Below are 70,178 nucleotides of genomic sequence, written 5' to 3' on the forward strand. Positions count from 1 at the left end.
ACGGAGAAGCCCATCCCGGAGCCAGGCCTGGAAAAACAACAGCAAGAAACTTTGGCTCGGTTTGCGGGTCAGTGAAAAAAGGCCAACACTCAAGTTTGGTTTGGGGCTGCAGCCGCCGGTTCCGATTTTGGGGTGGGGGTGGCGGGGTGTCACAACTCGGTCAGGTTCAAGTGCGCATGTGCGTGAGGAGTCGCTCGGGCACTTATTGAGCGCCCACTGTCTACGAGCGGCCGGGGGTGTGTATCCCCGGCGCGCGGTGGGTGTGTGAGGAGGCCGCGGGGGCGCGAGGCGGGCGGGGGCGCGCAGGCCGCGTGCGCGCGCGGCGCCTGCGGCTGGGGAGGGGGCCGGGCGGGCGGGGGTGTGTCCCCGAGGCTCGCTCGTTCGCTCGCTGGCTGGCGCGCTCCTCCGCTCCCTTCCCGGGCGGGGAATCCGGGCCGGGTTGTGGCCGCGGCCGCGTACGTGAGCGCAGTGTCCCGGAGAGGGAGGGCAGGCCGGCCAGGTGGGCGCGAACGGAGCCTCGGCGGGCGGGCGGCCGGAGCGGAGCGGGGCGGTGGGCCGCGCCGGGTGGGCGGGCAGGGGCCGCGGCAGCTGCAGCCCCGAGCCAAGCCGAGCTGTCCGAGCGGGAGCTGCCCGGCCCGCGCTGCTGCTCGTGGCGGGGCGAGGTGAGCTGCGCGGGGACCTGGCGGCGCTGCAGCCCGGGGACGGGGGCGGCCCGGGAACTTCCCACGCTCCGCACGCCCGCGGGGGCCGGGCCGGCGGCCTGAGGGCCCGGGAGGCGGGCGCCGCCGGTTAGCGGCCGGTCGGGGCGCGGGGGCGCTGCGGCAGTGCCAGTGCCCGCGCTGGCTGGGTGGGGGGTGGCCGCCCGCTCTCCCGTGCGCCGCCTTGTTTATCTTGCCCGCCGCGGGCGCTCGCAGAGGCACCCCCTCCCCAACTTGGAGCGCTTGTCCGGAGTCGCCTCTCCGACGGAGACTGACCTGCCCCCTCCCTGACCCTTTCCGGCTGGGCCGGCAGCCCAGCCCTCCCGGCGCCCCGCGCGTTCCTGCCCACTCCACCGAGCGGGCGAGTGCCGGGCTCCCGGACGCGCGGGGCGACACACCCTCCACCTCGGGGGGCTGCCCCCCACCCTTTCTGTCCTCTTTTGTCTACCCCCACTTCCTTCCAGGCGGTTTAATCCTGCCTCTCCTCACCGGAGGCCCCTGGCCCTGCTTGGAAGCGGCACTGTGGGCATGTGGGGTGCTCGGGTGGGGGGCCTGGACTGGGAGTTGGTCATGTGCAAACAATTTCAAAGGCAGAATTTTCTTCCCTGTCTTGGAGTTAAGGGCTCCGCGCCTTCACTTTAGGATTGACTCCGAAAGCTAAAGAAGCCCACCTGCCAGACGGTGGGGGTGCCCCTGCCTCCTTGATTTCAGGCGGTCCTGGGCAGTTCTCGGTGGCTTTGGAACATTTCCACCAGGCAGGCGTTTTCGTGATGTCAGGCCTCCAGGCGCAGGGTTACCTACAGGGCACCACTCTCTTCTTTACACTCCTCTTTCTAGAAAAGTGTCTCTGGTGCAGTTTGCCTGAAAGTGAGTGATCAACAGGTATTGAAGGCTTTTTTGACACCCTCCTGAGGTGTTGTGTAAACAGAGGTTCCGGGTCTCAAGGAACTTGAAACACGGGGAACCAGCAATTAAGTTCAACTCCACAGGTACTTTTGAGGGGCTGCTGCGTTCTCAGCACCGTGCCAGGCTCTCAGGGAGAGATGATAAGAGGCAGACAAGAAATCTAAGGCCTCAGAAATCCTACTGACCGGGTGGAAGTGATTTGAGAGCTCAAGTTCAAATTAATGCGCTATGGCTGCCTAAATTACTGTAAATGCTGGAGGGGGGGGGGAGGAGGAATATCAAAGGAAAGGTTAGAGTTGGGGAATGGATTGAGGGTACTAAGTTACGAAATAAGTTAGGCACTTTGAGAATAACTCACTGGCCAAGGCCCAAAGGCAAGCGAGGGAGAAGTGACAGGTGCCAGAGGAGACTGGGTTCCAACAGTTTATCTCGGTGAGGGAGGATGCAAAAGATACCTGAAATGATTCCTTTCAGGGTTTATAATCTCATGGAGGAGACAGAAAGCCTTGAGCATGTGAAATAAGACCTCAAGATAAGGCACAATTAACTGTCAAAATTCGAGGTGTAGCAGAGATGCTGTTGAAACTCAGAGAAGAGGTCTATGGGCAGGAATCACCAGCACTGTATTCCTGGAGCATGAGACCCTTGAGATGGGTCTTGAGGTGCGATTGAACATGGCTTTCCTGAGAGACAGGAGATGGGCTTGGCCAGATGAGGGAACGTTTCCTGAGCAGGAGATAAAGATGGAGAGGAACAATGGCTAAGATTGTGAAAGTCCTAGAAAGCCAGACTGGGGAATTGCACTTTACCCTGTGTGTACTGGGGAGACATGAAAGGTTTTTGAGCCAGAGAGTGACGTAATGAAAGGGTGTTTGGAAAGGTTTGTAAAAGTAATGTTCGGAGACAGATCAGTCAACTGTTACAGTTGCGGAGCGCTCAGAGCTTGGACTGGGATAACTGGAAATGAAAAGGGGGTGGATTTTAGAAGCATTACTGTTGAAATAATCTGTTGACAGGGGCAGGGTGAAGGAAGGAGATGAATGGAAATTAATTCTTTGTGGAAATTGATTACACGCCAGGGCCTTGGAACTGCTGTAGTTGGTAACTCGAGAAATGGGAAATGTGTGTTTTGGAGAGAAGCAATTGACAGGCTGCAGAGGTTCGTATTTGCCAAGACGTCCAAACATAGGTGTCTTGCAAGCAGCTGAAGCTCTGAGATTGGTGGGAAACCGGGCTGCCAAAGCTGGGAGAGGGAAGGCACTCTGCATGGGGTGTTTTCTTGGTCATAGGTCCTAGCACTAGAGGACGCTAGTGAGTGGCAGCGAGGGTCTGAATTGGAAGACTCTGTTCTGTATTGCCATTCAGATGACATTGCCAGGTCCTGAACCTGAAGTTGGCAAAGCAACTTGGGATTTGGAGATGGGAGGGAAGAATGGAGTTTGCTAAGTGCAGAAATTGTTGGGCTTTGAAACAAATTGAATAATGCTCTCCACTGAGACCTGCAACCTAGTCCTCGTGTCCCTTCGTAGGTGTGTGCGGGGGGGAAGCCACAAGATGCGGGAGCAGCAAGGTGACCAGCAAGGAGGGAATTTGGGGCCTAGCGAGACTGCCTGTCCCAGGGCCAGGTCTGTCCTAACCTGTGCCATTGCCGGTTCCCAGGAACCAAGCGACCTGCAAGTGGGGAGCTGGCGCAGGTTTTTTCCTGAGCTCTGAATTCTGCTTTCTTGTCGCAAGGGTGACTTAGGGTGATTTGCTGAGCAAATTCCCCAAGCCTCAACTTGCAACATCTGAGGGCTGGTGAATTTGGAGGAGGATTGCAAAAAGTTGCAGAATGGAGTGGAGAATGTGCTTACAGTTCCTGAGCCTCCTTGTTTCTCTGAGGTGCTGGATCAGTGAACTAGGGGAAGCTGCTTTGCATGGGCAGAGGCGTCCATCAGATATTTTTCCTTTATAGGGAATATATGACTGTCAAAAAAAATTCATGGAGCAGTGGTTGAACTAATTTACTCTTTAAGAAGTAGTGTTTGTTTTTTTTTTTTTGGCACTGTTTTTGTCTGTGACCTACATTAAGAAATAAAATTTACATCATGACCTAGGTACATTAAATCATGTATATAAAAATCTAATTTAAGGGCGCCTGGGTGGCTCAGTTGGTTAATCGACTGCCTTCGGCTCAGGTCATGATCCTGGAGTCCCGGGATCGAGTCCCGCATCGGGCTCCCTGCTCAGCAGGGAGTCTGCTTCTCCCTCTGACCCTCCTCCCATGCTCTCTGTCTCTCATTCTCTCTCTCGCAAATAAATAAAATCTTAAAAAAAAAAAACTAATTTAAATTCCTGAAGTATTCCTTTCTTTTGTTTGGTGCAATCTCCTTTGATTCTTTATTTTCCATTCTTTGATTTTTCATTTAAAAATGCTTACTGTCTCCTGCTAAGTTGACTTAACCACTCTGTCATGGATGTAACCCACGGTTTGGAAAACACAGTTATAGAGAGTTTTCACATCTAGTAAGTGTTTATTAAGCTGCTTGTGTGCAGGGCTCCCCTTACCAGTGCTGTAAGTGGAAGGAAACATAAGGCAGAGATTGAACATTTACAGGCTAGTTGGAGAGAGAAGGTATACCTATGATTAAGGAACAAGGCAAGATGATTAAATGCCAAAGTGAAAAATAAGTCCCTGTAGGGTTCATAGGAGGGGGCAAGCAGCTTGTGCTGGAGTGGCTTGGGAACACTTTTGGGGATAGGGAAGGAAGTCTGGGATGAACTCGGGGTGTCGCATGGTGCCGCACAGGTCGGGGGGTATGTAACGTGGACAGAGGCTTGGAGTTAGGATGTGCACAGTGTGTGTAAGAGTGAATAAAAGAGGGTTCTTATTAGAGAGGGGGGAGAAGCTGGTCTAGAAAGGTAGGTTAGGATCAAAGTGTAGGGGTTGTAAACCAGTGACCCAAAGAATGTGTTCTGCCTACAGAAATGTTACAATTTGGAGTATACAAGGGTTTTAAAGAATTGGGAACAATCCAGAAAACCTCTGGACTGGGGACTCTCATAAAAGAATCAGATCAGGCAGTGAGTAGTGGCGGCCCCCTGTGGACAGCAGACAGGCCTTGTGGTCCCCAGTTATCGTAGTCCCGGCACCCCCTCTGCATGAGTACAGTCTCTTTACATTCCCTGTTTAGTCTGCAGGCCTTTGGGTTTGTGATCTGATCTTTCAAGAGACTTAAATGCCAACCTAGGGAATTTGGGATGGCTGTCCTGGCTCTGGGTGGCTGGGAGTGTGACATGATGGAATCTGAGATATTTGTGTGCAAGTGATTTGTTTTAGGCAAGTCAGCGGCACTTTCTGAGTTGCTGCTGGCTAGGACTTTGAAATATTTTTTCTGATGATTGGAATGGTACTAACTAGAGAGGGCTTTTGGGCTCTATTCTGTATTGTGAGGCCAATTTCTAGTGACCCCAAGATCTCTCAAGCGCTTCCGTTTTCTGCTTCTGGCTGGCATGGGTAGATGGGGGCTCCTGGCACGGATCTTCTGAGAATGATGTTGGGGTAATAATTTGGTAAGATGTGCGTCACTACTGTCAAATGCCATATGACATTAGAGTCTCAGGATCTTTGGTTATATGAGTCAGTAATAAAGGAACAGCAAAGAGAGGGACTGTGTCATTTCTTACTTCCCTATTCCTAGGATACCCCCAAGGGGTAGGCCTCTAGGGTCCAGAGATTCATAATCCAGGATTCAAAATGACCACAGAATTACTGGTTCAAACCCAGGTGTTAGTGCAAATGACCCCTGGAAAACTAGGCTTATTTGGGGACCAGCTGAAATGAGTAAATTCAGGTCTGTGTGGTCTAGGGACAGTTTGGTTTACCCCCCAAGACCATAACCACCAGTGATTCCGAGCATTTCCCCAGGTGAGCTACAGGTGAGCGGGACCAAATAGTCGTCGCCCTGCTTTATGCAGCTTGCACAGTCTGATTACTTAAAACGTTGCTGTTACGACATTAACAGAAGTCAAAGGTGAAGGGCTCTTTGCTTAAAAATGTGTGGCTGTAGGATGTCAGGATAACCAGAAGTCAGCGTAATGGTATCAAATTGAACTCATTTCCTGTTTTATAGGGTGCTTCATTACTAGAACAGAGAAATGAGGGAATTGTGGCTTTAGTAAAGTATTTAACAGTTTCTTTAGATATGTCATATGGTCCAGGGGTGCCTGGGTGGCTCAGTCGTTAAGCGTCTGCCTTCGGCTCAGGTCATGATCCCAGGGTCCTGGGATCGAGCCCCATGTTGGGCTCCCTGCTCAGCGGGAAGCCTGCTTCTCCCTCTCCCACTCCCCCTGCTTGTGTTCCCTCTCTCGCTGTATCTCTCTCTGTCAAATAAATAAAATCTTTAAAAAAAAAAAAAAAGATATGATGGTCCATATTAAATAAGCAGTGGAATGTGGGCTGGATGGTGTTATTAATTTGACAGTCATATGCAAAAACTGTTAATTAGTGGCACTGAGTCAGCCTGGAAGGGGGTCTGAAGAGGAGTGTCACAGGGTTCTATTCTTGGCCTTGAGCTGTTCAGCCTTTTTTCCAGTGTTGTGGATGGCGGCACAGAAGGTGTGTTTGTCAGCTTCGTTGATGGCACAGAGGTGGGATGGATTGCTTATTTAGTAGCTAGATCAAGGTTCACAGTCATCCAGAATGAAGGCCCAAATTAAAAAAGAAATTCAGTAAGGGATAAATATAAAGTCTGATTTAGTTTTTAAAATTTGAATTGTTCATACGTTCTGGTAAGTTAATTCCACTTCTGGAAGTACAGCGAAGACCAGATCCAAGATGTAGATGATGTTTATGCACAGAGACTATTCGAAGTTTTTTCTTTTCTTTTTTTTTTAAACTCTAGTGAAAAATTAGAAACAGCCTAAATATCCAGTGGTGTGACTGGACTGGAAGTAATCTCTAAGTGATTCTGATGGATAGGTCTTTATGATACAGTACGATGAAGCCATTAAAAATAATGTTTAGGGGGCACCTGGGTGGTGGGTGGCTCAATCGGTTAAGCGACTGATTCTTGCTTTTGGCTTCAGGTCGGGCTCTCAGGGTTGTGAGATGGAGCCCAACATTGGGCTCAGCGCTCAGTGCAGTCTTGAGATTCTCTCTCCCTCTCCTTCTGCCCCTCCCATTCACATGCTCTCTCTGTCTCTGCTTAAAACAAATAAATCTTAAAAAAAATAATGTTTAGGAATAGCTTTAAAATAACATGGACAAATGTTTCTGCTAAAAGTTAAGGTGCCTCTACAGTATGATTTCAAATCTTAAAGAAACAAAGTGCATAGAAAATGGCTGAAAGTAAATATACTAATAATTCTGATACAAAATTACTAATACTGGAAGGGTGGATGGAGTTGAGTGACTTTTTTTTTACATTTTAAATTTATTATTTGTATTTTCTATAATGTGTATTTATAGCACAGTGGGGGAAAACACTGCTATATATATATATATATATATATTTTTTTTTTAAGATTTTATTTATTTGAGAGAGAGAGAGAGAGCACATGAGGGGGGGGAGGGTCAGAGGGAGAAGCAGACTCCCCGCCGAGCAGGGAGCCCGATGTGGGACTCGATCCTGGGACTCCAGGATCATGACCTGAGCCGAAGGCAGTCGCTCAACCAACTGAGCCACCCAGGCGCCCCTGCTATATATTTTTTAATGTATTTTTTTAGAGCAGTTCTGGGTTTACAGCAAGATTGAGAAGGTATAGAGATTTCCCATTTACCCCCTGGCCCCCTCCCCCAATGCATAACTTCCCCACCAGAGTGGTACATTTGTTGCAATTGATGAACCCATATTGACATGTCTAATCACCCAAAGACCATAGTTTACATTAGGGTTTACTATTGGTGTTGTACATTCTATGAGTTTGGACAAATGTGTAATGACATGTATCCACCATTAAGTATCATACAGAGTACTTTTATACCCTAAAATCCTCTGTGCTTTGCCTGTTTATCTCTCCCTCCCCCCAACGCTCAGCAACCATGTTTACTTCTTACTATGGTGACAGTTTCGCTTTTTCCAGGATGTCATATAATTGGAATCGTACAGCATATAGTCTTTTCAGATTGGCTACTTTTGCTTAGTAATATGCAATTAAACTTTTTCCCTGTCTTTTAGTGGTCTGATAGCTCATTTCTTTATAGCAGTGAAGAATACTCCATTGGATGTGCCACAGTTTATGTATCCATTCACCTCCTGAAGGGCATCTTGGTTGCTTCCAAGTTTCAGCACTTTTTATGACTAAAACTGCTGTAGACATCTGCAGCTGCTGTAGGTTTTCATATGGACATACGTTTTGAACTCCTTTGGATAAATACCAAGGAGTGTGATTGCCAGATCATATGATAAGGGTATGTTTAGCTTTGTAAGGAACTTCCAGACTGTCTTCCAAAGTGGCTGTATCATTTTGCATTCCCACCAGCAATGAATGAGAGTTCCTATTGCTCCACATCCTCGCCAGCATTTGGTGTTGTCATGGCTCTGGATTTTGGCCATTCTCATAGGTGTGTAGTGGTATCTTGTTTTAATTTGCACTTACCTAGTGACATGTGATGACATCTTTTCATGTGCTTTTTTGCCATCTGTGTATCTTCTTTGGTGAGGTGTCTGTTAAGATCTTTGACCCATTTGTTAATCGAATTGTGGGTTTTCTTATTGTTGAGTTCTTTTTTCTTTTTAAAGATTTTATTTATTTATTTGACAGAGAGAGACACAGTGAGAGAGGGAACACAAGCAGGGGGAGTGGGAGAGGGAGAAGCAGGCTTCCCGCCGAGCAGGGAGCCCGATGCGGGGCTCGATCCCAGGAGCCTGGGATCGTGACCTGAGCTGAAGGCAGACGCGTAACGACTGAGCCACCCAGGCGCCCCTGTTGTTGAGTTTTAAGAGTTCTTTGTATATTATGGATAACAGTCCTTTATCAGATGTGTCTTTTGCAACTGTTTTTTTCCCCCCAGTCTGTGGTTTGTCTTTTCATTCTCTTGATCACAGCTATTAAAAACAAAACAAAACAAAACATTTTGTTGTTCAAGGACAGGATAGGGTAAAAGTAGATGGTTTATTCCGTGACTGATCTTGAGTACCTCTCTACTGTGTGTCAAGCACTGGTTTAGTCCCTGGAGTCACAAAATAAGACTCAGCCCCTGACCTGAAGTTGATGATCTAATTGAAAGAGGGAGATCAACAGATGAATAGACAAGCACACCGTAGCCCTCTTGGTACTCCACACATACGGAGGGGGAGCAAATCACGTAGGAAAAAAGTTTTGAGATTGTTATATTGTTCATGGCTTAACGTGAGCCCTGAGTGGGGTGAGGCTTTTAGAAAATTGAATCTAGTTCATAACTGGATTGGAAATTCATCAATCCAATCACAGGATCTATTTTTAAAATAATGACTTCTGGTCATTTGACCTTTGGGGCCATGAGGGGGTCGGGGAGGCATGATTTAAGGGAAACACGAGCAAGCAAGACTATCCTCGGGAGGGACACTAGGATGATGTAGGATCAGGAATGACTGGAGTGCGTATACTCATGCGGTGGGTACATAATAGTGCTTTCATGTACTTTCATGGTTATCAGGTATAGGAAAGAGTAGATTTACTCATTTTTGCTCCCGGTGTTGGAATATGACCAGTGGATAGAACAATTGCTTTATCCTCTCTAGTTTCCGATCTCTCATCTGTAGAATGATTATACATTACAGGATTCCTTATCTGTACAATGATTACACTGAACTAGATGAGCTTTAAGTTTCCTTTTAACCCTAAATACGGGGAGAACAGACTTCAGTTCACTATGAAAATGGGTTTTGTAGCTGGCAGAGCTGTCCAGCAACGGAAATGTCTGCCCATGGAGTAGTGAGCTTCCCATTGTTGGAGGTATTCAGTTTGGGCTGAATGCTGTTGATTAGGGATGCTGTAGGAGAGAAGGACAGGAATTAGGCTGACCTCCAAAGTCCTTTCCAGTTCTTAGGGTTATTATGTGATTTGTAAATGCTGAAAGGTAATGTGGAATAGGGGTTATATACCTCTAGTTGCATAGTATTTGGGTCAACGTCATCATGTAAGCTCTTTTAAAAATGTTTATAAATGAGGGACGCCTGGGTGGCTCAGTCGATTAAGCACCTGTCTTCGGCTCAGGTCATGATCCCAGGGTCCTGGAATCGAGTCCCACATTGGGCTCCCTGCTCGGCGGGGAGCCTGCTTCTCCCTCTCCCCCTGCTTGTGCTCTCTCTCTCTGACAAATAAATAAAATCTTTAAAAAAAAATGTTTATAAATGAGTCCCCACACTTTTGAGAGACCCTTCTGGGGTCATTTTTAGAAAGGATGAGGAGAACTATTTCATGGTTGGTCAGGGTTGTGGCCCCAGGGCTGCTGAGAACTGAATTTGGTCTTTCAGAAAAGCAAGAAAGTGGAGGGGGGGTGGGTGGAAGTGGCAAATAATAAAATAGATGAACATGTCGAAGACCAATGTGTTTATCGGCCAGTTTTATTCAGTGTAACGAATGAATGAAGATGGGGCCCTTTAATTGAATGATGGATCCTCCGCTTGGCTGTGGAGGACCTGGGAATGCCCTTGATCACATCATCTCCTTCTGTTTCATCTCCCATATCACCAGCTAGAGCACATTAAAAACTATCCTGACACCAGGGATAAGACTTAGCCTTGTGATGGCTCTCTAGGTTTAGGGACAAAGAACAAAGGACAAATTTAAAGAAACTTTGGAGTGGGGTTTTCCAGGAATGCACATACTTGGTTTATATCAGACCATAAGTTTGTGGTTCGAGTTAAAAATGTTTACTTTTTCTTTTTTTTTTTTTTTAAAGATTTTATTTATTTATTTGAGAGAGAGAGAATGAGAGAGAGCACATGAGAGGGGGAGGATCAGAGGGAGAAGCAGACTCCCCGCCGAGCAGGGAGCCCGATGTGGGACTCGATCCCGGGACTCCAGGATCATGACCTGAGCCGAAGGCAGCTGCTCAACCGACTGAGCCACCCAGGCGCCCCTAAAAATGTTTACTTTTTCAATTTATTAATAGCTTACACATAGAAAATAAAATTTCTATTTCTATAAAATTTGATTTAGTTTACTTTTGCCTAAATTTTACTTGCCTATTTAGAATCTACTGTGATTATTTAAAATTTTTAGATTTTCTTCCTGATATTTTTGGATTACTTTTTGTTGGCCAGGGGGCAGGGGGTGGGGTGGGCAGTGCTAGGGCTAAATCCCATAGCACAATTTCTTAGCTCTGCAGAGAGAATGGAGGCTTATCTTTGGAGAATGTCACAAGATGATTTCTGGGTCCCCGTGATCCAGCCTCACATTTTGGCACTTGAAAAATCAGTATTTGGCAAGAAAGTGCTCTCTTTACGTGGAGTAAAGCAGTTTGGGGGTACAGGAAGTAGGGAACGACAGCTTTAGATGTATGTAAAAATACAGGCAGAACTTAGTTATTTAGAACTATAGTTGGAAATGTTTGTGCCCTTAACGATGAAGAAGGGCCCGGGTCTCCTTTATCTCAGTATTGTTTGGGCCCCATAGAGTATGGCCCATCAGCTGGGTTTGTTGAATTGGTCTGTACTGGTTCCTTGGGCCACTTACCGGAGGTATGGGAAGCACTTAGACTGTCGTACACTTTTTTTTTTTTTTAAGCAAAGTATGATAAGAAATAACCGTTCACAGCCTTTTTTGTCCTTTGAGTATTGGGAAGCCATAAAACTCTTTTAGTAAAAACAACCACTTTCAGTGGCTGTTTTTTTCAGTGCTGGCGGAATGAAAAACTCCCTCTCCTCTTTCTATTTTTCTTCTGCTGGAAATGAATTGCTCTTGGTGTGCCGTTCTTAAATTCATGTGTCCTCTATCCATTTTAATCTTGTTATCTATTTTTATGGTGACTGTCGCCATGGTACTCGAGCTCTTTACATAGCACAACAGAGATTTCAGATGTCTGATAGGACAGCTCAAAGTTCTGCTGCAGCCAGCAGAGAAACAGTGTTTGAGTCCCCCTTTTTTTTTTTAATTGAGGTATCATTTGCATACAGTGGAATGCTTAGATCTTAAGTAAAGCTTAAGATCTTTAATCAGTTTTGACACAGAACATTTCTATCACCCCAGACATGTTCCTTGTGACCATTTCCAGTTTAGCCCCTCCCCCCCACCAGAAGTACTACAACTCTGATTTCTATTACCCCAGGTTTGTTTTGCCTCCTAGGTTCTTAATATTAAAATGTTGTGTTTCTGAGTAGGGCTTTGAGGAGGCGGAAGAGTGTGTGTTTAAAAATCAGTATTCTATATGTTTAGGTGGCCTTGGTAAGTAAATAATTTTTGGTGCTTGTCTGCTCTTGCGGACAGATTTTTCCTTCTCATTAGTCCATGGGATCCGGATTAATGTTAGGAATTCTGATACGAAGAGTCTGAAGCACAGACAACTAGGCCTAGGGTGGGATACGTGTAGTTGGGTAAAGGCTGCCCCTCTTGGCAGGTGTGTGTGAGCTGGCTGGATTGGAGAGCTAGAACGCTTGAGGAGAAGAACTGCAGCTGCTCCTAGCACATCCCGTTGGATTTCCCAGAAAGCCCCCTGACATACTTTCTCTTCCTGCCTCTTCCTTGAACTAGCATATAAACTTAATGACCCACAGAGCTACAGTGTTGGGCTTGTAATATTGTAACACGATCTGTGTTGCAAAGCCCACTCTCTGCACTGCTGAGCTCTCAGCCTCCTGGAAAGCATGTGTCAGATTCAGCTAGAAATTGCCCCCAACACGTTATTGAAACATTGAACGGGGTCTGTTCCTTCTGTCCTTCCTAAAAAACTTAAAACAGTTAAATGAAATTTTCATTACCAAAGTAGTGCATGAATACATTCTCTGTAGGAAAAAAAAAATCCAAATGCAAACTTTCCAGAGGAAACAAAATCTTCTTTGACAACCACTCCTAATCCCAGTCCTTCTCCAGAGGTTAACTTCTGTTAGGAGTTTGTTGGTATTCAGATGCTTTACATACTCGTGTTTATACCTATAGAACTTAGAACAGGTTCAGTGCATTGTGCTTCGTACTGTGCTATTGCTACCCAGGCCCCCACAACGGGACATCTTGGTGATCGCTTCCTGTCTGTACATCTGGGACTTCTTGATTCTAAGTCCTGCATGGCCTTCCTGAGAACTTTCCCCTGCTTGATGGGCATTTAAGTTATTTCCAAATCCTCTACTGTTACAAAAGCTGTTCCAGTAAACTTGGCTGCACATGCTTCTTTGCAGTGTGCGTGAGCATTTCCGTAGGGTAGATACTGAGCAGAAGCAATGGCTGGGTAATAGGGTGGTCCGATTTGAAATCTTCAGGAAGATGCATTACGAGGTCAGTTCCGTCAGTTCCTAGCTTAGACCTAACGTAGGCCAGGGCACACTTGAAGGGTGTTCAGACACGAAGCAGTTGTTCCCTCCCTCCCTCCCTCCCTCGCCCCTTCTCTCCTTCTCATTGACACACAACGTTTTATTAGTTTCAGGTATACAACATAGTGATTCAGCAACTCTATAAAGTGTAGCTGCCGTCTGTCACCATACATACAATGCCATTACAGTACCATCGACTATATTCCCTTTGCCGTATCTTTCATCTCCATGACTTCTTTGTTCCCTAGCTGGAAGCCTGTATCTCTCACTCCCCTTCAGTCATTGTGCCTGTCCCCCTGCCCCTGTCCCCTCTGGCAAGCAGTTATTTTGTTTTTATGAGTCTGATTCTACTTTTTGTTTATTTCCTTTGTTTCTTAGATTCCACGGAGGAATCGTATGGTATTTGTCTCATATAGCATAATACCCTCTAGGTCTGTCCATGTTGTCACAAATGGCAAGATCTCATATATATATATATATTTTAATGGCTGAGTAATATTCCATTGTATATGTACCCTGCATCATCTTTATCCATCTGTGGACACTTGGGTTGCTTCTGTATGTTGACTACTATAAATAATGCTGCAGTGAATACAGGGGTGCATATATCTTTTCAAATTAGTGTTTTCACTTTCTTTGGGTAAATACCCAGTAGTGGAATCAGATGGTATTTCTATTTTTAATTTTTATTTTTTTTAAAGATTTTATTTATTTATTTGACAGAGAGAGAGAGAGAGCGAGAGCAGGAACACAAGCAGGGGGAGTGGAAGAGGGAGAAGCAGGCTTCCTGCTGAGCAGGGAGCCCGATATGGGACTCGATCCCAGGACCCTGGGATCATGACCTGAGCCGAAGGCAGACGCTTAACGACTGAGCCACCCAGGTGCCCTCTATTTTTAATTTTTTTGAGGAACATCCATACTGTTTTCACAGTGGCTGCACCAGTTTGCCTTTCTACCCACAGTGCGTGAGAGTTCCCTTTTCTCCACATCCTGTGATTTCTTATTTTAAATTTTTAAAATTTTTAAAATTTCTTTTTGATTTTAGCCATTCTGACAGATGCAAGGTGATAGCTCATCGTGGTTTTGATTTGCATTTCCCTGATAATTAGTGATACTGAGCATCTTTTTGTGTGTCTGTTGGTCAGCTGTATGTCTTCTTGGGGAAATGTCTATTCAGTTTCTCTGCCCAATTTTAATCAGATTATTTATTTTGGGGGTGTTGAGTTATATAAATTCTTCATATATTTTGGATACTAACCCCTAATTGGCTATGTCATTGGCAAATATTTTCTCCCATTCAGTAGAGTTGCCTTTCTATTTTTTTTTTTTTTTTTAAAGATTTTATTCATTTGACAGAGACACAGCGAGAGAGGGAACACAAGCAAGGGGAGTGGGAGAGGGAGAAGCAGACTTCCTGCTGAGCAGGGAGCCTGCTGCGGGGCTATATCCCAGGACCCCGGGATCATGACCCGGGCCGAAGGCAGACGCTTAACGACTGAGCCACCCAGGCGCCCCGAGTTGCCTTTCTATTTTGTCGATGGTTTCCTTCATTGTGCAAAAACATTTATTTTGGTGTAGTCCCAATAGTTTATTTTTGCTTTTGTTTCCCTTGCCACAGGAGACAAATCTAGAAAAATGTTGCTAAGGCCAATGTCAAAGAAATTACTGCCCATGTTCTCTTCTAGGATTTTTATGGCTTCAGGTCTCACATTTAGGTCTTTAATGCTTTTTGAGTTTCTTTTTGTGTTTGGTGTAAGCAAGTGGTCATTCTTTTACATGTAGCTGTCCCTTCTTCCCAGCACCATTTATTGAAGAGATGGTCCCTTTTCCCTATTTTGTATTCTTGCCTCCTTTGTCATAGATTAATTGACCGTATAAACAGGGGTTTATTTCTGGATTCTCTTCTGTTCTATTGATCTATGTGTCTGTTTTTGTGTCAGTACCATACTGTTTTGTCTATTGCAGCTTTGTAATCTGGGATTATGATATGTCCAATTTTGTTCTTTCTCAAGACTGCTTTGGTGTTCACGGCCTTTTATGATTCCATACAAATTTTAGTATTGTTTGTTTTAAGTCTGTGAAAAATGCTGTTGGTATTTTGATAGGGTTTGCATCAGATCTGCAGATTGCCTTGGGCAGTATGGGCATTTTAACAATATTAATTCTTCCAATCCATGAGCATGGAATATCTTTCCATTTGTTTGTGTCATCCTCAATTTCTTTCATTGATGTTTTATAGTTTTCAGTGTACAGGTCTTTCACATCCTTGGTTAAGTTTATACCTTGGTATTTTACTCTTTTTGGTATGGCTATAAATGGAATTGTTTTCTTAATTTTTCTCTCTGCTACTTCATTATTGGTGTGTAGAAATACACCTGATTTCTGGGTATTAATTTTGTATCCTGTAACTATACTGGGTCCATTTATAACTTCTAATAGTTTTTTGATGAAGTCTTAAGGGTTTTCTGTGTATAGTATTATGTCATCTGCAAATAGTGACAGTTTAACCTCTTCCTTACCAATATGGGTGCTTTTTTTCCCCCTCTCATGTCTGCTTGCTCAGGCTTGGATGAAGCAATTGTTTTCTAAGACTAGGGCAGGGTTTAGGTTGTGCTAGGTGTGTGCCCCCCCATAAGTCAGGGCTGATTGGCTGCAACGATTGGTATTGGGAAGAGCCCCTCTGAGCCCCATCATTCATTCTGTCTGGTCTCCTCAAGGACTTTGGTCTGCATGTTGGTGGTGGTTGTGTGGAGAAGAATCACAGGATAGATGAGTAGCACATTGAGGACTCTGGATGGCAAATTCTAAATCCAGTTCATTTCCAAACTGGAGACCTTCGGTGCATCTGTAATTCTTCTCTGTGACATCTTTAGAATTCCAAGTGTGGCTTAAATGCTCAAGCCAAGGGTGAGGCACATTTGGAAGCATTTTAGTGTTCTTAAAAAAAAAAAAAAATCTAGAGCACTGTCATGTTACTTTTATTAACAGTTTCATTTTATTTGGAGAAGGATGATGTGTGTCTCTCTGTATTTACACTTCTTGCCGTCATCTGGATTTCCGAGAACTCCTAGAAATCATGAAAATTCATCATGTCAGGCCAAATCCATACCTTTAGGAGCCAGTGTGGCAAGGAAGCACTTGGCTGTGTGCTCCTGAAGGCACACGCTGGGGCTGCTGATCACCTCACTGGTGAGAGAGGCAGGGCCCTTTTGCAGCCATAATTACTACGCATGTATTTGCCTTCAGATCCCTTATGTAGATGTTAATGCAGACGGTTCTGGTTCTGACCCCAGGGGGGACCCCCCCCCCTCCAGTTGCATTAATAAAACCCTTGTCCAAACCCAGTGATGCATTTATGTAGCCTCCTTTTGGGGGTGTTGAGGCATCTCCTCCTCTGGTCTCCCTTGAGCGTCAACAGATGGTACCTCTTCTGTCATTTCAGGATTTGGTGACAAAGTTGGCACCCTGCCTTATCTCTGGGCTCTCCTGGCCTTGGTCTTTCTGGCCTTCTTAGCATGCCCTCCCCATCACACAACCCATTTAGGTGGCTGTCCTCTGGTTTTACAAGCTGTCTTTCTTGGTGGACAGCAGCCAGTGTTCTCAGTGTAGACGAATCTCTTAATTTTATGGGGGGCGGGGGATAGGTGGGCAGTGTGTTTGTTTTTAGTACTCTTGCAGTGGTGCTGGACAAAACGGTTTGTCCGTCTTGTCTTTTGGCCCTTGTGACCACAGCAGTATGACAGTCTGACCTACAGTGACATCGAGGTCCTTTTTGGGGTTCTGACTGTTGCCCCCGGGCTTTGACATGGTCTTGATTGTTTCTCCTTACCTGTATTATATTGCCCTTGCCATTGTTAAGTTTACTGGCTGCTTTTCCTCCTGTTTGGTCAAAGTTTCCCTTGTAATCTTCCCAGAAGTTGGGCTTATCCCTACTCAGAGTTGAGTCCCTTTTTTCTTTTTTTAAGATTTAAAAAAAAAAAAAAAAAGATTTTTTTTTTTTTATTTGAGAGAGAGAGCACGAGCAGGGGGAGAGGCAGAGGGAGAGGGAGACTCCCCACTGAGCAGGAGCCCAATTTGGGGCTCAATCCCAGGACTCCAGGATCATGACCTGAGCCGAAGGCAGACGCTTAACCGACTGAGCCACCCAGGCGCCTCTAGTGCCTTTTATCTTTTATTTTTTTCTGGCTATCATTTATCAGGTACTCTGCAAGGAAGGGATGGTGCTTAGTACCTGAGGTGCATTTTTTCACTTTTTCCTAGGCTTCTCTGTCAGACCCAGCAAATCAGAATCTTTAGGAAGAGGAGTTTGGAGACCCTTTAAAACCAAGAGGCTGTTGAAAACAAAGCTGCATTGCTCCCTCAAAGCCCCACATTATCCTTTGAGTAGGAGCCAATGCTTTCCTCATTTTATAGGTGAGGAAGCTGAGGTACAGAGAGGCGAGGTGATTTGCCCGAGGTCACGCAATGGGAAGTTAGAGTTCGTTTGCAACCCTGACTCTTTCACTCTGCATTCTCTTGGGGTATTTATAAAAGTGTTAAATAAGAATAATTTTAGTCCTGACCCTGGGTGAGCCCCACGCTTGATACTTTGCTCTCACAATGCCCATTTCATTTCCTCTTCCGTGCCCAAACCACCACCACCACATTAACCTCTCAGTGACTTGAGTTTTCACTAACAAGGAGCCTGTGAAAGGTTATTTAGTTTAGCCTCTTCCTCCTCTTCCTCGATGCATACGTTTCCTGCATAATAGAGTAGAAAGAGCGTATAGCTTCTGGAATCAGACAGATCTGAGCTCACATCTCAGTTCTGTCACTTTCTGCTCTGTGGCCTCGGGCATATGACTCAACGTCTGTGAGCCTCAGTGGCCTCCTCTATAAAATGGGGAAGATGATGGTCCTCCTCTCATGGGATTATCGTGAGGGATGAAATGTGCTATAGTACGTGAAATGCTCAGCAAGTGACGGGCACATAAGTCTTTGGCAAATACGGCTATTGGAACTTTCCTGAAGGAACATCAGTCTCTGAAAGGCTTTTTACAGAGAAGATCCCCTATTTTTCTCTTGCTGGTTTATTCTGTAACAGTTCTAATGAAGTAGTTAGATGAAGTTTTGTTTCTTGTGCACATGGAAGTGCCTTTTCCTCAAAAGGTTCTAGTCTTCTGTTGGCCCCAAACTAAGTACAGTCTACCTGCCAGCCTGACACGTGGGCAGCCTCCTTGATTGTCCTTGAGGCCGGCAGGAGCTCGCTGGTGCACGGTAACCACGGCCTGTGTGTCTTGGCCTACTGAGCGCTGATTTCATCCTTCTCTCCAAACTCAGGAGCGTGAGCCATCTGGTCTCTGTGATTGATCCACATCTATTTTGTCACTTTGGCCTAGAACATCCTCGCCAGTGAGCACTCTCTGCCCGATGCCATTAGCCTGTCCATTTCAGGGAAAACATTCAAGAGTGGACACCCTGATGTCCTGGGCCAAGACTGGGGTCATTCATTCAGCCAGTTCCCCATCGCTGATTTGTCTTTGAACTCAGCCTCAGCCGTGCAATTGTTGGGGCATGAAGATTCCCAAAACAGCCTTCTCCCGAGAAAGGTACTTACTCCCTTAGGGCTGTGCTTAGGGCAAGCCCCTCCCCCACGGTGTTCATTTTTCACTGTGTATTTAAACAGTCTTCCTTTACGGTGTCTCCACTCTCTTCACTTAGGCTGACTTTCTGTTTTCTGGGGAAATGTGTCTGTCTCCTTCACCCTCCAGTCACCCAGCAGATTTTTTTTTTTTTTTTTAGATTCACAGCATACTTTATTTTGGCTTAATTAACTTATGTCAAACACTTAAAATTTTAACATGCATATTCATGTAGTTTTGTGAGCTTCATCCTGAAAACCATCTTTTTATCAGGCTTCCGTGTCAGAGTGCTGGATGTTTTTTGCCTTTTCCTGTAAGAAGCAAATTCTGATTCATTCATCTAATTATACAGCACAAATATATGAATGTAGCTCTGGAGCATATTAAGTGCTTTTAGAAGCATGTGCTGGATGTGTGATCCAGGTGGGAGCTCAGTTCGGCCTAATGTTCTTTAAAGGCAGGGGCTGAAGCTTAAGCTTCTTAATTATTCTGGTCAGTTCATCGGTAAGAGCCTGGCACCTGGGTGGAATATCAGCAGGTTTTTAAAAACGCTGTTTTTGTTCTGGGGTACCCCTCTCCCTGGGTCTCCGGTGAGTTGGTGCTGAATCGTTTCCCGTGCGGGTCTGCACTGTTTGGGCCTAGTCCCGATCTGGGATAGCTGGAATCCGAGACCGAAGTGTCTGTGGGTGGGGTACAGATTTGGGAGGCTGCCACCGAGGGTGCTCAGAGAGGCTGGTCAGGTTCCGCTTCAGGGAGCTTTGGCAGCAGGCCGTGAACCACCCTGGGCAGGGCACCAAGAGAGATTTTGGCTTGGGGCAGCGGAGCAGGATTTGGGCCTGTGTGCCAGCAGGGCCCAGGTCATGTGGGCGACGGGCAGTGGCCCGGGGCCTCACTTTGAACTGCAGGGGCAGAGCTGTCTGGCTGGGTGTTGAACTCTAAGCACTGATCCCTGGGGTTGGTTCACTGTAGCCAACAGGCCTCCAAATGGATTCACTGTTGGACTTCTCAGTTCCCCTCATCCTGCTAAAATCAGTTTTGTTGTGATTTCCATTAATTAGTGGCTCACCCGTGGTTTACTTGTTGATTTCCTTCGGAGTCAGTAGTTGTATTACTGGTTCTGGTTGAATATCCTTTGCTAAGTGGGATTACCAGATGCCAGGGTGACAGTGGCCACTGAGCATTCAGAGTGGCGTATTGTGTTACGTAGCGATCTAGCACCCATCTGGAGTAAGGGAATAGGGCAAGGGAACACATCTGTCGAGTGCCTTCCAGATGCTGGGTGTGTGTCTCATTTTTCACAGGTGAGGCAGGAAATTGAGGCTCCAGTATGGTGGCTGAGTGTCGCAAGTCACACAGCTGGAGGGGACCGACTCACATCCCTATCTACTGTCTCTTCTTTCCCTGGAGAAGTGCCCTCCTCTGCACTGAGTGTGCCATGGCTTAGCTTCTTCTGCATGGGCTGGCTGTCCGTTTTGAGCCAGGGTCAGCCCCCTGTGCATCATCCAGCCTTTCCCCCTCTCAGCCATGGCATTCCTGGGGGATTGGAAGCATTCCCGTTGGTATTGGAGGACTGCTCCCCTCTCAGAGCAGAGTCTCCCAGGAGGAGATGATAGAGCGACAGGGTGAGGGGCTGCCCCCCATCTGGAAACAGAAAACACCCTGGTCCCTTTGCTCACCTGTTTATCTTTCTTGGTTAGGTGTCTCCAAGTTGACCAATCTTGTCTGTATGTGCATGGTTTCTCATCTTTAATTTGGGGTCTCACACTGCTGGCCCACCCCCAAGACCAGGTGGCACCTTTCTTGGGCACCCGAAGCCCTGTGTGCTCAGATTACCCACCACAGGAAGGGTCTGCTGCCCTTTTATTAAAAACCTGCTGATTCCAGCCAGGCAAGTCAGCAGGTGGCTCTCACCCTCCTTACAAGCCCCACTGTCTGTCTATTTAGCATTGTCAAGAAATGTGATTACTATTTTTTCCCGTTTTATTGAGAAACAGTTGACATACATCACTGCATAAGTTTAAAGCATACAGCGTGATGGGTTGATTTACATATTTTGTGAAATGATAATCACAACAGATTCAGCTAACATCTGTCTTCTCATATCAATTCAATAAAAAGAAAGAAGAAAGGGACAAAGGGGTTCCTGTGGTGAGACCTCACAGGATTTACTCTCTTAACACCTTTGTTATAGACCACACAGCAGTGGTCGCTCTAGTCATCATGTTGGACATCACATCCCGCGTACTTACATATATTACCGCTGGAACTTCGTGTCTTTTGGCCACCTTCCTCTGATTCCCCGCCCTGCCATCCCCCTGCCTCTGGTAACCACAGGTCTGATCTCTTTTTTCTATGAGTTTTTGTTTGCTTGTTTGTTTGTTTTGCTTTTGTTTTTGTTTTTTTAGATTCCACATGTAGGTGAGATCATGCAGTATTTATCTTTCTCTGACTGACTTCACTTAGCAGAATGCCTGCAGGGTCTATCCGTGTTGTTGTAAGTGGGGGGATTTCCTTGTTTTTCACGGCTGAATAATATTCCATGGTATACACATACCTCTTTATTCATCAGTTGATGGACACTTAGGCTGTTTCCATGTCTTAGCTATTATAAATTATTGCTGCTGTGAACATGAGGGTGCAGATACCTGTTTGAATTAATGTTTTCTTGACCTTTGGATACATTCCTAGCAGTGGAATTCCTGGATCATAGGGTAGTTCTGTTTGTAATTTGTGAGGATCCCCCACACGGTCTTCCACAGCGGCTACACCAGTTTGCATTCCCACCAACAGTGCACGAGGACTCCCTTTTCTCCCCATCCTGGCCAGCACTTGTTACCTCTTGTTGTTTTGAGGCTGGCTCTTCTGACAGGAGTGAGGTGATATCTCATTATGGTTTTACTTTGCATTTCCTTGATGATGAGCAACATTGAGTGTCTTTTCATGTACCCGTTGGCCTTCCAGATATCTTCTTTGGAGAAATGTCTATTTGGATCCTTTGCTCATTTTTAATTGGGTAATTTGAAGATATTTTTGTTTGCTTGCTCTTGAGTTGTATGAGTTCTTTTTTTTTTTTCTTTTTCTGACAAAAAGAGAGAGAGAGCACAAGCAGTGGGGAGGGGCAGAGGGAGAGGGAGAAGCAGGTGCCCTGCTGAGCCGGGAGCCTGACTTGGGTGGAGCTCGATCCCAGGACCCTGGGATCATGACCTGAGCCGAAGACAGGCGCTTAACCGACTGAGCCACCCAGGCCCCTGAGTTGTATGAGTTCTTTATATGTTTTAGATATTAACCCCTTATTTGATATATGGTTTGCAAATTTTTTTTTTTTTCCCATTCTGTAGGACTTTAGGGAATGTAATTATTCATTCAAATGACTGTTGAATTCCAAATAGTTTCTACTTTAACCACTTAAATGAAAAAAAAAAATATATATATATATAGAGAGAGAGTATTTCTCTGCCATCCTAAGGGAGAACATCAGAAAGCCTTTTTTTTGTTTGTTTCAGGATTGGCACCTTGGGCATCATTACTGCACAGACTTCCCTTTCTGGCATGTGTGCTACTCAAGACCTTATGCTGATGGATTGTTAGGCTTTTTAAATTCTCACCTCCATGTTTTATATTTTTGGAGGTGGTTGTTTTGTTGCCAGCTTTGTGCTTTCCATTACCATAAGTGCTTCTAATAGATCCCTTCTTCCCAGTGAAACTCACACTTTCTTCCTCACAGTCCTCGGAGGATCAGACAAGGCCATGGGAAGGTATGGGGGCTGTAAACTCCAGAGCCCTCCATCCTGAGCCCCCGTCTTGCTGCTGGGTCTCCACTTGTGGAAAAAACAGAACTGCTTCAGAGAGGATCCAGGAAAACTGCAAACGCCACAGCTTGTTAGCTTGGGCAAAAAAATGACCTTGAGAAACCTCAGTTTTCTTAGCTGGAAAATGGGGATTATATTGTCCCTCCATATTTTCTTGAGTTGCCATGAGGTCAGGAGGAAAAGGAAGTCCCCAAATGTGTGTATTAAAGTGAGTGTAAACCCAAGTGCCGTTCAAACAGCCCTTGGTGGTGTGAGTTAATGAGCAGGTCTCTTGTGTGCTTCCTTTAAAAAACTGCTGGAGAGAACTGTTAGTTCTCTGGGCTCGTTCTCCGGGAGATACTCAGTTCCTGGTTTCCTCCCTCCACTGGGCTCTGGGTAAAATGCCGAGTCAGCAGTCACTCATTTCCCCACCTCCTCCTGGAACGCTCACATAGTTTGAGCACAGTTCAGATCAGGTTTAACCACAGTGTACGCACACATGTACACATGTGTATGCACGCTCTCCCTTCCCCCCGTGCATGTACAAAAACATGCTGCACAAACTACCTCACACAGCACATTTGTAACCATATTTTTACCTCTGCCTGCTTCCTTATATAGAATTCCCTGCCTGTTTTCACGAAAACACTACAGTCTCAGAACTGAGTTTGAACACTAAAACTCTACCTTTGCTTTTGTTAACCTATCTTCATTTTAGGGCAAGCAGCAGGTATTATTTCTTAGAATACATTATTTTTGGAATCTGGGGCTCTCCTCCCCATAGGGATATCATCCATTTAAAATCCTAAATCTAAAAAAAAAAAAAAATCCTCACTCTGATGGGAGAAGCAAGATTTGGTCTGTGTCCTCAAAGGGCTTATAGTCTGAGGGAGATGCAGTCCTCCTGGCACGAGTTGGACCCATGTGCCAAGCACTGGCCTAAGAATTGTCTTGCTTACTGCAGAGCAGTGTATGCAGGATAGAGCAATGTACAAAGCGCACCGCGGTGGCTTTGAAAGCAAACGGGGAGCTAGGTGTGAAGGAAGGGGAAGTGCACTTGTTCCTGGGTAGAACTGTGAAAGCAGCCTTCCTTCCCTGCCGGCAGTGCAAACAGAGTGGTCTCTTTTACTTGACTGAGTGGTGGTTGTGCAGTCAGACCAACAAACGTGTTTGCTGATCAGGGTCATTGAGTATTTGCTGGAGAAAACGCAGTATAACCAGATCAGATGACCTATTTCTATGGCCTGTCTCCTGGAATATGAAAATAGCACTGCTATTTGGGACCTTTATTTTTTCCTTCCATTATTCTGTTAACATCTATTACTCCCAGTAGTGGGAAGGCTGGGTGCTCACTGATAGGGGGCGCTGAGGAGAGGGTTCCAGCCCTGGATGGCAGATGGGCAATCCTTAAGGTCCCTGTCGATCTTGATAGTAATTCTAATTTTACTGGTGGCCTAAACCATTATACACAGATGCAGTGTAATCTAGCTTTACAAACCTGCAGAAAAAGATGATAATTAGAAGGCCCTGAGAATCCAAATAGTCATTTTTCGAACAGCTGATTAAGAAATGTTGGTATTGAGTCAATCACCAACATGCTCAGTGCTGTATATCTTAAGCTTGTATTGCGAAAATCTAAAATGCACACCATACATTTTGAAATGGTGTAATAGGGCCTGATAAATAACTTGATGTTTTAGCTTAGGCCCTTGGCCACTCTTCAGGGGTTTCTATCAAAAGCCAGGCTGGGCAGAGGCTTCTGGGAAGAAAGGTCAATGTATGCCCAGTGAAGTGAGTACTTTTTTTACTTTTTCTGAAGCAGGCATTCCAGAAAAAAGAAAAAATAACAAAGCTTGAGAACCGCCAGGCAGCATTTGGATGGTGATAACATATGGGTATGGCAACTTGCTTCTGCCAGGGTTGAAATGGTGACCTGCACACTAAGAGAACCAGAGACATATTTGCACATAATCATAAATATGCTGTAAATGCACATGGCATCTCTCAACAGAGATCATCCCTGGCTAAGCATTGCTGAAAAATGAATTGTTTGGGAATCCTATACCCTGATGAGTTCTGTTGTAAAATAAGAGATGTGGTTCGCTACAATATTTTGACCTTTGGATGAGCTTAGACGATCACACTGAAAAAAATTTTCAAGTTAAAACTTTATAGATTTATGGGATGCCTGGATGGCTCAGCCAGTTGGGCGGCTGCCTTCGGCTCAGGTCATGATCCTGAGGTCCTGGGCGGAGTCCCACATCGGGCTCCTTGCTCAGCAGGGAACCTGCTTCTCCCTCTGCCTGCCACTCCCTCTGCTTGGGCTCTCTCTCTCTCTCTGATTAAAAAATAAAAATAAAAAAATAAAAAAACTTTATAGGTTTAAAAGAAAAAAAAATTAGCTTTCTGATAAGAGATTAAGAAGGATATGCAAGGGGTGCCTGGGTGGCTCAGACAGTTAAGCGTCTGCCTTCAGCTCAGGTCATGGTCCCGGGCTCCTGGGATCAAGCCCCACATCGGGCTCCCTGCTCAGTGGGGAGCCTGCTTCTCCCTCTCCCTTTGCCTGCCGCTCCCCCTGCTTGTACTCTCTCTCTCTAAAAAAAAAAAAAATCTTAAAAAAAAAGTATATGCAAAATATTAGCCAAAGAACTAAAAACTCAAACTGTTGTTCTGTGTAGTAGTTACCCAGTGGAGATCATAAAATGGAAAGCTGAGGTTCAGTAGGGGACCCGAAACTCCTGGCAGAGGATTGGTGTCCCTCCCCATGATCCATAAATTGTTCATTAGAGAGGCAGCAAGCACCCAAGATTTAACAAATGGGAGTCTTATTCCAAACTTCACTCTCCTTCAACAACAACAACACCCCGCAAGAAACCTCATTAGGTGTGTGTTGAATCAAGTTAACTTATGACCTGCCTCCTGAAAGTGCTGCTAGGTGATGTCCTGGCTTGCTGCAGTGTCCTTGGGTGGGAGGAGAGAGCAGCCATTGTGCATGAGCACGTGCACGCACGTGCACGCTCACACATGCACATGTGCTGAGACAGGTGGTTGTCCAGCAATAGTCACATGTCACATAGCAATTTGCAACTCAGAACCACAGAAAGGGGTTGTTTTCCTATTCTGTCTGTTCCAGTTATTTAACTGATGGCAGATGTCCTCATGAAGGGCTATTAGTACATCAGAAGATGTTTGCTGAGGTTAACCCCTTTTGGACATTGACCAAAGTACAAGGGCAGCCACCCCACCTATTAGTGACAACAGCAGGGGTGAGAAGCGCAGGAAGAAGGCTCAGGATCCCCTTAAAACTGTCCATCAGCTGGGAAGGCTTTTTAAGCATAGTTTGTGCTTCCATCAAGGAATTCCATAAGTGAGTTCATAAAGTGGGATTGCGCTACATGTTGAAACACTGTTACTGTTACCCTGAAATAGAGGTTTCTTGATTTCTCTTGGCTGCACTGGAACCCTGTAGCAAATTAAAGCATGGCTATTTATGTGGACCACTGATAGCTCCCAAGAAAGAAACCAGATAGGGAATGAATAGAAGTAGAGATGAGGAAAGAGGGGTTTGAAGGAGGCTTCTATCAGTAATAGGGAGGGTGGGACCCTCCACCGGAGATGTAAATTAACAGGCGATCCTGGCAAGTTACTCTGGGTTCAGAGTTACCCTGGTCCCTTCACCCACCTGCATGACAGACCTCTGTGGGTGCTAGGTTCATTTCTGAATCCCTGAAGGACTCTGTTGATTATGTTGTGCATTAAGCCATGTCCATAAAATAATGAGTATACCAATGAACACAAAAGAGGCATCAACTCACCCCTGGTGATGCTGCCCAGTCTATATTCAGTCTAGATTTGTGTTCTTCACGTCCATGCTAGCAATCCCCAGTATAAACATAGCTAAAATTTTCCTTAACTTTTGGGATTGTCAGTTACCTCTTTGTGCCCTCTGAGAGGGCAATATATGTGTAAAGGTCTTCCTGAACCACTAAATGATTAACAGTGGCTTGGACTGTTTAACAGGGTCGTGCTAAGGCATTGACCTTTATTTTGTAGGTCAGAGGCTAAGTGGAGAAGAGATTTTCAAGTAAAGAAAGTGCACAAAGAAATGGAAAAGAGACTTATAGGACTGGGAGCTAGTTTTTTCTATCGAGGTTCATTGACGTAGGAAAAAAAAATACCATGTAGATAAAAAGCAGCTTAATTGTTATATTTTGAGAGTTCCCACACACTAGAAATCCCCCACCCGGAGCGCTGGTTCCTATTTGTGTAGCCTCCCCAAGCTAACCTCCCTGGGGCTCAGTTTCCTCCTCAGAAATAGAAGACTTGTTGCTCTCAAGTCATTTCTGAGGATTTAATTAAGTACAATCTATGAAAGCTAGTGCCTACTCAGTACTTAATAAAGGCAGTTTCCCTTCCTTTTTTCTCTTCTGCTTTTAAAAATTAAGATGTGGGCATCCTATAAATAAATCAAATAATAAAATGCATTTCAGTGGAATTGGGCCAGTTAAAGGAGAAAGGCCAGAGAATGAAAGCAAATGCACGTGAGGACGAACTGGGAGTGGACAGGTTCACCAACTTTGCACAGATCCAGCAGGCTTTGGAGGGCGTGGGATTCACAGACCAAGGGAAAAGTATTCTTTAAATTTAAAAAGAGGGTGCCTGGGTGGCTCAGTGGGTTAAGTGTCTGCCTTCGGCTCAGGTCGTGGTCCCAGGGTCCTGGGATCAAGTCCCGCATCGGGCTCCCTGCTCAGTGGGGAGCCTGCTTCTCCCTCTCCCGCTCCCACTGCTTGTGCTTGTGCTCTCTGTCAAATAAGTAAATAAAATCTTAAGAAAAAATAAAAAGAAAGAGGCTTACAAAAACATTGTCAGAGTCTGTTAGACAAATATTTCAGGCCCCATCTGAAGACTGGAAGCCCAGGAATTTTGGAAGTATTATCCTTTCTTCATTTTCAGTGGTAGAAACCTCAAACTTCCTGCTGTGGAAAGTGGGGGTGGCCACTGTGTTTTTTTGGTCAAGAGAAGGGGTGGTTTTCTCCTTTTCTTCTTCTCTGGTTGAGTGCTGCCATCTGATGTCTTCGAGTGGCATTGCAGCTTCGCCTCTAGCTCTTAGGAGCCCGCTGAAATCAACCTGAAAGTCCCAGGTTCTTGTTTCTGGCTGGAGCCTCCAAGGATGAAGGTAGGCAACTGAGTTTCTGAAACTGAGTTAGCTTGGATATACTTTTTTTTTTTTTTAGTGGTAAAGAATTTACTCCTTACATTTTTCTTCCTTTTTTGTGTTAAAGCTTCCCAATAGTGTTACTGAATGTAAAGTCACCAGATAGCTGAACAGGAACTCAATAGGATGCTGTGACTCTGACCTTTTCTTATCTGTTCTTTCCTTTCTAGGGAAATCATGGTGAGGATACTGTGCTATCTGATTCCATCTGATTCTGATACCATGCTATCTGAAGCTTGGAGTAAAAAATATTTGTAAACGAGCCAAACACTTTTTCTCAATATTTGCAACTCTAAAGATTTTACTTATTTATTTACTTAGAGCATGAGTTGGGGGAGGGGCAAAGGGAGAGAGAGAATCTGAAGCAGACTCTGTGCTGAGTGTGAAGCCTGACGCGGGGCTGCATCCCTGAGATCACGACCTAAGCCAAAATCAAGGGTCGGGCGTTCAACCTACTGAGCCCCCCAATATTTGCAACTTTATTACTATCTTTTAAGTTTATTTTCCCTGTTTGTATTTTGTTACTGTAGAGATGTTTGCTTAGCATAATTTGCTGGAATGGTTGAAAAGAGGCCAGGATTGAGAGATGTGGAGATAGCATGAGACCCAAACAAAGCCCCGATGCACTTGGGGAGAGGGGTTAAAAAGCAGAGAAGGTTTGTGGAACTGTTCAAAACAAGTCAATTCATAGCTATGGTGATGGTTTTCTTCTGGTGTGAGGGTGGCCAGGGGAAAAGAGGTGGGAGGGAGGAGAAATGTGACTGGAACAGTCTCTTGAAATGCCAAGCTTAATAGACAGGGGTGGAGGTAGCCTGGTGGGACATTCCAGGTGGAGAAATAGCATTGGTGTAGAGGTCCATGAATATCCTTGTATTTTATACTTATCACAGCACTGGGGAATGTGCTTTGTACATTTCAATTCCTCAACTAGATACTAACTAAATAAATGAGTAGGAGGGAACAGAGGACCTGGCACAGTGGAGATTAGGAATGTACTAGGGGCCCCAAAGGAAATGAACCACAGGATGGCTGAAGAATCAGTGCTGTAGAGAAGGAGGGCACCCTGAGTTTGCAAAGTGCTGGGTCTGATTCTTCCTCTTCTGCCAGGAGACGGAGGCCTGAGAGCAGCTAGGCCCCCTGGTAGGCACCTGCCCCTAGAACCCTGTGCAGGAGCAAAGGATTCATGTTTGTGGTGATGAAGGGACTGCAAAGGTCTGCCATTTGTTAGGTGACTAATGGAAGTCAGTTCTTGGGAGTTGGTGAGAAGGGCAGCTGGTAGGCTGGGGGAGCCAAGAAGGAGGATGTGGTTGGGGATTGTGAGCACAAAGCTTGCCCCTTTGGAATTGGACAGTACCTTCTGAAGCCAGTTCATGACATAGGTGGTGGAGATGGAGGTCAGTGGAGTCAAAGGAGATGAGGAATAGAGAGGTAGAGGCTCTAGGTCATGGGTCCTACCCAAAGTATATTTGGAAGCAGGAGGGGGAGCATGGTGTACTCCTAAGAAACAGACTCTGAAGTCAGCAGGTTCTGGGGTCTCTGACTTGGCCTTAACCCACTTTGACCTTGGTCATATCTCAATCTCTGTGAGCCTTCGGGGTTTTTTTGAGAGCAGAACAAGGATGATGAAAATGGTACCTGCAGAAAAGAGAATGCCAGTACAGCACCTAGAATAGGGTCCAGCACATAGGAAGTGCTCATAAGCACTAGGTATGAATGTAATGTCTATGTATATATGAGAGGTATTCAGAGGTGAGCTGTCCAGATGACCTGGGGGTTAGGACTTGTTACCCAATGGGAAAAAAATGGGACCATTCATCATCTTTTTAAGAATATGAAAATTAAGTCTATTACAGAATTATGTAGAAGTCTGTGTCCAAAATGTTCATTTCCCTGAATCTGGAACAAGAGCGGACTTCATCATAATAATGCTACTTTGTATTTCTGTCACACTTCGCAGGTCGTGAAAAGCTTCTACAGGAACATTCTCATGTGCTCCTCCAAGATATTGGTGAGGGGAGTATTAGTGTTGTGATTTGTAGCTGAGGACCCACAGGCTCTGAGTGGGTACTGCCCATGTGGCCTGAGGACAGCTCTGTTTTCCCTGCATCTCACTTTAGCAGGGAGGCTGCAGGTCAGGGGAAGGATTTCCGGACTCAGCTTGTTGACTGATGCTGATTACTGAGGGATCTGGAAGATAGAGTTCTTGTTTTCTGGAATGGTGTAGGTGCATCAAGGTCAAGGAGTGGCCCAAAGAACTCCTGAGGGTCCTCCCCCAGCCCTGGGGCTCACTGAGGGCCAGGGTGTGTAGAACCCTTCCTCTCACACAGGAGGATTTTGACTAGTGAAACATCAGTTTCAATCTCCTTCCTAGCTTTTCCCTCTCTAAAGTGCGGAAGGCAAGTGCTACCCAGTTCCCTGCTTTCTGCAGTGTGATAAACGGTACAGGGATGCCTCGGAGTATCCTGAAGTGACACGTGCCATTTTCACAACAGCTTCTGTTTATCCTGGGATGAACCCGCCAAGGCCTGGAATAGTCTTTCTCGGTCCGTGTCAGGGGTGTGGTCCTACGGTTCCATCACCCCTTAGTGCATTAGTAGTGTGACACCAGGTGCTGTTGGAGAGAGTGTGCAGGAGACCTGGATTTGGAGTTGGGAAACCAGATCTCCTTCAGGTTCTGGCATCGACCACTTTGCCTGCTGCGAACAAGTCACTTAAGCTCTCAGTGTTAGTTTCTTTAAGTGTAAAATGAGGAGAGGAGAGTTGGCATCTCATTTCTGTTATTCTTTGCAACTTTGAAGCCAACTAAGCTGCAGAATCTGCAAGTCTCTGACAAATGTCCTCATGCTCTGACTTAGCGATGTCATATATAGGAACCTGACCTAAGGAAGCATCCTTGGTATGTGTGTGCAGAGGTTGAGCTCAGAGGATGCTCCCTGCCGGCAGAGCAGCTTAAACAGCACCACGAGGGATCTAGCCCTCAAGTACAATAATAAAGGATTTGTTAAGTTAGCAATGATGGCATCTGCCTAAGAAAATACTGTGTGGTTTCTAAAAGTTTTTATTGTTTTTACTGAATAACGTTTAGTGATAGAGTAAAACCTACACATGCTATTGAGAATTCAGTTTACCTGTCTCACATTGAGGTCTTTCATCCACTTTGAGTTTATCTTTGTGAGTGGTGTTAGAGAATGGTCGAGTTTCATTCTTCTGCATGTGGCTGTCCAATTTTCCCAGCACCATTTATTGAAGAGACTGTCTTTTTTCCATTGCATGTTTTTTCCTGCTTTGTCAAAGATTATTTGACCATAGAGTTGAGGGTCCATATCTGGGTTCTCTGTTCTGTTCCATTGGTCTATATGTCTGTTTTTGTGCCAGTACCATGCTGTCTTGGTGATCACTGCTTTGTAATATAGCTTGAAATCAGGCAACGTGATGCCCCCAGCTTTGTTTTTCTTTTTCAACATTTCCTTGGCGATTCGGGGTCTTTTCTGATTCCATACAAATTTTAGGATTGTTTGTTCCAGCACTTTGAAAAATGTCTTTGGAATTTTGATCGGGATGGCATTGAAGGTATAGATTGCTCTGGGTAGCATACGGCCACAGCAACTTCTTTCAAGATACATCTCCAAAAGCTAGTGAAACAAAAGCAAAAATGAACTTTTGGGACTTCGTCAAGATAAAAAGCTTCTGCACAGCAAAGGAAACAGTCAACAAAACAAAGAGGCAACCCACAGAATGGGAGAAGATATTTGCAAATGACACTACAGATAAAGGGCTTGTATCCAAGATCTATAAAGAACTTCTCAAACTCAACACCCAAAAAACAAATAAGTCAAAAAGTGGGCAGAAGAGATGAACAGACATTTCTCTGAAGAAGACATACAAATGGCTAACAGACACATGAAAAAATGTTCATCATCATTAGCCATCAGGGAAATCCAAATCAAAACCACACTGAGATACCACCTTACACCAGTTAGAATGGCAAAAATGGACAGGGAAAGAAACAACAAATGTTGGAGAGGTTGTGGAGAAAGGGGAACCCTCTTACACTGTTGGTGGAATGCAAGTTGGTATAGCCACTTTGGAAAACAGTGTGGAGGTTCCTCAAAAATTTAAAAATAGAGCTACCCTATGACCCAGCAATTGCATTACTGGGTATTTACCCCAAAGACACAGATGTAGTGAAAAGAAGGGCCATATGCACCCCAATGTTCATAGCAGCAATGTCCGCAATAGCCAAACTGTGGAAAGAGCCGAGATGCCCTTCAACAGATGAATGGATAAAGAAGATGTGGTCCATATATACAATGGAATATTACTCAGCCATCAGAAAAGATGAATATCCAACTTTTACATCAACATGGATGGGACTGGAGGAGATTATGCTAAGTGAAATAAGTCAAGCAGAGAAAGTCAATTATCATATGGTTTCACTTATTTGTGGAACATAAGGAATAACATGGAGGACATTAGGAGAAGGAAGGGAAAAATGGGCGGGGGGAATTGGAGGGAGAGATGAACCATGAGAGACTATGGACCTGAGAAACAAACAGGGTTTTAGAGGGGAGGGGGGAGGGGGGATTGGTTAGCCCGGTGATGGGTATTGAGGGCACGTACTACATGGAGCACTGGGTGTTATACGAAAACAATGGATCGTGGATCACTACATCAAAAACTAATGATGTATTGTATGGTGACTAACATAACATAATAAAATTAAAAACTACAAAAAAAAAAAGAAAAGAAAAAAAATTCAGTTTACCTAACCATGATCCCATTTTTGTATAAATAGAAGTATGTAAATACATACATATTGAAGAAAGCATGGAATGTTCTGTAGGAAGATTGGGTATCTCTGGGAGGCAGCATCTTGAGTGATTGATTTTTCTTTGTGCTCACCAGTATTTTGTAAATGTCCTACTAGGAATGGCTGTTGCTTGTGTAAGAAGAAAAGGAATTGTAGAAGTTAATTTAAAATGGTTTCATCTACTTTAATGGGTACTTACAGACTCCTGCTGCACGCAGGGCCTTGTAGTAAAAGCTTCCTGATTCCTCCAGATAATGGATAAAGGACTCTCTGTCCCCTTTGCCTCACCAGGAAAGGCAGCAGCATGGCCAGCGTGCTGTCCCGGCGCCTTGGGAAGCGGTCCCTCCTGGGAGCCCGCGTGCTGGGGCCCCCCGGGGCCGCCCCACCCTCAGAGCCTCAGACTGAGCTGCTGGAAGGGGCGGCTCCCCAGCACTTCCTCGCCTCCAAGGACACGTCCTGCCAGGAGCAGCCCAAGGAAATCCTCAAGGCTCCTGGCACCTCAGGCCTCCAGCAAGTGGCCTTTCAGCCTGGGCAGAAGGTAGGTTGATCCCCGAGTGGACAGGTGTCTGATCTTTCCAGGCTTGGGGCTGGCAGGCCAGAAACTCACTGGGCACCAGTTTGTGCACAGACCTTTTACTTGCAGCTGTGGGGCCCTTGGGAAGCAGGCTTCCCTAGAGTATGAGCCATCATTAGCAGACCCAGGGTTCCTCCGTGACAGTGCTGTCTGGCATCTGTTATTTCAGACTTAGGCCTACTCAAAGCCTCAGTTCAAAGCGTGACAAGGGCTCAGTTTCTCAATCTGCCTCCGTTTCCAACTTGACCAAACAAGAATCTTAGGCTTGTAAGAGACAGATAATATTGCATCTTTGAATTGCCTTTAGACATTTTCAAGAGGCAAAGGTGTTTAATCAGAATGACATTTGGATTTTCTTTTCTAGTGTTCCCTCCCCTTGTGGCAGGGCCCAGTCATCCCCTGTCCCTGATATAATCACTAGGTCCAAGTGCATTGCCTTCTCAAGGGCCCATAGAGACTCTACCTTCTGTCTCCTGCTGAGGCTTGTGTTGTCCAGGCCTTTCTTCCCATGATATAAGGTGACCTGCCAACTGCTAGGCACCCCTTGAGAGTGGGCAGCTTACTTCTCCTCCCCTACCGTCTTGTCCCCAGGTAGACTTAGAATTCTCTGAAGGGAAAAATGCAGGGTTGATCTATTCAAGGTCATAGTTGGGGATATATATAGGCAGCAGATATATAGGACTTCAAGAGCAAGACAGAGCAAGTCATCAGGAGGGTGGATATAGATTCCAAATTCATTTGGTTAGAGAATTTAATCCATTTACATTTTAAGTAATTATTGATAGGTAAGTACTTCCTATTTTGTTAATTGTTTTCTGACTCTTTTGTAGTTCCTTTGTTCCTTTCTTCCTCTCTTGCTGTCTTCCCTTATGAGTTGATTTTTTTTGGTAGTCCTATGCTTTGATTCCTTTCTCTTTATCTTTTGTGTATCTACTAGAGGTTTTTTCTCTCTGGTTACCATGAAGCTTACAGAAAACATCTTTTTCTCCCTGGTTACCATCAAAAAGAATTTCACTCCTTCATCCTTAAATTAAAATTAGTAGTTTTTGATGATGAGAGACAGGAAAAAATGGCTTCGATCAGGAGTCTGCAGACTTGTTCTGAGTGGGCCAGGCAGTAACTTTAATTGTACACAGATTCCAATATCAGAAAAAAGTTCCAGAAACTGGCACGTTTGCTCTATCTAGAGAGGTTATAAGGCTCTGTTTTGGGAAGAACTGATCCACTATGGCTAATTTGGGTGCTCAGGTGGGAAGCAGGTACCTGGGAGCATCTGCTTGAATAAAAAATGAGTCAGAGACGCAGGTGGATCCTGGCTCTCAGAACTAGGGCATATGATGTAAGAACTACCACGTACTGACCACTGGTTGCTCTTTTTCTCCCCCTCAGGTTTATGTGTGGTATGGGGGTCAGGAGTGCACAGGACTGGTGGATCAGCATAGTTGGGCGGAGGATAAGGTGACTGTCTGGCTTTTGGATCAGAAGTTACAAATCTGCTGTAAAGCGGAGGAGGTGTGGCTGGCTGAGCTGCAGGGCCCCGTGCCCCAGGCACCTCCTCCCGAGCAGGGAACCCAGGCACCAGCCTACAGGCCTGTCTCCAGGAACATCGATGTCCCAAAGAGGTTTGTGTGGGAGCCCCTGGGCTCTGGGCTCTGAAAGTCGTATGGGTGGTGAGGTATGGGGTTGTGGGCTGGCTTGTGATGGAGAAGGAACATGAAAGACCTAGGTGTCTAGTTGTCAAGATACTGGGCAAATGGGATACAGAGAGGGGGGCATCCTGTAAAAAAAACAAAACAAAACCCAGAATGGGATCTTTTCTTCCCTGTGGCTCTGTTATGGGTGGTACATCTTTGGTGTGGCCAAGGGCTATTTCCCCCCTTCATCCTTAAATTAAGATCAGTAGTTTTTCATGATGAGAGACAGGAAAAAATGGCTTCGATCAGGAGTCCGCAGACTTGTTCTGAGCGGGCCAGGCAGTAAGTCACGTTGCTTTGCAAGCTAAATCGTCTTTGTCCTGGAAGCTCAGCTCCGCTGATGACACATAAACACGGGCATGCTTGCGCCCCAACAAAACGTTCTTACGGACACGCAGATTGTAATTTTATGTAATCTTCACACATCACGTATCAAGAGATAATTCTTTTTGATTTTTAAAACCATATAAAAATCATGCTGTTCTTCGCTTACGAGTCATATAAAAACAGGCAGCAGGGCATGTTGGCCCACAACCCACAGATTGCTGAGCCCTGGCTTAGTTATTCAAAACCGTCGATGAGTGGAGGATGTATATATTGCTTTAAAATTTTATGATACAATTTTTCCCTGAGAATATATATTTGCCTCCTAATTTCTATATTATGTACTGTAGTGTACATTGATCTTTTTAGATCAAGAGGGAAAATCAGGATGTGCAAGCGGTTAGGCCCCATTCCACCTCTCCTGCTGTGTTTGTCTGTGGGTACTACTGATACAGTGTATCCAGGGTCTTCAGACCAGACCAGAGCCATAATTTTTTTTTTTTTTTAAGATTTTATTTATTTATTTGACAGAGAGAGACACAGCGAGAGAGGGAACACAAGCAGGGGGAGTGGGAGAGGGAGAAGCAGGCTCCCCGCTGAGCAGGGAGCCCGATGCGGGGCTCGATCCCAGGACCCCGGGATCATGACCTGAGCCGAAGGCGGACGCTTAACGACTGAGCCACCCAGGCGCCCCTGAGAGCAATAATTTTTTGATTGTGAATTCAGTGGAGTGCCCGCAAAGAAATTGTTTTGCTGTTCTACGGAAATAAATATTCAAAGATCACACAAAAAAGGGGATGCTAATTTGTTTAGTATATTACAAGTCTTGGTTTAACTTCTTCCCACCCAGTCGCGTATTTCAGTGGATCTGAATAGTGAAGAATGAATTAATACAACCCTTTGAAATAGACGAGCCACCTAGGAATTTATTTCAGAATAACTTTTCATACTTTAGTGGTAACTTACAGACAGCTCTAAGTTTACGTCCACATAATGTAACTTTATATGGGTTTTTAAAAAATTATACGTAAAATTTTATAGAACTCTGCTGTGGAAAGCATTAAGGTTTACACCAGGAGATTTATTTTAGTGTTTCTGGTTTACTTGCTCATTGGCTTGTGTACTAGATTCAGAAGCCATCAGAATACCTCATCATTTTTCTCAGGGGAGGGGAAAGGAACTGGTTAGTGTAATGGCTCCCTCTTCAGTTTAAATAGAAGACGGGGAAAGGAAGGTCATTTTAGTGCTTTTGAATTCCAGCAGGCATCTTTTATGCCCATGGTTGATTTTATGGCTTCGCTCTTCCTTTCTCCCGAATAAAGTTCTGACTTTAAGCCCCAGTGAGAGGTCCGTCGTGAATATAGGGGAGAGTGGAGCTGCCTCCAGGTGTCCGCAGTGGCCTGGGGACCGACCTGCTTGCACCCAGGTTGACTGAGGGTAGAAACGCAATTCCGAATGGGTATTTGTCACGAAGAATGAGGCGAGATCTTCATGCGTTATTTAGCACGCACACTGGTGATTGGAGTGGGGGCATGGAGGGGACAGTCCAGAAGTGTGAGCCGATCACGTGCCCCGCTGTGTCAGGAAGTAACCTTTGGCACTCACCCACTTGAATCCAGGAAGTCCGACGCGGTGGAAATGGATGAGATGATGGCGGCCATGGTGCTGACGTCCCTGTCCTGCAGCCCCGTCGTGCAGAGCCCTCCTGGGGCCGAGGCCAACTTCTCCGGTGAGGAAGGGGGCCCCCTGGCGGCTACTGGGTGTGGCGCAGGCCCGCCCCTCGCTGCCTCCGCTTTGACCAGCCCGTTGCCTGGCAGTAGGATTGCCGGGGTCTCTTCTCACTAGCTCCTCAGACTGGCTGAGTGACACTGAGTTAGAGGCTTCCATTCTTTTTCTTCAGCTTCCTCAGCTGGAGAGGAGTTTCCTGGTGCATTGTGAAGATGATTGAGCACGAGGCTGAGCCACACTGGCCGCTCGAGTAAGTTCTTCTGTGGGAGTAAGTGAGCGAGGCACTTTGGTGGGGGCCTGAACAAGGCCAGTCGAGCAATATTTAGTTCACGAAGGGGAAGCTAACAAATGGTCCCCTGGTGGCCTCAGAAGATTCACGCCCCCGTTCCAAGTGCCTACTTCAGCCTTGTAAATCAGTGCGGGCCTATAGGCCCAGGACCTGGAATGCACGAGCTGAAGTCTGTCTAACAAATCGAACTGCTATTAATGCAAAGCGATAGTATGATTGCACAGCAAACTTCTGAATTAAAATAAAATCCTTCTGGCGCGATGCCCAAAATACATTATCGGTAACACGGGAGGAAGAAGGGTTGCTGGATGCCAGCAGTTTGACGAGACCGGTAGTGAACCTGGAGTTCTTTCGAAATTCATTACAGGGCTGGCCTGACTTACTCCCAGGGAATAACTTTGTCTCCATTGGTGACATCTAACTGAATTGCGAGCTACCTAAAAGCTTAGGGGAAAATAAGGGTTCGCTCAGAGCGTGTGCCAGGAGGAAAGTGGCCTTTGCAGGTTTCCCTCATGAGGAATTGCCCTGGATGGACAGTGAATTTAAAGGAGCGATGAGGCAGGCTTCCTGTCTTCACCCAGAGCCTGTGCACAGTCAGTGCCGAGGCTGCTAGAGTGAGTCGAGGCAGTTGGGCGGCGCCGAGTTGGCGGAGCTCAGCATCGCACGCCTGCTCCCTTAGTGCTTGGGAGCTGCACAAGCAGAACGGGGGCGGGGAAGGAGTCCGTTTTACGTTTTAGGAAATTCTTTTTTTTTTTTAAAGATTTTATTTATTTATTTGACACAGAGAGAGACAGCGAGGGAGGGAACACAAGCAGGGGGAGTGGGAGAGGGAGAAGCAGGCTTCCCGCCGAGCAGGGAGCCCGATGCGGGGCTCGATCCCAGGACCCTGGGGTCAAGACCTGAGTCAAAGGCAGACACTTAACGACTGAGCCACTCAGGCGCCCCAAGAATTGTTTTTTTTTTTTTTTTAAACTTAATACTGTTAACCACATTTATTTATTTTTTATTTTTTTAAAGATTTTATTTATTTATTTGACACAGAGAGAGACAGCGAGAGAGGGAACACAAGCAGGGGGAGTGGGAGAGGGAGAAGCAGGCTTCCCGCCGAGCAGGGAGCCCGATGCGGGGCTCGATCCCAGGACCCTGGGATCAGGACCTGAGTCAAAGGCAGACACTTAACGACTGAGCCACTCAGGCGCCCCAAGAATTGTTTTTTTTTTTTTTTAAACTCAATACTGTTAACCACATTTATTTATTTTTTATTTTTTTAAAGATTTTATTTATTTATTTGACACAGAGAGAGACAGCGAGAGAGGGAACACAAGCAGGGGAGTGGGAGAGGGAGAAGCAGGCTCTCTGCTGAGCAGGGAGCCCGACATGGGGCTCGATCCCAGGACCCTGGGATCATGACCTGAGCCGAAGGCAGCAGCTTAACCAACTGAGCCACCCAGGTGCCCCTGTTTCAGGAAATTCTACAAGTTTAGGAGACCCAGGAGGTTTGTCAGCAGGAGGAAGGTCAGGAAAGCGTCACAAAGGGAAAGAAAATCATTGACTCCAGTTCGCATCAGGGTGTGTGCGATACGTGTACGTGTCAAACATAAATGCTTATTTACACGCAGCCCAACACCAGCATATGCACACCTGACTGATAATACGCCCGATCCTGATAGCATAGTTCCCCGTTGGACAAGCACTTTTAATCATCTATTCAAGATTTTTTTCCCATGACAGTATGTGTCCGACCTTATGGTCGAAGTCAGTGGGAAAAGAAGGCTTTCTTGGCAGCTAATGGTATTGAAGTATTCTGCAAGGTGAGGTCTATACCTTGCTGTAGTCTTGGGTACGGTTTGCACAGAAACCACCTATTTTCTTTGTTCTCTGTATCGTTAGGCTGGCTGTGTGTGCATGTGTGTGTGTAGAACAGAGGAGATTATAAATATTTCTTAGAAATTCACTGTAAACTCTCATAGCTCTGCATTTGCCGCACAAATGTTGTAGAATACCATTTAACCTTGCCGTAGAAGATCTTGTTGATCTAAGGTAGGTTCATTTATGTTTATCTTATAACTTAGAGATTAACTTACGATACTAAGTGTTTTGTTTTTTTTAAGTTTTTCTTCCTTTGTACGTCAGTTTGCCAGTTTGAGCGTTTGAGCCATTTGAACGGTTCCTCTGTGGAAGGCTGCTGTATTGTAGGGTTGGCCTGCTGTTTGACCTAACCGTTTTCTCTAGACTCCTGATAGCACTAGACATAGCATTCCGCTCCCTGACCCTTCTTTCCCCGATGGGTTTCCTGAGTAGACGTTTGTGGGCCCTGGACCCATTGGCCTGTTGGTGGCTCCTGAGTTCTTCCCTGAAGGGCTACCCTGTTTTTTGTCTTTCCCTTAAGATTTATTTATTTGTTTTAGAGAGCGAGAAAGAGAGTGAGCTCGGGGGGTAGGGAGGGGCCGAGGGAGAGGGAGAGAGAGAATCTCAAGCAGACTCCCCGTTGAGCGTGGAGCCTGACATGGGGCTCAATCCCAGGACCCTGAGATCATGACCTGAGTCGAAACCAAGAGTCGGACGCTTAACTGACTGAGCCATCCAGGCGCCCCGGAGGGCTATCCTGTGTTAAGCCCTGTGTACATGTTGAAATTGTGGGTTAGGAAGTCTGAGCTTTGAGACTTGACAGTGATACTTAGGGAGGGAGGAGTTCCTCCATACCATTCTGTTTGGGTGGGCTTCTCCTCACATGGAGGAGAGCCTGTGTTGGAAACCTGTAATGCTCAGGGTCTATTTCAGATGTCTGGATGGGCCTAGAAGCAGTTGGGGATCTGGAGCAGGATGAGAGAAAAGCAGTAGGATTTTTATGCTGCCCCAGGGGATGTGGTAGTCGGTCTCAGAATCCAGGGTAGGGCAGCTCCTTGGAACACCTGTCCTTGTTGGCAGTTGGGGCTTCGGGGGACATGGCCACCATACCTACACATGTCACAGGCTTTGGCCCCCTTCTCTTGCATCAGAATTTCAGATTACTATCAATCCGGATTTATGACCTAGGCAGGGAGAGTCTGGGTCTGGCCTAAAGGAGCCTGGAGACAGGCCGTATAGAAGCTGAGAATTTCACCCGTGTCCGTGTCCAGACGCACTGCTGGGAGCAGGGCGGTGGGTGCAGGCGCGTGTTGGGTGGAAGGGCCTCCACGTCTGCTCGTGATCAGTCCAAGTTACTCTCAGAGTTTGTCTTGCCTTCTCCGGCCGTGGGACTTGTGGGTGAGGGCAGGACTCACCGGGCTGTAGCTAGCTCGCGGGATTGTCTTCCACACGCAGGTTTTGATGTCCTTGCCTGGGTTTTAATTACCGAAAGGCATTTTTCAAGAAAGCCTGGCCACGGAGCCCTCAAGTCGGCCTTTCCACCTGACTCTGCTGCTGGGAAAGGGTCCCAGGGGAGACTCTGCACGCTTGTCTGTGCAAGTTCTCACCTACCTCTAGGCCCAGATGCAGGTGGAGGGGCTTTCCCCTCCCCACACCCCACACCCTACTCTCCCCCTGCTTGGTTTTTTTTTTCCTAACATACAAAGTGAGAAATAGATTTTAATGAGGTTGATTTTCTATTAGTAATCTACAAAGCGAAGTTGCAGTGTGTGTCTGTTGGTTAATGATTATCAGTGTGGCTGTGGTAGGAAGTGTTCACTAGCGCAGAGCAGGGCTACTTCACGGAAGCTCAGAAAGGAGAGGTTTTGGGGGGTCTCGCCCCCGCCGCCGCCCGCCATGGAGTGGCAGAGCCAGGCAGAGCCAGAGCCAGGGATTGGATTCAGGAACCCAGACTCCAGACTTGCACCTCATGGTCCCCGACGGGGGCTGCTGGTCTGAATCCGGCGGCCGGGGGACAGCCTGTGAGTGCCGCCTGTCTTCTCTCCGCTCAGCTTCGCGAGCCGCCTGCGACCCGTGGAAGGAGAGCGGGGACGTGTCCGACAGCGGCAGCAGCACCACCAGCGGGCACTGGAGCGCCGGCAGTGGCCTCTCCACCCCCTCGCCCCCCCACCCCCAGGCCAGCCCCAAGTATCTGGGGGATGCCTTCGGTTCTCCCCAGACTGATAATGGATTTGAGACCGACCCGGATGCTTTCCTGTTGGATGAACCAGCTCCACGCAAAAGAAAGGTATGTAGTACGGTGCGGGGCCGACCTCGGCTTGGGGCCGGCGGTGGAGCGGCGGGGGCCCCACGGGTCCTCCGTGCTCTCAGGCTCCATCCCCTTTCTGTTTCCCGTTGCTCCCATGTTCGCTTGTGCTGTCTGCAGGGGCTCACTCCTCCCCTCTGTCATGCCCGTTCCTTCTCACCTCTGCCCCATCCCTGCCTTCCTCGCGGCACTCCCATAGGGATCCCGTAAGACTTCCCGTGGGGTCTTACCCACGGCACCACGCGCTGCTGCTGACACCAGGACCATCTCCTGGGTCCCGGCTCTCTGCCCCTGCCTGTCCGTGTGTCTGGTCCCAGACAATCCCTTCCCTAGAGCCTTTTGTTGGGCTCTGTTTGAGGCCAGCCGAAGTCCCCGCGGGGTGAGGATGAGGAGCCTCTCCCAACGGTCCCATCTTCCTTTCTCCTAGAACTCCGTGAAGGTGATGTACAAGTGCCTGTGGCCAAACTGTGGCAAAGTTCTGCGCTCGATTGTGGGCATCAAACGACACGTCAAAGCCCTCCACCTGGGGTAGGTCTCGGGCCCAGGGCCTGTTTGCCTAGGGACCCACTCAGGCATTCCTCCGCCCTTCCCCATGACCCACAGCCGAGAATGGTTCGAAGAAAATGACTTGCTGAGACCACCATGTGGTGCCTCTCCCGGGAGAAGAGCCTGTTGGAAAGAGATCTTTGCTGGGAAGGAAGGGCCCTCCTCTCGTGAATGGTGATGCTGTTCCTGGGAAGGGCGCTCTGTCCATCTTGTGGACGTGTCTTCCCACCTCACCGTAGGAAGCAAGAGGTTTTAGCTCTGGGTAGAATTTGGGTAATCTGGGGAGACCTCACCATGGGCTCTGCACCTGCTTCCCCTCAGGGAGCCGGGGCTCCATTAGCTCTGACTCCCTGGAGCCAGGGCTGCTCATGGCAGTGGAAACGGACCCACAGGGTGGAGAGGTGTGAGCACAAGCGGAGTGGGGGGGCCCAGAGAGGGCCCGTGGCAGAGCCAGATGACTGCGGCAGGAGGAGGTGTGCATGTGTCATGTGCAAGGAGGAGCCTTCAGTGCCGGGAAAGACCATGCCCATTGATGTGCAGGCATGCACTCTTCTGTGACTCCGCACCGGCAGTGGGGCTCCTGGGTGAACGTTCTCGTGGGCCCCTTCCCTGACGTGGCCGGGTCGGCCTGAGCAAGCACTGTCCCTCTTGGGCCACGGTGTCCCCTGTGTCAGAACTGACCATCACCACATCTCCTGCCCTCACAGGGACACTGTGGACTCTGACCAGTTCAAGCGGGAGGAGGATTTCTACTACACGGAGGTGCAGTTGAAGGAGGAAGCTGCTGCTGCTGGCGCGCCCACAGCTGACCCAGCTCCCGCTCCCGGCATGACCAGCCCGCCCCTTGCTCTCCTTCCACCTCCTCCTCCCAAAACCCAGTCCTCAGGCCCCGAACACCCTGGCCTGGAGTCTTACCTGCCCTCGGGTGCAGCTCTCAGCAAGTCAGCTCCTGGCTCCTTCTGGCACATTCAGGCCGACCACGCGTACCAGGTATGGGGCTGGGGCACACCTGGGGGGTTCAGCCGTGTGGCCGCGAGGATGTTCCATGTCTGACCTGTCACTGGCCAGCCTGATCACAGGCCACTGACCGCCCTGGTTGGAGGCTGAGGCCTTCTGCTGAATTGCTAATCTCTAACTTCTACAAAGAAGAAAAGGAAAATGACTTCACACTCAATAAATGTGGGAATTCCAGAGTTCTACATCGGTGGCTGTCATGGGTAGTGACTAGAAATCTGGCTGAATCCCTGAGTAGCCGGGCGAATTGTTACGTCACTGGTTATACGAGGGCGTGGAGTCGTGTAGTTGGGCTTCCCACAGTAAATCCTAGCTCCTAAAGTTGCGTGACATTAACAAACAATCCGGTTCCCATTTTTTTTTTGAATACCTACTGTGTGTCAAGCATTGGGCTTAGCTTTTCAAATAGAATAAGACATAGTCCTTGACCTTGTGAAGTGCATGGTTTAGCTGGAGAGAGAAACGAATATATCTGACTAATTATAGTAGTCAAAGCACCTTACGAGAAGCGGGAGAAATTGTGGGTACAGGAAGAACCAAGCTGTTGTGCCTGTGTGGCTGGGCACGTTGTCATGGAGGGGGTGACCTGTAGGGTGACCTTGACCACACACAGGTGGTAATCAGGGAACGCACAGCTCGCTTTGTGCCATTTTTTAAAAAAGAAATCCTTTTCTGCCTACAGCTTGGTTTTATCAGACTCGAGGCTGACTTACAAGTCAGTAATTAAAAAGCAGTGCTTTCAGCCAGAAAGTCTTTACACGATGAGCCCGCTCTCCTTCTCATTAGAATGCGTGGCTGTGGGCTAGTTCACGTGTGGCCAACTTCAGGGGGCCCTTGGTGCAGCTGGCTGACTCTTGAGCTGGGACCCAGAGAGCGCGGCTGGTGCTTTCACGAACAGACCTAAACCCGGACATCCAGGAGCATGTTGCTCCTTCCGAGAGGCTGCCCGGGGACACCATAAACTTCGTGCAGCAATACTGCCCGTGCCCAGAAGGTGTGCGGACTTCTTTTGGGCACTGCCTCTAGCCTGTTCTTGGTGGGTGAGCCGGCGCTAGTCCACGCTGATGATTCAGTCCTGAGGCCGGCACAAAGACCCGCTCTGAGAGAAGGGATCCAAAAAGAGCTTGGAGCCTGGGACTAAGGAGAGTAGCTCGCAGACTTGGGCTTGCTAGTATCTCTCTCTCCGGCCGAACGTTCGAGTGCGTCCCGGTATCCTCCGCTCGGAGGCCGGTACTCTGCTGTGGCCCATGAAATTACAGGGAGTGTGGGTGGACTTGGACGCTGCCCGAGTGGGCCCGAGGCTGACCTGTTCTTGTCTCTGACAGGCCCTGCCGTCCTTCCAGATCCCCGTGTCACCACACATCTATACCAGTATTAGCTGGGCTGCCGCCCCCTCCACAGCCTCCTCCCTCTCCCCGGTGAGTGTGCCTGCCTCTGAGCACGTGGGCACCCTTGGGGGCCCCAGAGCAAGCCCAAGCCTCTTCCACACATTACCGGTGCTGGAGGCCATCCCCTCTCTGCCCCCCCCACCTCCCCCCTTGCCTCCAGCGCCCAGACTTCTTGAAGGCCTCCTCTTCCCCTTGCCTCGCACCCAGCTGCTCACAGCCCCTCTTAGGAGGTGCAAGGCGGGTGTGTGCACAGAAGAACCCAGATCAAGCACCGTTTACTGCCAGGGAAGTCACTGGGGGAGTCCGGGGTCGGTGCCTTGTGAGCACTGTGTATCTGTGGGTGCTTGTTAAGGTTTCAGTGTGCAGAGGAGAAGGGAGAGAATGTGGGGAAGCTGGAGAGGATGAGGGTAACCAAGACAGAAGATGGGAGCTTGTAGGAGCCCTGCATGGATGGGGTGGACTATGGCCTTAGGTTGCTTGCCTCTGAACTAATATCAATCCCAAGTCCTTCTGGCCCCCCCAGTGGGTCGTGGTCTTCAGTATCTCCTATGGGAAGGCCTTACACACTGTGGAACCTGAGTGCCTGAAAGTGCCACTGAAGCAGTGCAGTCCCTCGTTTGTTCTCTGTGGTGACTCCATCTAAATCTGCAGGGAGCAGCCCGCTGGGTGGCCAGTCAAGAGGCTCCCCTGCCCAGGGCACCTACTGTATTGAAAGCATGGCTTAAAGGCCTGCCCCTTATTCTGCCCACCTCCACCTGGAATATCTTACCGGAGAAGGCATCCTGCCCTCCGGGCACCAAGAAGGGCTCGGGCAGGTGTGGCTCACTGCCCTGCGGGATGGTTCTCTCCCCTTTCACTCCTGCCCTCCTGTCCCTGGCCTGTGCTTACGGCCCCTCTCGCTGTGCCCAGGTCCGGAGCCGCTCGCTAAGCTTCAGCGAGCCCCAGCAGCCACCGCCCGCAGGGAAATCTCACCTGATTGTTACTTCCCCGCCCCGGGCCCAGAGCGGTGCCAGGTGAGTGAGACCATTTGCTCCCGATGCCTCCCCGCTGGCTTCCGTCCCCACCCTGCCCGCTGCCCATGCAGACCCTGAGCCCACCGACCCACCGGAGTCTCCAGGGTTCCTTCCCTGTGTGGGGGAGGCGGTGGGGCAGGGGGACACACGGGGTGCCAGGGAGGCTTTGGCTCCTCCTAGCTTTCCAGCCCCTGCCTGGTTTGCTTGGCCGCCCGTGCCCCAAGTCCCCCCCCCCCCCGCAGGGCGTGTCTGTACCCTCCTGACTCTTGTGTGACAGGAAAGCCCGCGGGGAGGCTAAGAAGTGCCGGAAGGTGTACGGCATTGAGCACCGGGACCAATGGTGCACGGCCTGCCGCTGGAAGAAGGCCTGTCAGCGCTTCCTGGACTGAACCTGTCCCGCCGGCCCGTCCTCTTCGCGCCCCGCCCTGCAGCCAGATGACAAAAGACAGCCACGGCACAAGCCCTGCGCAGAAACCTGAAAGATAAAGAGTGGACATTGGCAGTTTGGGCTCTGTTGGCTAACGTTCAGTAGTTAAAACATTTCCCCCTCCCTTTTGGGGAACACTTTAGTTCTTAAAAGAAGAAAGGAAAATACGTCTCCCCGCCCCCCCCCCCCCCCCGAAAAATAGGAGAGAGCCAAAACTGACCAAGGGTATTCTGCAGTGAACCAGAGACCAAAGAATTAACTACCCTCCCTTTCCCACGTCTCTCTCTAGGGGATTAGTTTGCATGTATCAAAAGATGGAACAGCTCGTTTCTGTTTCCTGCTGAGTTGGTGAATTCTTTGCTTTCTCAACTCTTCCAGAAGGGACTGTGAGCAAGATGAATTTACTTTTCTTAAAAAAAAAAAGTTTCTGGCTGATGAGTCCGAGAGCAGGACCTGCCGTGGGTAGGGTGGGAACCGTGGGTAGGGTGGGAAGAGTGGGGGGGATCTGTGCACTTTTTAAGGTGCAGCCGGCCCCTCTTCACCCGAATCCAGGAGAAGGGAGAGCCTGTTCTCACCGAGGAGCTTCTGTGGAAGTAAAAGGAAAACCCTTTCTTGATGACAACGATTTGTACCTGGGGTCCCTCAGCTGTTGGGTTGCATCCCAACAAATATTGTATGGCTTCTTCTCAAAGCCCAGACTAGTAGGTTTTTAAAGACTGTCCCCCAATAGCTGAGCCAAAAGGCTATATGAATTCACTTTTTGAAAATGTGGCAGTTAAACACTACCTTGACCATTTCCCCCTCTTTCCTTGAGGAAAAGCTGGAGGGTTTTAGTCTCTGTGGAAGCCCTCTGCTGTTACCTGAGTAAATAAACTCCCTCTTGATGTTCCTCCCTCCAATTATGGACATGACACCTCTAAAACACTTTGTGTTCTTTCCCCGTGTATTCAGAGAAGGCTTTTATGGAAGTTCCCTTCCACTTGGGTGAGAGCCCCCTGTCGGCGCGCCCTGCGCAGGTCCCTCTGTCTCTAGTTTTACCAGTCCCTTTCCCTCCTAAGGCTGCAGTTAGGGCTGGTGCGGGGGAAGGGGGAGAGAGAGGCAAGAAGAGAGAGAAAGGTAAGTGGCAGCTTGTCCCTGTGATGGAGATGGAGTTGGCAGGTTCCCCATTGTTCTGTTGGCTCCGAGGGCCCCGGGAGAATCCGGTCTTCCTACTGAGGTGACAGGTAGGACAGGACTCTTCCATCAGTGTCGGCGGCCTCTGGGTTTTTATCCGTGTCGTCCGGTCCCCGTGATGGGAAGGTCAGTTTGATGGCGAGGAACCTTCTCAGGGCTCTGCTGAGCAGCGTTTCTGGCCTGCAGGCGGGAGGGGAAGGGTAAGAGAGCCATGAGGAGCTCCTGTGAGGAGGGGTCGGATCAGCAGCTCCTGGCGCTTCAGCCCTTGTTATTTCTGGAGCCCTCAGGGATCGAGGGGAGCCGGGAGTGGGGATTGCGTTGCTTGGGAAGTAAATCAGCAAAGCTATTCTGGCTGATGGGAAGGGAGATGTGGGTGGGGCGTTTAGTGCCCTGCCCATCTGTGCTGAATTGAGACCAGGCCCCTGAGCCATCAGGGGAGGGCTCGTCTTGTTTCGGAGCTGCCCTTTATTTTAAGACTTGTTTGGGAGTTCCTCAGGCCTGCAGGAGCATGGCCGGGGGTCCACCTGCCCCGGGGCACCAGCGCTTCAGGGGCTCAGGAATCCCATCAGGCCCCCTACCCTGGGGCTGGGCAGCAGCGTCTATCCCCTGGCTGTCACCCAGGCCGTCCTCTTTCTCCCAGGTGGAAATCCCCGGCTCTCGAGGCTCCTTTGGCCACTTTGCGTGGGAATTGTGCAGGTGTTTGTCAATCTGTGACACCCTGAGTGTAAGAAAGCCCACCAACCTTAGATGTGTGTGACGGGTGATGGTGCCCTGGTTTGGTGGCGGAGGGAAGGTGGTGATGGGGTGTATTTTATAACTTAGTTAAAAAAAAAAAAAGTACGTGGAATCTGTCCCTAAAGCCCAAAACCAGGCCAGCAAGAGGTGGCCCAGGGTTCTCCTTCCGCTCCCTTCCACCTCCGTGAGACTTAAGAGCTGACAGAAGGTTGTGCTTCCCTCCTTGTCCATCTTCAGATCTTATCGGTGAGGGGAGGGAGCTTTTGAGATGGGAGGACTCTGCCTAGCAGCGTCTTCCCCTCCCTTCTTAATCACAGCTCTTGCTGAATCTCTAGAAAAGCCGTCTTCATTCCCCCCTTTCCCCCGCTCCCAGTTTAGACCGCGGAGCTCTAACTGGCTATAAAGATTTCCTCTTAAGTGAGGTAGGCTTCTCCTGTCATTGGTACCCAGGGCAGCAAAGGAAGAGAGAAAGAAGAAATGGATGAAACAGTTTAAAAACTGAGGGTTTTTTTTTTTTAAATGTTTTATTTTGGTGCAGCTTTCCCTGCCTGTATCTGCTCCTCGCTCCTTTTTGGTGGTGGTGGCCGCCTCTGGCCTCCGCCCTCCCGCTCCTCCATCTTGTGGCCGTTGTGTCTGTCCTTGGGGTTGCCCCAGTTGTTTCTTCTTGGAGGGTGGGGGTGGCTTGTGAACTGATCAGCGATTATGCCTGTTTTCTTCATCTCTGTGTCTCTCCCTACTTCCCAGCCCACCTGGGCAGCAGAATCTGACAGGAGGGAAGGTGCCACAGGTGAGCATTTGAAACTAACAGGACTGATTTTCAAAAGAAGTGGTTTGGGGAAACCATTTATTACAGGGATGTTACCCCTACTCAAAGTATTTCTTGGAATGACCTTTGGAGTCTGTGGTGCCTGCTTTGGACAGCTGAACCCATGCTCATTCAGTACAGAGTCCGGTGAATGATGTCTCTGGTCAAGTGAGATCACAGGGGCAAAGCTCATGGACTGACTAGCGAGGAAAATAGCTTGGATTGAATTGTGTGGCTTTGAAGCTGGCTGTGAAAGCAATTTTGTAATTTCGGAGAGCGCCTTGCGCGATATCCACATTGTGGTAGTAAGCCGATAGCTTGACTCCTTGGAGGACATTATTAATTTGGATGTGGAAAACTTTCATTTGTTGGGAAAAATCTGTCCTGTTACTTTCTGGTCCTCCCAGGTTCTGACCTTACCAGGGGCCAAAAAAAAAAAGAAGAGGGAGATAAATCCCATCTGTGAATTTGTCTTATTGGCGCCTTTTCCCCCAGCTGTCTTCCAAGTATTATTTTTACTGTTAAGAAAATTTTTTTAAAAATGTGAAATGTAATGTTTTTACAGCAACAATATGAAATATATTTTATAAGGAATAAAATGGTACATTGTCTCATTTAATGTGTGCCTGTCCCTCTACCCCCTCCTCCTATAAAGGATAAGATTACTGTTGGTGGTGGTGGTAAACAAATGATGGCATTTGGGCCAGGCGTACACGTTCATTAGCTTATAATAATAGGGACCATTACCGGGGGCCAGGCCGAGTCCTCACATGAATAACCAAGTGCTTACCTAAATAACCCAATGAAAGAGTTACTACTACTATTCTCATTTTACAGATGAGAAGAGGGAGGCACAGAGGTTAAAGAACTTACCCGAGGTCATAGACTGGGAAATGAGGGCACTAAGATTTGTAACCCAGGCAGTAAGCATTTTTCTGTACTGCTTATATGGACAGTGGGGAGCATGTTCTTGGCTATATTCCTGAGTTTGTTGAGGAATTGGCAGATGACTTAGGAAAAAGTCATATTCTGCTTATGGGATGGGTTCTGACTACAGGGAGCAACACGGGGCACTCCCTGAGTTCATTGATTCCATGTCCCGTGATGGCGCAAAGGGCTAGATAAAGCTGGTCTTGGTGGGAAGCAGAAAGTAACATCCTATTCTTGCTGTACTGGAACTGCTGTATGCAAGTTTAGCTTCCGGGACCACAGGCATCTCTGGGAGTGGGACCTAGGGACCCCTAACGGGGCCTGACGGAGAGAGTGATGTGACCCAGACCCCAGGGCTGGATTACATCACTCAAGCCCAGCAGCTGGTAATGCTGGTATGGGGGTGCTCTTCTGGCCTTTTCCGTTACCTTGTGGTAGAGCAGAGGGCTTCTTTCTGCCCCTTTTTCCTTGCCCCCACCCCCCCGCCCCCGCCCCCAAGAAAAGTCCCAGTAGAATCCACTGCTAAGCTACAGTCTGTCCAAGCCCTTCTACATCGGTTGTGACTTTGGGCTGCACATTCTCCATTTGCACCTCCCAGGCTCACCTTGATGGCTGCATGCACGCACTCTAACTTGCCAGCTTCCAGCTGGATCTGATCAACAGGTGAGACCAGACTGGGGTCTAAAGGGCCGGAGGAGAGAGAAGTTGGGATATTGCGTCTCCTGGCCCTTCCTGCACCACACAATGTCTGAATGGCTACCGTTTCCCTGCTGAGAGGTACGGGGGGGGGGGGGGGGGGGGGGGCGGAGCTGCAGTTCTCCCTGGGTTCCAGTAGTAACTCCCCCTCACCAGGACTCCCCGGAAGAGCTCCTTACCCTCTCTTCCTGATTTCCCATCACCCCGTCTGCACTGTAGACAGTTGACTCTCCTCATTGACCCTGTCTGGGTGCACCATGTTTCTTGGCCTGACAGTTACTCCTTAACATGTTTCATGTTAAATTGGAGATAAAAATGACACTGCCCTTTTCCTTGTCTCCATCCAGTGGTCCCAAACCAGCAAGATCTGTGTCACCTGGAACTTGTTAAAAATGCAAATTCCTCCAGAGTCAGAAACTGGGGGTGGAGCCCAGTGAGCTGCCCGAGTGGTGGTGCTGATGGGCACTGGGAGGTACCGAGCACCCTGCCACCCCCCTCCCCCAATCCATTCACGCACTTGGATCTGGAGACCCAGCACAATTGGGGTATTTATGCTCGCATATTCTTGCCTGTCGTGCTTTATATCAAGCAGAGCCGTGTGCTTTTTGCCTCTGCTTCCCAAGAGAGGCGACTCTGATGGCTCAGGTCTCAGTTACCTCACTTAAAAACAGCCAACCAGTTTATTAACCATTTGCTCAGTAGAAGTTTAATGGAGAAATACCTGTTTTAAACAATCAGTCCAAAAGAACAGCTCTTTTACAAACAAGTTATGGCAGTGACAAGTCAAAACCCCAGGCTTGGTTTCCTGTTCCTTTGACCCACCCCTGTTAGAAGAAAGGGGAGTGAGAAGGAAAAATGGGGCTGTTTCTATGTTAGCTGGAGGAATTACAAAAATACACTCTGATGTAGCAACAAGGTTGTCATGAAACATGCCATGGGGGTGGGGTGGGGGAATGGGGAGGGAAAGACAATTGGACAGGGAGGGTCTCTGCCCTGGGGGCGGAGACCTGGAGGCAAATCCTGCCTCAGTGCCTTGGGGAAGGAGGAGTCCCGATTCCCAGCCGGCAGGTCTGGGGCTGGAGACATGCTGTTTTGGGGATCACCCGGACACCTGGGGAGACAGAAGTGATTAAAATGGCAAACCCAATAGGTTTTTCTGACCTTTCAATCCCATTTGCCTGAGCAATAATAGGGAGGCAATGAAAAGCTTATCAACTGAGTGAAGAGCTCCTAAGCCGCAAGTAGGCTTCCCTAACTTCCCCTATGTCCCTGCTTTTTCTGGCCTCAAGTCTACTGGCAGGACTCAGAATAAAGAGGAGGTCTGTGGGCTGAGACCTGAAAGGCACAGCATAGGCCTAGTGCCCAGAAACAGCTCTCTTAGCCCTAATATTTGGAATCCATGTGCAAAAATTCATTTCTTGAGGCTAAATAGTGTTCTCATTTATGGCTCTCTTATATATCTCTTCAAACCTGATTTCACCAATTCCTCACGATGAATGAATCTGCTCACTTTCCTCTGTTGGGAAGGGTCAAGGTGTGGGGCAGAAGATAGAGTAGAATAGGGACAGGGAAAGGGACAGGAGGTGGACACCCCTTTGCACAGTTCTGTCTAGGACTGTCCCTGCACTTCAGTGTCCCTCCTTCCTAACACATTACACCTTCTAAATAGGGTTCTTTACCCATTTTGGTGTGAGGAGGCCCCACTTCCTGCAGCCTTGCAAGTATAGTTTGGTATTGGGTATCTTGGAAGTCCAGAACAGCCCGGCAACAGGATCTTTCCCCGCCGCCCCCCCCCCCCCCCCCCGGCCATGGAGACATCTCAGGTGTGTGTGGGGCTGGTTGGGGTGTGTGTAGGTGAGTGAAGACAGGGTTTAAGGTGCTCGGGGTGGACTCGTAAGTACATATCCCTACTGGAACTCAGCCACCATGAATGTGTGCAAAAAAGGAAACAGAGAGATGGTTGCAGAAAGAGAAAGGAGAGCAATCAGTAATACATCCAGATGAGCTGGTTAACGTTTCCAATGGTTCCATCAAGAACTTTACATCTTGAGCAAAGCAGCAGACAGAAGCTAGTTACCAGTTATGTTTCAGTGCCTCTCAGCTGGAAGCTTAATAGAAAACTAGCAGAATCAATTGTCTCAATTGGGGCTTAAATAGGGTTTTTTTTTTTTTTTTAATGAATTGATTCCTGCTAATGTGACTGATTTTAAACTGTCTTTAGGTAAAGAAAACAGTTGTGGTTCAGAATTAGACAAGAGCCTCAGTGTCCCTTAAGAGCCACTTTAAGAAGAATAAATGTCTAAGATTTGAAAGAATTCAATCCATGCTACTTCTGAAAGATACACTGTATTAGGTACTGTGCAAATATGGCTTAGGAAGAAATAGGATGCTTGTTAAGAATCCAAGAATATGACTTCAAAAATGGTGCGGGTTAATTCAGGGCCTTTGGAGATTAGTCATTCTGCTAAAATACACATGGCAGCCTTCTCCTCACAACTTAATACCGACGTCTGTATTTGGCAATGGGCCTTTTGCAAACCAGCTTACCTGCAAAGAGCTTCGTGGGCTGCCCCATGCTGAAGTGTGGGTGCCAAAGATTAACCTTTGTATTAACACGCTTTGAATGAAGATTATTAATGATCTGGCTACCTTTGACACATGGAAAGCAAAATAAAACAGCACATGTAGACTTTTTTCTTCTTTTTAATGCCCCTGAGTTAGGGAGAAGTCCCGCTTGGGTAATGTTTGGGGAATGTTTTTGGCCAACTGATTAGTTCTTTCCATTAGGGTGAGTTTCTAGACTGTTAAAGAAGAGGTATAAGGCTTTGTAGATAATCAGATTCCCATATATGAATTAAGGCACATATGCCTGATGGGTGGGGTTTTCTTAGATTTTCAGAAAATTCCGATGTGCTAGTTTCCTATGCCTCTTGAAGTTCTATACAGGTTGATGGGCTGGGGAGAGTGGAGTTTGTAATGACTGGGCAATAAATTAGGGGTTTTGATTATTATCTGATTTGTAATATAGTACGTGTATAAGCATTCCCATGGAGGGAAGGACCGGAGGGAGAGAGGAGTAAAAGCAAGCAAGCGAGCAACCAAACAAACAAAAAAACCAAAAATGGCTCTCGGGAAGAAGCGGAAGTGAGGAAAGATGATGATCTGTTAGTCTCTTTTCAAAAACTACTTGGTCAGGTGGGCCAGATTCTCCAAGTCTTGCTCAGGGATGATGCCATCGACTTCAGGGAATCAGTCCATCTCCGGCAAGGTGGCAGGATGGACAAATGAGGAGTGGAAGGAAGAAGAGCTGAAAGTGTAACTCCTGGTCCTAACAAGAACTCCTTGACAGGGGGAGAGTGGGAAAGGGCAGTGGTTTCCGTGGAATCCAGTCCCCTCGAGCTACAGGGGGTAGGGGAGGAGAGAGCTAAGCTGTCTTCAGAGGTGAGATAGCAACATCACGGCCACAGAAATCAGACTGCAAATGGCTAGAGGTAGGTCCAGCTATGGGTTCTTAGAGATAGACTCTGAGGAAAGGTGAACTGAATGGTTGCTATGGCAACTGGATAGGCAGATTGGTCCACTTAACTGTCCCCATAGTAACTGAGCTCCTGGAGAGCTATGGAGGAATTAGTTATCTTAACGTGCTACTATTATCCCCATGGTAACCAGTCTCTAAATGGCAGTGGTCAGCCTTAAGGAGCAAGCCTAGGAAAATCTTTGCTCCCTAGAGAAAGGGTGGGTAGGAGGTGGGGGAGGTGAATATATACCTCCCCGGCCTCCCAGGAGCTGAACACCTTGAGGTGGTGTGGGGTGTGTGTGTATGTATTTGGGGGCTAATGTGCTTCCAGGCCCAGGAGGAAGGCTAAGACAGTTGGGTATATAAGGTTTCTTTTCACCCCCAGCTCATTCGTGCCCAACTCACTCATGGGTTGAAGTGGACGGTGCAGCTGGGGGGGGGCTCCCCTTCCGGCTACACATTACCATTCTGATGCAGGGTGCGCCGGCGCTGGCTGGACTGCATGCTCAGGACCAGGTACTGCCTCATAAACTCACTGAACCGCTTCTGGTTGGCCAACTTCCGGGCTGACTTGCGGGCCCCGGTGAAGCCCCCGAACCTCTTCTGCAGCTGCTTCTGCTCCATCTCTCCAGCCTCATCCATGCCGGGCTCTGTCCCTTTCTGGGCTTGGATTAGGCTCCTGATGCGAGGCATGCGCTTCAGTTGCATCTCAGAGGCGCTGGGCTGGTAAAGGGCAGCTGCCACGTGCTCTGGGTCAGCAGGGCTGAGCTGCCAGGAGCCCCTGGTCATGACCTTGGTGCACGGAGTCCAGAGAGGGCTGCTGAAGACCTTCCCTTCACACTCAAGGATGCACACCTGCAAAGACAGAGGCCGGAGAAAGGAGAAGAATTGGGAATGTCTGTTAGTCCAAGGCAATGACATAAAGTCTTTCTGTTGGATACCAAATCCACATCGGTACCAATGCAAGTGACTCTGAAGCATCTCTTTATTAAGGACCATGTAGCAGTTTTACATGTAGTTACTCAGGTTCATAGAATTTCAGAGTTGCAGAGACACAGAAAACTATCTGTCCCAGCTCCGTCATTTCACAAATGAAGAAACTCGGGACTCAGAGAGGTGAGATTAATTTACCCCAGGTGACACAGAAAGTCAACGCAGAATGAGTGCCCCGAACTACACCCAGTTAGAGCCCTAGGTGAGTTTTTGGAGCCAAACACAATTCACGAGGGTCACCCATAATGGAGAATTTTATTTTGTTCTCTTATCAGGCTTGAGAGAGGTCAGATTGGTTTAAGAAGTTGCGGATGTCAAAGCATGTACTTATATCTGCATGGCCATTTTAAGGTCACCATGTTAAGAGGAACCCTAGTGGTGTTCATTTTTCATCCCACATATACTAGTTATCACTATCTGCGCATCAGTTATAGAAAACGAGGGTCAAGACCCTTTGGAACGTAGGCAGGTTGACAATCGGGTTCAGGTGGGGAAGAGGGACCATCAGATGCTATCCAGTGGACCTGCCAGGCCCCTGGGAACTTCTCATGCTGCTCTGTGTCTTCAGGTATCTCCCACTCCTAGTCTAGACCGAGAGCCTGGCCATGATGTTTCCACACCCCTCCTGAATGGTCCTGGCCTTGCCCCTACCTCCCACTTTCCTATCTCTGGTTGGGTCTTTTGGAAGCATCTAACCTCCAACTTCTCTTACTATCTGCTGTTTTGGTTTCACCCCGAACGCTTCTCTGTGTTTCTGTGCTCATCCAGATGAAAATCCCACTTCAACCTGGCCTTGCCATTATGGTCAGTGGGCAGCCGTGGAGCCCTTCATCAAACTTGGAGCTCTTGCCTGGCTAACGGGGCATCAAGAGTTACTGCTCTATCTGGACAGCTGCAGGACGTCAGAAGACTGTGTGCCCGATACCCCCTTTCTGGGGATTGAAACCCTGCCCCCCATGTCCAGAGTGGAACAGATACCAATATGGGCAAAGTTCCCAACCTGATCCCTAACCAAGGAGTGCGATGTTCAGGCAGCTAAATCACACACCTTACAGCTGTCCCACCAAACCTGAAAAAATGGCTCTTCCAGTCTTACTTCTCCTACAACCCTTTGCCACCCCTAACCCTGACCCTCTTTTGTCCCCGCCAAGCTTCTCCAAGATGTGGTCTGCTGCACTCATGCCTCCATCTCAGCATCTTCCATTTTTGCCGCATCTCCTTGAAATCTGCTTCCCGCCCTCATCTTCCGCGAGCTGCCTTCTCGAGGACCACCAGTGAATTCCCGGTCACTGGATCCAATCAGCCCTCATTTTCACAGACTGTGCTGCCTTTGGCAATGCAGACCACACCCTCCTGAAAATTCTCTGACATTGCACTCACCTCTCAGACTGTTTGTGCTCCTTCCTCCTGTGTTCCTAAGATTCTATCTTTAAGATTCTTCTCATCTCTCTTTACAATCTGCCCCTTGGTGACTGTTCATTTCTGTGATTTTGGTCATTCCTTTCAGGGCATCCCATGTCTGTATGTCCAGCCCCTGACATTGAACTCCCAGCACTTCTCTGATCTCTGTCTGGTATCTCCTTCAAAGTGTCTGACTAGCACTTTAAATGCAATTTGTTAAGAATTCCCTCTGGGGCAGAGACTGCCAGTTGTCCATTCCATACCCATCTCCCCTCTTCCTTCCTAACAGAACACTTGTTTTCTTCCTTCAGGAAGAAAGGCCACACATATATGGCCAATGACATATAAATGGAAGTAACCAGGTGGGGCTTCTGGGAAAGCAGGAGGCTGACTTATCTGGGGAGAGCATCCTTTTTCCCTTCTTTCTCCCCTTCCTCCAGCCTCCTGCTTAGAATGTGGGCGTTTTGGCTGGTGCTCAATGGGCTATCTTGAAGCCGTGAAGTGACTGAGGGGACGGAAGCCACGTGAGAGTGGCACTGGTATACAGGTGAAGTAGAAGGAGAAGGAGCCTGGGACATGGCTGATGTGTCAGAACTGCCGTCCCGGCCCCGTACTGTCTACCTCCCAGCTTCCTTATGAGGAATCAGATCTCTGTCTTATTTAAGCCACTGTTACTTTAGGTCTTTCTTACTGGCAGGTGAATTTAATTATCTAATATACTTTCTCCACCTTAAGTCTGCTCTTCTGCTTGGTCTGGGTGTGAATCCAGATCATCTCAGGACTTATTTATTTGAGAGCGAGGGTGAGAGCGAGAGAGCGAGAGAGCGAGTGGGGGCAGGGAGGGGCAGAGGGAGAGGGAGAGAAGCAGAGCCCGACCTGGGGCTCGATCCCATGACCCTGAGATCATGAGTCAGGCGCTTAACCAACTGAGCCACCCAGGTGCCCCTCAGAACTTCTAAAAAGACGGAATTCAAAAGCCGGTTAAATTCCTGAGGAATGGAACCAGGATTTAAACTTAACTTTTACAAAGCTCAGGTAATTCTGGTATCTGCGTAGGTTTGGTAACCACTGACATATTCCATGTTCCCATGTTATGATGAGGTTCAGTAATGTGTCCAAAACTACACCGTTAGACAAGATATTACCTGAACAAGAACCCAAATGTCTCGAGTTCCAGCCCAGGACATCTCTTATTCAGTGAGCTCTGTGTGTTGCAATGCAAATTGGTGCAAATGAGTACAAGAGTAGGTAAGGGTATTTCGAGACTAAAAGGTAAAGTTCTGATGGGAAAATCGCTCATTTTCCGCTGGGCCAGAGAGGAGAAAGAGACAGTGGCCAGTGGGAGTGCCGCTCTTCTTCACTGATGCAGTTTCCCAGGTGCAGCCTTTGCGGAGTCTCCCCCCCGCCCCCCGCCCCGACTAGCCAGAGGTAGTCACGGTGGTCCCTGCTGATACACAAGTCACGAGCATGTCTTTTCCGTTTAGATTTTCCGCAGAGATGCTGATAGAACTAATATCATCGGTGCCAACTCAGCAGAGATACATAGAGAAATCACTTTTTCACACCCCAGTGTCCCTGGGTATGAAAGCAGCTTCTACATAGGTGGGAAGGGCAGATGTTAACACAATAGTAGCTACAAACCTGAGAATTGCTACTGGTTTGTTAGAATGCAGCTCCTTAGCCTTTACTCCTGGAGATGTTCATCTAGTAAGTCAAGGGCGGGGCTGAGGAATCTGCATTTTTAGCAAACACCCAGGTGATTCTGAGGCTGGACTGTGCTTTGAGAAATCCTGCTTTGGAACTTGCCCTGAGGAGGAAGGTGTCATCACGGAATACAGTGGTCGGAGTCTCCCTCAGAGAAAGGGTCTGTATTTAGCTTGCTCCTGAAATACTTTGAAGTAAACCAGGTAGAAAAACTTGTAGTACGATCTTTCAGATCATAATCCTATTGGGTGATTACTCTATAGCAGTGGGTGTCTAGTGGGGGCAATTTTGTCCCCAGGGGACATTGGGCAATGTCTGGAGACATTTCTGGTTGTTACATGGTGGGGAGGGGGAGGGGAGATGCCACTGCTAACCTATGAGCAGAGGCCAGGGAGGCTGGCAAACCCCCCCACAATGCACCGGACAGCCCCCCATGACAAATAATTACCCAGCCTAAAATGTCCACAGTGGTGAGGAATCCTACAGGGGAAAGCAGGAAAGCATGGGGAGTATTGGGAAATCCAGCAGAAGTGTACAACTTTGGAGCTAACATGGACTTGGAGTAGACTCGGTCCACTCCTCACAGAATAGGAGCCCCAAACGCTTTTTGAACGATTCTGCTCCTTCCATTTACAAGAACAGGTGGAAGTTGTTAAACCTAGAGGCTATTAGATCTTCTGTGAGCCCCTGGGTTGCTAAGCCCAGATGGTAATTAGATTAGGTGTCAATCAGAGAAAATACAATTCTATGATCAAACCAGATGCATAGGCTGTACAGAGATTCAACATACTGTTAGATGAATTAGATACTAACAAAATCATCTCAACTCTTGATTTAGGAGAAGGTTTTGGGCAAATGTGAGGAATCCAAATTCACAACAGCATTTGTAGCACCAGATGGGCAGATGAGCTTAATGCCTAACACTCTGGTCTAAGGGACCCAACGGCCTCTTTCCAGAGACTGGTTAATGGCCTATTAAGTGAGCTGGACACACTTTCACAGCCCACGCTGATGACATTGCTATATTAAGCCAGAGTGTGGATGAGCATCTGGAAAGTCTCAGACTGGTGCCAAATTGATCTGTAAAGCTGGGTTTGTGGGGAAACTGAGCAAAGGGCCATTTGGAGGTCTGGGATCAAACATTAGGGAAATAGAGCACATGAACCCATTGGAAGGAAAAGAAGAGGCTCATTGAGATTGTCAAGTTTCTGCCAAAGGATCGAATCACCTCTGACCAAGAGACATTTGGGAGCTACTTGCTTTGGGAGGTTCTGCTAGAATATCTGAGGGCTAACACTAGTAGGCAAGCAGATGAATAGTGCAAGAGAAAAACATATTAGGAACTCTTTTTTTTTTTTTTTAAAGATTTTATTTATTTTGACAGAGAGATAGCAAGAGCAGGAACACAAGCAAGGGGAGTGGGAAAGGGAGAAGCAGGCTTCCCACCAAGCAGGGAGCCCAATGCGGGGCTTGATCCCAGGACCCTGGGATCGTGACCTGAGCCGAAGGCAGACGCTTAACGACTGAACCACCCAGGCACCCCCATATTAGGAACTCTTAACTGCAAATCAACAAGTAAGAATTTTCTTGTATTGAAGGATAGAAAGCACTAGAAGTTAGTTTCTTTTGCTATTAATCAAGTTTCAGGAGTTTGTAAATAAAATTCCCCAGACCTTGAGGGTTACCTTCTTGTTTGCCTCTAAAATGACTCGGTGAATCTAGTTTTTTCTATGTAAGCTGATGGAGTAGGTATCATTCATAGGTGGAAGCCCAAGACATTGCAATGGGTTTGGGTGTATGAGTCATTTACCGACCCAACTTATAGTCTAACAAAAAGCCAGCCATACTTGGACCGTTGATCTGGAGTGAGAAATACAGAACTTCTTGATAAAGCCAAGGATTTAGGGAGTCCTGGGAATAGCTCAGTATTACATAATTTAGTGTAGGGATTGGGAAGATGATCCTTGCTAAAATATCTAAGTTCCCCCAGCCCCCATAATTCACAGAGTTGGAAAAGGGTTGCAAGATTTGGAAATGAGATGTGGTTGCCAACATTCTAGGCATTTCACCAAACTTTTAAAAATAGGTTAAAAGTGAACACAAACTAGAAACAAAACAGCCAGGCAGTCAGCTCCTCTGAGGGTCAGCAAGCACTTTGAAAGATTTATTCCTCACTGTGGAGGCTCTAACTGGCCATATTCTAACTTGTTTCAAAGAAGTATCTAACAGTGACGTCTGGACCCCAGAGATTTAAGATGCAAGGGAGGGATGGAAGCATGCTCCAAATTCTTTACTGGCTTTGGAAGACACCAGTGTAAAAACTCTGCAGCATCTGCAGGGGTTGGACCCACTAGGAGACTAAGGATCTTGCAGTCTTACAATTACCATGGACGCTGTTCACTGAGTACGGCTCTGTGCCGCACGCTGGGGATCCCTAGCACAGTCAGAAACACCTTATGGGGAGAGACTGGCCGACACAAGTAACTGTCAGGACATAAAGGAGCGAGGGGCTGGCTCTGCTGGGGACAGGTGGAGAATCAGCACAGTGTTCTCATAGGTGAAGTTTAATCTGAGTTTTGAAGTAGGAGTATTGGATGAAGGAGGAGAGAGAGACATGCACAGAATGGTGGGGCGAGTTCCTGAAGCCTTGGGAAGGCCAGGAAGGGAAAGAGGGATTTGTCAGGAACTATGAAAAGTGACTGAGGCGAGGAGTGTACCTTGGGGAGTCACCTGCAGCTTGGGGAGAGCCGAAGGCCTGGGATCCAGGGATGGCATCTCAGAAGGACAGGGTATGGGGAGATAAGCCCCGAATCTTGGGTGTCACTTGTGTTTATGGAGTGGGGAGGGGAGTAGGAGCCCAACAGGAAGTAGAAAAAGAAGAGTTGGAATGGGGAAGAGACCCAGGCAAGGTCACCAGGAGAGGACAAGGAGGAGGAAGCCTGCAAATTGGCCCCAGACCCTGGAGACAGCAGCTAAGGAGTAAGGGGTCAAAGCTGCAAGTGTAGATTCCTCCCCGGGTGCACAAATATGTTTAAGTCCTAATGCTTTTTTTGAGCGGAAAATAAAGGGTTGCCATGAAAGATTCCAGAATTGTGCATGACTTTCTGTCTTGTCTAGACTGCAAATTGGGAATTGAGCAGGGTGGTGATTATCAGATTATCAACTCGTCACTGGTTTACATGTAAACTAAGTTGTCTGCTCTGTTTACTAAGATCAGGGGAAAGTGTTTCGTAGATGAACTTCTAAACCTCTCTGGGCTGCACCGCAAAGGCCTGTGGGCCTCCTGGGTTCCAAACTCAGTTTTTTAGGTTCCTTACATGCCACTTCCTATCCAGGTACAGGCATTTTCTCAGGTGCTCCCTGCCTCCCTCCTCCCCCTGGAGCAATCTCCCTGCCTCTTTGCTCCCACTCTTTAGGTCTCCTTAGATACTTCTGTTCCTCCAAAAGCCCCCTCTGTCTTTCTAGTCTAGGTTGGGGGCCACTGCTCTGTGCTTCCCCAGCACCCAGTAATTAATCCCTCTTGGAGGGATTGTGGGATCTTCTCTTCCACTGGTTGCAAACTCCATCCATCTGCTTACCTTTGGATCCCTTGGCCTGGCCCTGGGCTCAGCATATAGAAAACAGGCTCGAAAACCACTGAGCAGGTGCGGGAAGAGCTTGGTGTTTGGGTCTGTGGGGGCTGTGTCTGCTCATCGTTAGTGAGCCTGCCCAGTGTGAATATATGTTCTATATCTCCACACTCGCCTTAAGGGACAGTAGTTACTTTTGGTTGTTTTTAAAGGTTGAGCAGCTTGAGGGGCGCCTGGATGTCTCAGTTGGTTAAAGTGGCTGACTCTTGATTTAAGCTCAGGTCATGATCTCAGTGTCCTGGGATCGAGCCCCGAGTCAGGCTCCACACTCAGTGGGGAGACTGTTTCGGGATTCTCTCCCTCTCTCCTTCCCCCCAATCTCTCTCTCTTTAAAATAAATAAAGAAGGGGTGCCTGGGTGGCTCAGTCAGTTAACCATCTGTCTTGGGCTTGGGTCATGATCCTGGGGTCCTGGGATTGAACCCTGCTTTGGGCTTCTCGCTCAGCAAGGAGTCTGCTTCTTTCTCTCCCTCTGACCCTCCTCCCTGCTTGTGCTCGTGCTCTCACTCTCTCTCTCTCTCAAATGAATAAAAAAAAAAAAAAAATCTTAAAAATAAATAAATAAATCTTTAAAAAAATAAAGGTTGAGGGGTTTGAAATATGACATCTTTTGAAAGAAGTCTGACTGCAAAGAAAAAAATAATTGAGTTGTATTGTATTGGATTTACTAGAGGAATAACTATTTAGACTGACATGAAAGCAGTTGAGAAAGCAGTTTATTTAATGAAAAGAAATTTAATGCCAGATTTGCACCTCAAGTTCAAAACTTAAAGTATAAGGGAGCATTAAGGTATTCATTGTAGAATTACCTATAATATCAAAAATGGAGGGCAATGTAGATGTTCAACAGGAGGGGAATAGTTAAGCAAATTATGCTGTATTCGTAGAAAGAAGGAACTTAAAATAATGTTTAATAACATGGGGAAATTATGCTGGTATAATATAGCAAGTGAAAAAACTAGGGTTCTTTCTCCGACAATCTCTGGGATTAAAGGTAATTTTCTTTCTTTTCTTTTTTTAGACTTCTCGGAATTTGCCAAATTCTCCAAGATGAGTATGCATTATTTTCATAACGGGGAAAAAATGGCAGCACAGGCAGGCCTTTATTTGAGTGTGGAAAAGTGGGAAGATGACAGGGTTTGCCCTTAGAAGATGGGAACGCCCTGCACCTGTTTCCTGCGGACCGCGTGACACCAGGCCAGTCACGTCACCTCCGGGCAAGGCCGTGCCTTCTCGTTCTGGGGCTGGAGGCAGGGGGGAGGAGAAGACAGGGATGCTCCAGGGCCTACCTCAAGGTTGAAGGGGTCGAGAGCTGGGCGGAGCTTCTCCCGGCAGGTCAGGCAGTCCTTCTGGCAGCTGCCGGACACGCTGGAGAAGAGGCTGAGCAGCAGGAGATCACAAAGCAGGATTTTCATGGTGCAGGAGCAGGGCGCCAAAATGCTAAAACACAAGGGAGCGTGGGTGGCGATTAGAACAGCCATTTTGTGGGGGCCGCACACAGGGGATGCCCCCGAGGGGACTGCACCAGAGCCCAAGATTCCCCTCCCAGGAGGGAGTGGGTCATCAAGGATACCAGAGGCCAGCTCCTGTGAGCCAGGCCTACCGCTCCAGCCGGGGCTAGTGTCTGGGCTCCTAGGGTGAGCACCTTGTGATTCCTGCCACCCAGCTGGCCACAACCTGCATGAGCGCTTCCAGGGAGCTAAGGCCTCGCGTTGCAACTTGCCAACGTGTGACCATTAGATGATCTCTCCAAGCTTCCGTTTTCATAGCTATAAGAGGGGAATGGTCGTACCTGTCTTGGCATGGGGCCGTTGCGAAGAGAGGCGATCCCTAGGGAAGTTTTGCAAATTGCCGTGCAAGAGTGAGACTTATGAATGACTTGTGTACTTTGTCTCCTCCTCCCCAGCCTTCCTGGTCTTGGCCAGGGATGCCCCGTGTGCCGGAAGCCTCCCCCAGGCTCCTTGTCTGTTTCCCCTGCGAGGCCTGAGCTAGCTTCCTGAGCACAGGGCCTCTGTGTTCACCACGCTAGTCCATGCAAAACACAGGTCCGGGTATGAGCAGTTCTTTACTGAAAAATGAACGAAGACACGAGGATAATAGCTCCAACTATTATTAGTTAGATCAGTCGTTGATATTCTTTATGTAGGAGTGCCTGAACGATGTGTAGTTTTTCCTGCCCCTCTTTAAATTTATCCTGTGATCAAGCCTCCTGAATCAGAAAGCTATTTCCTTGTACTGCCTCATTTTGGGTCCCTCTTTACTTGGAGGATGAAATGGAAAGGGGAACAAGGGCACTTTCTGGCAACGTTGTGAATGTTCTTGAGAGGTCTGGGTCACAGGGGTGTATACATTTGTCCAAACCCATGGAATTGTACATTTAAATCCTGTGCATTTCACTGTATGTAAATTTTACCTCAACAAAGAGTCTGGTGTAGAAAAACAAAAATTATTGCTTTTATTGCTTTTTCATCAGACTATACTGAGAAAATGTATAAGCCTTGCTCTTCAAATGCAGCCTGCAGACCAGCATTAGCATCACCTGGGATCTTGTTAGAAATGCAGAATGTCAGGTCCTAACCCAGAACCACTGAAGTTGGATATGCTTTTTTAACAAGATTCTCAGGTGATCCAGACACATGCTAAAGTCTGAGAATCCCTGGTAGAAGATGGATGTGGAATGGAGCAAGTCAAGAAAAAGAAGGGCGTCTTGCAGTTGAATTCACCAATGGCCGTGTTGTGTGTCATCCAAGCATCTCATACCAAGAGGATCTCCACGAAAAGATGCTCAGCGTTTGCTAAGTCAATGAGGGGGCATTTGAGATGGGTTTTGAATGAGTAACAGTTCACCAAGAGGACAAAGAAGAGGGCATCTGAGAGGCCCAGGAAACAGCCTTTGGAAAAGCATAGAGGAGTTAGGACCACAGCCTGTGAGGGGACAGCGAGCAGGCTGGTGTCCCACGGCCACCTGCCCACATGCCCTAAGGGAAGCTTCCTGCCAAAAGAGAAGCTCCGCTCAGATGGAACCGGCTCTTGTCGGCCATCCAAAGGGTTTGGGCTTTACCCTACAGGTGATGGGGGGTGTCCAGGGCTAATGAACAGTGAAGACAAATCCCTATACAAAGAAACCTATCATAACGCATTTTTTCTTCTCTATCCTAAGGGCCAGTACCTTAGTTGAGACTTACTGCCTTGGTTATTGTGATGGCCTCCTAATTAGTTCACCTAATGATCTGGCGTCCCACCAAGGCATCGCCAAATCTGATGACGTCACTTCATACTTAAATCTGTAACCCCAATGGGACTGCGTACTGCTCCTGCCTGCGTTTCCTAGCTTTGTCTCCTGTTCACACTGGCATCCCCTCTGGTCCTAGTGAATCACGTAGAGTTCCCATTTCTATCCTGCCCTTAATGCCTTTGAATCTTGGCACACGCTCTTCCTGCTGCCCAGAATACCTGTCTCCAAGTCATACTTCCTACACACCTCAAGAACTCTCCCCTCTGGGAAGCCAGCTCCAACCCCTGGTCTGAGCGGATGAATCGCCTCTGCTTCCACGGCAGCGTGAAGCCGCACATCGCAGTGGGCAGGAGGAGAGCCTCGGGGGCCTGTCTGTCAAACAGGCACAACAGACCTTTGTCACAGAGCTGTGATTCGTGTTTTCTCATCTGCTCATCACTGCAGACCGACTGGGTCCAGATCCCGTATCTGCAACTCAACCTCCCAGCTTCTCATCTGTAAAACTTGGACAATCCCAGTACCAGTCTCAGATGGCGATGAATGTGTTGAGGTTTGTAAGCAGTTAAAATAGCACCTGGAGCATAACCAGTACTATATAAAAGCTTATTAAAGGAAGAGCCCAACACATGGCCTTCACTTTATAATAACGTCATTGTCCCTCCCGTGGCACTTACGACATCGTACTGTAAGCTCGGACTTCTGTGTCTATTTGTCCCACTGGACAGTGGCTTCTGAAGGGCAGAGACCACGTTCTACGGTTCTCTGTATTTTCAGCACCCAGCACAGATTGAGGAGGCTCTTCAGAGGTGCTCAGAATGTTTGATAGGTATCTCAGGAGCATTCTTCCTTCTCCTTAGCTACCGTAGAGTTGGGGAGTGTCCAGGAACATCTGCCTCGCTGGGGCCCGACAGGCTAATGGCACAGGAGCCACTTCAGGGCCTGTGTGACCGACAGCATGTCTCTTAGCTAAGTGTTCAGTCCGAGGGGGGAGGAGTGGGAACAGCGCCGCCCCAGAGCGAGGCGAGATGCCATCCTCAGCCGGAGCCCCACGCACGCTCCGGGAGGAGACCGGCTACAAGGGGCTGTGAGGCATGGTTGGAGTGGTGTCGTATGCTCAGTTTGCAGGTTACATACGTGTTGGTACACAGGCCGTAGAAGCTCATCACACAGGTTCTTTCGAAGAGAAAATGCGTCTTGGATTCCAAACAGCCACCATATAAGCACATGTCTTAAACTGGGGACTGCCTGAATATGTCTGTTGTTTAATTTGAGACTTGCCTTTCCATTTCTTTTTTTTTTTTTTTAAGATTATTTATTTATTTATTTGAGAGAGAGAATGAGATAGAGAGAGCATGAGACGGGGGAGGGTTAGAGGGAGAAGCAGGCCCCCTGCCGAGCAGGGAGCCCGATGCGGGACTCGATCCCGGGACTCCAGGATCATGACCTGAGCCGAAGGCAGTCGCCCAACCAACTGACCCACCCAGGCGCCCGCCTTTCCATTTCTTATTCCACTCAAGTTCAGTCCTTCTAGTTGGGAGACATTTTTGTAGAGTTTGTCCAGAATGGCGTGGCCGTGCCCTCTCTGGCCACAGGATGGCAGTGCCTGTATGTCCTAGAGGAGAGGGAAGGGTAGGCGAAGAGGGACCTGGTCCTTCCTGATACACAGCTGCGATTCGGAATGTTTGCATAGGCTGAGCTGATAAGTTGTGACAGCAGTTAATGAAATGCTCTCCGGCTGAGGTTTTTCATGAACCTCATTAACCGCGGCTACTTGCACATTCAGGAAATGCCTGGTGGATTGACTGATGTTTGTTATCTCAAATTCTGGGTAAATGGGTTTTTAGGGTGAGGTGAAGAAAGAAGATGAGCCCCTGGGACATTTAGCATGTAAAATGTGTCTGATAGCCAGGGTGCCTGGGTGGCTCAGTCGGTTGAGCGACTGCCTTCGGCTCAGGTCATGATCCTGGAGTCCCAGGATGGAGTCCCGCATCGGCTTGGCGGGGAGCCTGCTTCTCCCTCTGACCCTCCCCCCTCTCATGTGCTCTCTCTCGCTCGCTCTCTAATAAATAAATAAATAAAATCTTTAAAAAAAATGTGTCTGATAGCCTTCCCGCATATAAAATGTGAGCCACCCTTGGTTTGGCACTTGGCAAACCTTCTCGAGTCTACGTGGCGTTACCTTGGCCCTCCCGGTGGGTCCACGGGACACCTCTCTTCCAGGCTCCAACCTCCCTACCCTCGATGTCCCCCCACCCCTCACTCTGAACAAGTGACTCCACCTATTATTTAAAACCCATCTGTACACAAAACTATTTATTCTCTGCAATTCCAAGAATCCTTAAAGTGGGACTGACGCAGGCCTGTCTCCAAGGTTGTGATATTTCAGTGAGACCAATATAAGTGAAAGCTCAAAATAAATCTAATTATCCTTACAGAGGGGGCCATATTTTGTACTTTTTGGTACTCCTCACAACACCTAGTACCATTGTGTCCTAGGTTAAGGTAGATTTTGAACTGTACTGGAAACTCAATAGAAGTTTTTCATTTTTAAGAAATTCTCAACAACATCGATGTGCTGTGTTTTATAGCTCTGTGTATAAATTAATGCCAAGTAAGGTGAAGGTGGGTAATTAATTAATTCATGGGGTATATTTAATCTTTACCCTTTGTGTGACTCTGGGTGAGTTATTTTACCTGAGAGTGTTTGTCTTCTCAACTGCAAAATGGGGATCATGACAGGTGGTGGTGGTTGTTTATTGCAATATTGAGCATCAGTAAATAAAACTGTCCAAAATACGTTTGGATTTTATCTGGCTTGAATTTCGCTTGGTGAACCAAGCTCGGTTAACACTTCCATGTGGTGCTGCTATAATCTGGACATCTCTTATCGAATAAAGAAATGCTTAATTACCTCTTATTTCGGTAATGACACCTCATAAATTTAATTGTGCCTCGTTGCTTATGAAGATAAAATACCACTGTGTTTTAGCCTTAATCTATTTGCATGTAATCTTGCTTCCTAGGGCAATATAATTAGTTGCTTATCTGTTTGGAGGATTACGTATGAAGCTAAAAGTTAATTGAGTTTTGTCTTATGACCTCTGAGAAAGCCTGTAATTTTGGTGCTTGTAGTGGAGAAGGGGGGAGGGGCAGCCTTCCTGCTAGAGGCACGGACGTCTCTGTGCTTTTCATCAACCACCTGTGTAGATATTGTTCTTTACAAGTTACAAAAGATTTTTATATTCATATACAACCCTAGAACCGAGGGTTAATAATATCTTTTTGAGAGGAACGTAAGTTCATAGGGGTTAAGCAACTGCCTAAGATCATCCAGCTTATAAATAGCAGAGTCAACTTAAACTCTGATGTGTTGACGTCAAACTGTGTGTTCTGGGAAACCATAAAGTCTATATACTGCTTCTGCTTCGGAAGGGTTGGCCAATTCTGGTGGAATCTCATTGGGCCAATCTCTATTTGTCGTTGGCAGTCATCACCTTACTATTATATTTAGAATACGATGTGCCAGGCGCTGTGCTAATTGCTTTGTAAGCAACCATCCTATGGGGTAAGTGCTATTATCCCCATTTACAGTTGAGAAGACAGAGACTTGAAGAGGAGAAAGAACTCGGAGTGGCAGAGGGGAGCCTCAAGCCCATCTGATTTCCAAGCTCCTGCTCTCACTAGGTCTCTATAGCTGTCTGTCTCTGTGGATCTCTGTAGCTGTCTGTCTCTGTGGAGGTGAGTTCATTCTAAGGACCCCCTTTTATCTAGAACTCTGGGATCCCCCTCTCTGACTGCAATGTCCTTATTGTTGCCTCTCCTTCATAGAGGAATTTTTCATTGCCCACAGGCACAGGGGTTTGTCTTCTACACGCATCATGTCTTTGACCCATTGTCCACAGGACTCCTACATCGGAGTTTGCTCGTTCACCAGCTATTATCGAGGAACGCCTCTTTAGTGGCTTTTCCTCCTCTCACTTACATTCAAAAAGGTCCTCCTTCTGCTCTAAATTTCCACCTGGAAGGAGGGAGTGAGCATAGAGGAGGTGGAGAACAAAGCATGTCCCCCCCCACCCCCCCACCACACACAGACCAAGTGTGGCTGGTGCTGGTGAGCAAGGAATGAGCCAGAGCCCTGTGCTTAGAAACGAGAGTGCTGGGCTCCAGCCTCAGCTCTGTCTCTACCTGTGGGATCTGGAGCAAGGCCCTTTCTTCTCTGGGCCTCAGTTTCCCCTTCTCCAGAAAGAGGCCGCAGGGTTAGATGGCTAGTAGTTCTTATTTTATAAGTGGCCAGGTATCTGTGCTCTCCTGGGAAGGGGAAGCAAGAAGGGAGGAGGGAAGGAGGGGGGATGAAGAGGGTTTCCTGAGGAAGTGGCTTCAGGGCAATAGGACAGGGGCTGAACAGCCCGGCAGGGCTCGGGAGGGCCTGGAGAGGACAACAGACAACTCGTATTACCCCCGCCACAAAGCTGGGAAGGTGTCACTCTGAACTTTGATCTTCCCGGTTCTGGCCCACGGTTCCGGATAGGCTGTCAAAATGACTTAAATGGATTTTTAAAAATTTTTCATTTAATTTTATATTAAAATCACTGAATGTTCTTTCGAAAAGATTAGAAAATACATATAAGCCAAAGAGCAAGGAATCGAGACCAACAACCTTCAGACTTCTTTAGCCTTATACCTCCAGCAAAGAGCTCTGAGCACCCGTTCCCAATTGACTAGTAAGTTATATACATTCTAAAACCCACTAAAGTGCCAATTAAGAAAGATAACAAGAAATAACGCCAGTGGAGTGCGGGGGCACCGAGGCCCCTTTGGGAGACCACTGGCCTGAACTCGTTAGTGTTCAGCTGCACGGATGCGAGTTCCTACGGAGCAGAGCTCTACGAGGCTCCAACCACGAATGTCACATGTTTCTTGGGCTAAATGAATGAAATGATGAATGGGGAAGGGGGTGGGGAGGGAGCACAGGACGAGCGTGGGAAGAGGGGAGCTTGGCTCTGAGCTTTGGCTGTATGGTGATTCACTGACATTTTCGGCGAGACTTAGACTCCTCGGGAGCAAGCTTTACACTTCATCTGCCAAGCCAGGCCCTTCAGAGCTTGGCAGGCCTTGTTTCTGCAATGCTGAGGTAGCAGCTAATAGTTGAAAAACCACAAGATCACAGAAAGTCAAGACTGAACGTGATTGGAGCCTATCTAGGGAGATGCCCAGAAAATCAGCTCACCCCCAAAGTTGACGTGCCCCGAATCTCAAGGTTTGTGGTTAGCAGGAAACCCTCATGGTAGAAAGTGGGAGCACCTGCAGGCATTGAAATATGTTGAGAAAATCCAGTTTGCTTAATGAGCTCTCAGCCATTGAAACCACAGCAAGATGCTGTCGGGAGGACTCCGGTTTTCTGAGAAGGGTCCATCCCCTCCCTATGATGCCTGATGAGCAGCTCCCCCTCCCCCCATGCAGTTGCAAAGTTTCCGTCATGGGCTTCGGGAGCTGTGGGGCTATGGGGGGCGCTCACTGAACCCTGTTGATAAGAGCATAGAACACTCACCCTAAACCTCACATCCCTACAGCGTGTGTGTGTTGGGGGCGTGTTAGCGGGCAGTAAGCATGTAGACTAGTTTAGTTCACTTCCTGACACATAGGTTTCAATCAAGGTTAATTCCCTTGCCCTCCTTCTGTGGCTTTGCCCTGGCTGCCACCTCCATCCCCGAAGCCCTCAAAACCCGTCCAAATTCCACCTCCTT

General features: G+C 47.7%; 2 protein-coding genes across 3 annotated transcripts; one reads left to right on the forward strand and one right to left on the reverse strand.

Annotated features, from left to right (window-relative positions):
• Positions 1–371: 371 nt before the first annotated feature.
• ZNF395 (zinc finger protein 395) lies at positions 372–48,749 on the forward strand. Of its 2 annotated transcripts, none has more exons than XM_064585338.1 (10): positions 372–499; positions 32,759–33,005; positions 34,431–34,663; positions 36,679–36,788; positions 40,976–41,211; positions 41,657–41,757; positions 42,483–42,765; positions 44,115–44,207; positions 45,087–45,190; positions 45,468–48,749. In XM_064585338.1, the coding sequence occupies exons 2-10, from the start codon at positions 32,772–32,774 to the stop codon at positions 45,577–45,579; spliced, it is 1,506 nt and encodes a 501-aa protein (XP_064441408.1). In that variant the 5' UTR covers positions 372–499; positions 32,759–32,771; the 3' UTR covers positions 45,580–48,749. The 2 variants fall into 2 exon arrangements, with proteins under 2 accessions (XP_064441408.1, XP_064441407.1); XM_064585337.1 differs by lacking the exon at positions 372–499 and adding an exon at positions 509–662.
• A 5,059-nt stretch (positions 48,750–53,808) lies between these two features.
• Positions 53,809–62,736, reverse strand: PNOC (prepronociceptin). Its single transcript, XM_045879339.2, has 2 exons — positions 62,489–62,736; positions 53,809–54,328 (listed from the first exon to the last, which is right to left on the reverse strand). Exons 1-2 carry the CDS (start codon positions 62,678–62,680, stop codon positions 53,927–53,929), a joined length of 594 nt encoding a protein of 197 aa, XP_045735295.2. The 5' UTR covers positions 62,681–62,736; the 3' UTR covers positions 53,809–53,926.
• Between the last annotated feature and the right edge of the window lie 7,442 nt (positions 62,737–70,178).

The sequence above is a fragment of the Mirounga angustirostris genome, unplaced genomic scaffold (genome assembly GCF_029215605.1).
Source record: "Mirounga angustirostris isolate CCGP_5_RB_7025 unplaced genomic scaffold, mMirAng1.0.hap1 SCAF_2, whole genome shotgun sequence".
NCBI lineage: Eukaryota > Metazoa > Chordata > Mammalia > Carnivora > Phocidae > Mirounga > Mirounga angustirostris.

Excerpts from the sequence above, each read along its gene's own strand:
- ZNF395 (XM_064585338.1), top strand. The coding sequence starts at position 32,772 with ATGGCCAGCGTGCTGTCCCGGCGCCTTGGGAAGCGGTCCCTCCTGGGA. Across the intron at positions 36,789-40,975 it reads GGCCGAGGCCAACTTCTCCG|CTTCGCGAGCCGCCTGCGAC; the intron begins GTGAGGAAGGGG and ends CTCTCCGCTCAG. Across the intron at positions 44,208-45,086 it reads CAGCCTCCTCCCTCTCCCCG|GTCCGGAGCCGCTCGCTAAG; the intron begins GTGAGTGTGCCT and ends CGCTGTGCCCAG.
- PNOC (XM_045879339.2), bottom strand. The coding sequence starts at position 62,680 with ATGGCTGTTCTAATCGCCACCCACGCTCCCTTGTGTTTTAGCATTTTG. Across the intron at positions 54,329-62,488 it reads TCGACCCCTTCAACCTTGAG|GTGTGCATCCTTGAGTGTGA; the intron begins GTAGGCCCTGGA and ends CTGTCTTTGCAG.